Source organism: Coloeus monedula (genome assembly GCF_965178545.1).
Source record: "Coloeus monedula genome assembly, chromosome: 29".
Lineage (NCBI taxonomy): Eukaryota > Metazoa > Chordata > Aves > Passeriformes > Corvidae > Coloeus > Coloeus monedula.
The window spans coordinates 3781011-3845912 of NC_138809.1; the positions used below are offsets into that span (position 1 = coordinate 3781011).

General features: G+C 54.8%; 4 protein-coding genes across 9 annotated transcripts; 2 read left to right on the top strand and 2 right to left on the bottom strand.

The window, feature by feature from the left end:
- Positions 1-622: 622 nt before the first annotated feature.
- LOC309583113 (methanethiol oxidase-like) lies at positions 623-5948 on the top strand (the record flags this gene model as incomplete). Its single annotated transcript, XM_082298639.1, has 12 exons — positions 623-626; positions 1233-1286; positions 1574-1686; positions 2449-2637; positions 2865-2985; positions 3089-3271; positions 3762-3943; positions 4145-4223; positions 4522-4643; positions 4748-4840; positions 5232-5350; positions 5786-5948. The coding sequence occupies 12 exons, from the start codon at positions 623-625 to the stop codon at positions 5946-5948; spliced, it is 1422 nt and encodes a 473-aa protein (XP_082154765.1).
- Positions 5949-7172: 1224 nt separating this feature from the next.
- Positions 7173-14722, bottom strand: LOC309583207 (methanethiol oxidase-like). Its single transcript, XM_082298765.1, has 12 exons — positions 14626-14722; positions 13307-13363; positions 13062-13174; positions 12522-12707; positions 11818-11938; positions 10838-11020; positions 9987-10165; positions 9255-9333; positions 8740-8861; positions 8529-8621; positions 7783-7901; positions 7173-7536 (listed from the first exon to the last, which is right to left on the bottom strand). Exons 1-12 carry the CDS (start codon positions 14627-14629, stop codon positions 7374-7376), a joined length of 1419 nt encoding a protein of 472 aa, XP_082154891.1. The 5' UTR covers positions 14630-14722; the 3' UTR covers positions 7173-7373.
- A 1430-nt stretch (positions 14723-16152) lies between these two features.
- POGZ (pogo transposable element derived with ZNF domain) lies at positions 16153-40209 on the top strand. 6 transcript variants are annotated; one of them, XM_082298866.1, is made up of 18 exons: positions 16153-16522; positions 21703-22120; positions 23400-23575; positions 23973-24099; positions 24723-24902; positions 25731-25940; positions 26383-26492; positions 27267-27577; positions 27998-28152; positions 28427-28527; positions 29393-29539; positions 30194-30328; positions 31472-31644; positions 34419-34559; positions 36134-36193; positions 36633-36745; positions 37041-37065; positions 37446-40209. In XM_082298866.1, exons 2-18 carry the CDS (start codon positions 21997-21999, stop codon positions 38980-38982), a joined length of 3825 nt encoding a protein of 1274 aa, XP_082154992.1. In that variant the 5' UTR covers positions 16153-16522; positions 21703-21996; the 3' UTR covers positions 38983-40209. The 6 variants fall into 6 exon arrangements, with proteins under 6 accessions (XP_082154992.1, XP_082154995.1, XP_082154996.1 ...); XM_082298869.1 differs by having other exon boundaries at positions 34422-34559; XM_082298870.1 differs by having other exon boundaries at positions 30197-30328.
- Positions 40210-42623: 2414 nt separating this feature from the next.
- SNX27 (sorting nexin 27) lies at positions 42624-58810 on the bottom strand (the record flags this gene model as incomplete). Its single annotated transcript, XM_082298827.1, has 12 exons — positions 42624-42855; positions 43606-43665; positions 43841-43969; positions 44507-44656; positions 45257-45346; positions 46157-46320; positions 47625-47703; positions 48252-48356; positions 49077-49141; positions 50091-50283; positions 52253-52484; positions 58551-58810. 12 exons carry the CDS (start codon positions 58808-58810, stop codon positions 42808-42810), a joined length of 1575 nt encoding a protein of 524 aa, XP_082154953.1. The 3' UTR covers positions 42624-42807.
- Positions 58811-64902: the final 6092 nt, after the last annotated feature.

Below are 64902 nucleotides of genomic sequence, written 5' to 3' on the forward strand. Positions count from 1 at the left end.
GGGCAGAGGCCGCTCTGCCGGGCCCTGCTGGGCCCCCCGGGATCCTGGGGAGCCTTTGGGTGATGCCTGGGATCGGGCCGTGCCTCCTGCCGGGATCAGGATCCCAGAGGAGCCTTTGGGTGATGCCTGGGATCGGGCCGTGCCTCCTGCCGGGATCAGGATCCCAGAGGAGCCTTTGGTGCCTCCGTGGGCTCGGCCCCTGCAAGCCCCGGGAGCCGCTGGTGGGGCCGAGGCTCCGGCCGGGCTTTGGGAATGCTCTGGGCACGGGGCTGGGTTGGATGGGGCCGGATGGGAGGCTGGAGCAGCCGTTCCATGGGGAGCGAGGCCGGGATCAGATAGGGCCGGCGGTGTTTGAGGGTTTGGGAGCTGCAGGGAGCAGCAGATTTGGCCCCAGATTGGCGGCGGGGAGGCGGAAAGAAGCCGCAGCGCCGGGCTGGCACCTCCCAAGCGCTGGGCAGCCCCTCCCTGGGCTTGGCCCCGCTCCCCCCACCCTTTTCCCGGGATAAAAGGCCCCCCGGGAGCAGCCTGGGCACAGCACAGCCGCTCCAGCCCGGAGACAGCAGCTGCCCCTCCAGCTCCAGCTCCTCGGCCGCCACCACCGGGCACCCCCAAAGCTCCAGCCATGGGTAAGGGAGCCTCGGAGCCTCCCCCCGCAGCTCCGGGCCCGCAGCCCCGGCCCGGGCACAGCTGGGCACAGCTGGCTTTGTCCACAGCTGGGCAGGAGGGGGGAGCTGGGGCCGAGCTTTGGCCGCGGTGCCGCTGGTCCCGAGGCTCTGCTGGGCCCTGGGGAGCTCCTGCGGGGCTGAGGGGCCCTTCCCTGCTCCAGGGGGTCCGGCGTCCAGGGGGATTTTCCCTGCTGGACCTTCCCTCCCGTCCCGGCTCAGGGTGACAGCTGAGTCCCCATCCTGTCCCGGCTCAGGGTGACAGCTCTGTCCCCGTCCCGGTCTCGGTCTCGGAGGCAGCTCTGTCCCATCCCGTCCCTGCTCTGTCCCATCCCCGCGGTGGGGAGGGGTCCCCGAGGGGCTCCGAGGCCCCGGGCAGGGCTCGGCTCCGGGCTGTCCCCGGGGTCCCCTCCTGGAGCCGGGAGGTGCCGGCGCCGCCCCGAGCGCTCCCGCTGGGTCCCGGGGAGGGCTGGGGCGGCCCCGGTGCGCGGGGCGGGAGGGACCCTCTGCGCCGGGAGCCCGGAGCCGCGGCACCGGGCCGGGGCTCACGGTGTCCCCTCGTCTCCCCAGACAGATGCAGAGCTCCGTGCTACGAGTACCCCTCGTGCCCCGACGTGCTGAAAGGCGAGTGCTGGGAATGGGGCTGGCACGGGGCTGGCACGGGGGAATTTGGGGTCTTCGGGATCCCCCGAGCTCGGTGTTCGTGCCGAGCTCCTTCCCCAGCGGGAGAACTCCGGGAGGTTCCCCTCGGCTGTTCCCGGGGCAGGAACGGCCCCGGGGCTGGACGGGGCAGCGGGAGGAGCTCGCAGCATCCTGGAAATCATTTCGGGCGTTTCTGAGAGTTGCCCGGAGCTTCTCCTGCCCTTGCTGGGGGTTCCCGGCGCGGTTTGAGCCCGCTTTTGTGTCCCCAGCCCCGAGGGAGGAGGTCGCCTACGTGACCTGCACCTACAGGTCCACCTGCATCGACCAACCCGATTTCCTGGCCACCGTGGACCTCAACCCCCGCTCCCCCCACTACGGCCAGGTACCAGCTGCCTCCTGCTGGGCTTCCTGGGGGGAGGGATCGCTGCGGGGGCTCTGCTTCCCGAGGCCTCCGGGGGCGGCCTTCGGACTCTTTTTTTCCTGGGAAAACCCGCTTGTCCCGTGTCCCCTCCGCTCCTGCCCGGCCCCTTCTGGGCTCGGGGCAGCTTTGTGTCCCCCCAGCCTGGGCTGGCTCTTGTCCCCCGTGCCGGCCCTGTCCCGTTCGGAGCCACCTGGGGAAGTTTTGGGAGTTTTGCCGTCACGGCTCCGCTCCTTCCTGCTGCCCCGCTGGCTCTGCAGCGCTCAGGGATTTTTCCTGCCGGGAATCCTCCCCTTCCCTGCGCCATCCCCGCTCTCCCCCTGCCAGATCGTGCTTGGATCACCCCCAGCTCCGTGTGCTGCCTCCGACTCCCTTCCCAACTCCCAGCACATTCAAAAATCCCCCTTGGAATCAAAGGCGCTCGGAAGCCAAAAGAGGCTTTGGAGCATTTTAAACGCGCTGTAAGCTCCATCCTCGGCAGGACTCGGCAGAGCAAAGCCCCAGCCCGGCCCAGAGGACGAGCAGCAGCTCTGCACAGCCACAATTCCCCGAATTTCGGTGGGAATGCTGAGCAATCCCGGCGGGCAGCTGCACGTCCCTCATTCCCCGCGAGCAGAATTCTCCTCGCCGGGCGCTCCCGGCCGTTCGCAGCCCCTGCGCAGGGACGCCCCGAGCCCGGGGCCGCTCCCGGCGGGGCATTCGCCAGTTTCCCCCGGCTGTGCCCAGGTGATCCACCGGCTGCCCATGCCCAACCTCAAGGACGAGCTGCACTGCGCGGGGTGGGGCCCCGCCTGCGGCTGCTTCGAGAGCGGCGCCGCGGCCAAAAGGACCAAGCTGGTCCTGCCCTGCCTCATCTCCTCCCGCATCTACGTGGTGGATGTGGGCTCCCAGTGCCGGGCGCCCCGGATCTGCAAGGTACGGCCGGGGGCAGCCCCGGGCAGCGGCGGGGAAGGGGGACACCGGGGGGGAGCACGGGGAGGGATGGAGAGAGGGATGGAGGGAGGAGAGGAAGGGGCTCTGCCAGGGAGTGTCCAGAGGCTGGGCTGGACCATCCTGGGGGTCTTTCCCGGCCCCGAAGGATTCTGTGATCCCGGGAAAGGCGGCGAGCAGGCGGAGGCGGAACTTTGTGCTGATTTTTGCAGACGATCGAGCCCGTGGATGTGTTCTGGAAGTGCAACAAGGGCTACCTGGCTGTCACCCACCCCCTGCCCAACGGGGACGTCCTGATCGCCAACATGGGCGACCCCGCTGGCAACGCCAAAGGTGAATTCTCCTGCCAGAATTCCCATTTCCCTGCCAAGATTCCCATCTCGGGAAGTTCGCGGGAGCCCGGCTTTGTCACCGCCGCGTCCCTCGTGTGCCCCAGGTGGCTTCGTGGTGCTGGACGGAGAGACCTTTGAGCTGAAGGGGAACTGGGAGAACGAGTGCGAGGTTCCCCCGAGCGGCTGCGACTTCTCGTACCAGCCCCGGCACAACGTGCTGGTCAGCTCGGCCGGGGTGGTGCCCAAAGTGGCCGGGCGCGGCTTCAACCCCGATGACTTCAAGAAAGGTGGGGACACGCGGGTGGCACCAATGCCAGGGCCGAGCCAGGGGCTGCCGGGGGGCGGTGCCCCCACAGAGGCCGATTTGTGCCCCCGGCGCCTTCGCCGGGCTCGGGCTGAGGATGGGCAGGGGCTGCACCGGGGGCGGGCTGCTCCCGGCTGCTCCCAAATCCTGCATTTCCCTGTCTGCTCCCAAATCCTGCATCTCCCTGTCTGCTCCCAAAATCCTGCATTTCCCTGTCTGCTCCCCAAATCCTGCATCTCCCTGTCTGCTCCCAAATCCTTCATCTCCCTGTCTGCTCCCAAAATCCTGCATTTCCCTGTCTGCTCCCAAAATCCTGCATTTCCCTGTCTGCTCTCTCTGCTCCCCAAATCCCGCCCTTTCCCAGTTTCTCCTCCCCAAATCCCGTCCTTTCCCTGCCGATCCCCACCAGGAGCCCTCCGGGGAGGGATCCCTGGCCCTGCTCGCCCCCGACCCTTTTCCCCCGTGTCCCGCAGGGGTCTTCGGGCGCCGCCTGAACGTGTGGAACTTGTCCTGCCGCAGCCTCACGCAGTGCTTCGACCTGGGCGAGGATTCTCTGCCCCTGAACGTGCGGTTCCTGCACAACCCCGACGCCGCCGAGGGCTACGTGGGCTGTGCCCTGAGCGGGGTCGTCTTTCGCTTCTACAAATCGTGCGAGGCGAGTGCCGGGAGCGGCCCCGGGGCTGCCGGGGGGACCCGGCCGGGCCGGAGCGCGGGGAGGAGCGGGGAGAGGGAGGGTGCGGAGCCAGAGCCTGGGCGGGCCGGGATGAGCCCGGTGTGCCCCGCATCGGGATCGGGATCCCCGCATCGGGATCGGGGGCACCGGGGGGCTCAGCCGCGGCTCTGTGTCCCTGTGCAGAGAGACAACTGGGCAGTGGAGGAGGTGATCCGCATCCCGCCCAAGGACGTGTCGGGCTGGATCATGCCCAAGATGCCAGGTCCGTGTGCCCTCGGGGGTGGCATTCCTGTTCCCTCCGCGAGGTCTGCAGCCGGGCAAAGCCTGGCTGACCCCAAAGCCTGGCTGACCCCAAAGCCTGGCTGACCCCAAGGTCTGCGTGACTCTAAATCATGGCTGAGCCCAAAGTCTGAGTGAGCCCAAAGTCTGCCTGAGCCCAAAGTCTGAGTGAGCCCAAATCCTGCTTTACCCCAAGTCCTGCTTTACCCCAAAGCCCAACCCTTGAGCCCAACCCCTCGTGCCCTCCCCCGGCGCTGCCCTGAGCCCGTGTGTGCCCGCAGCCTTCATCGCCGACCTCATCATCAGCCCGGACGATCGGTTCCTGTTCGTCAGCAATTGGCTGCACGGGGACATCCGCCAGTACGAGCTGAGCAGGAACTGCAAGCCGCGGCTGGTGGGGCAGGTGAGGGGCAGCCCCTGGCCCGGGGGGCCGAGCGGGGCGCGGGGACAGCGGGGACAGCGGGGCCGGGCCCGGGGAACGCTCGTGTCCCACCGCGTCCCTTGCAGGTGTTCGTGGGGGGCAGCATCCTGCGAGGGGGCCCCGTGACCGTGTGCAGGGACGAGGAGCTCAAGTGCCAGCCCGAGCCGCTGGTGGTCAAGGTGAGCGCCTGGCAGGGCTGGCAGCGCCCGCGCCTCAGCCTGCGCTCAGCTGCTCTGAGCTGAGCCGCTTGCATCTGAGATGTTCCTGATCCGCTCCTGCTCTGATGAGTCCCCGAGCTACTCCTGCTCTTGCTCTGACCTGCTCCTGCTCGGATTTGACCTCAGTCCCGCTCTGACCTGCTCTGACCTGCTCCTGCTCTGCTCCTGCTCTCATTTAGTCCTGCTCCGCTCCTTCCTGCTCTTCCCTTGCTCTGCTCTGCTCCTGCTCTGATCTGCTCCTTCTCCTGCTTTTCCCCTTCCCTTCCCTTCCCCTGCTGGGATCCAGTCCCAGTGCCCCCAGTGCCCCCAGTGCCCCCAGTGCCCCCAGTGACCCCAGTCCGTGTGTGCCCAGTGCAAGCGCGTGTACGGCGGCCCCAGCACGATGCAGCTGAGCCTGGACGGGAAGCGGCTCTACGTGACCAACTCCTTATACAGCACCTGGGACCGGCAGTTCTACCCCAGCGTGGTCAAGTAAGGAATTCCCGGCTGGAAAAGGCTCCCCCCGGCGCGGGGGCGCTGCGGGACCGGGAGGGGCGGGGGGCGGGCAAGGGGCCGGGACCCGCCCGGGGCTGTCCCGGAGCCGCTCCCGGCGGAGCCCCCGGGCGGGTCGGGACTGAGCAGAGCCGGGGATGAGCCCCGGCCCGAGGGGATCCAGTCGTGGCACGTCCTGTCCTCATCATCCAGAGGGAATTCGGGAGCAACAGTGAGCCCGAGCCCGTCCTGGCCCATCCTGCCCAGGGATTCGCTCACTCCCGGAGGGAATTCGGGAGCCAAAGCCGGCCCCGCTGCCATCCCCTTCTCCCGGGGCTGGCAAATCCTCTCCCGGGCTCCGCAGCGGCTCCGGGCGGGCTCCGTGGCGCAGCCCGGGGGTCGCTGTCGCCACGAGCCCCCGCTGTCCCCACGCAGGGAGGGCTCGGTGATGCTGCAGCTCGACGTGGACACGGACAAGGGCGGCCTGGCCGTGAACAAGAACTTCCTGGTGGATTTCGGCAAGGAGCCGCACGGGCCGTGCCTGGCGCACGAGATTCGCTTCGCCGGCGGCGATTCCAAGTCCGAGATCCTGCCCTAGGGATCCCGGGAAGCGCCCGCTGTCCCCTCCCCCTGCGGTGCTGCCCTTGGGGTCCCGGCGGGTGATGGGTGTGGGGTCCCCTCGGGTGTTGGGTGTGGGGTCCCCTCGGGTGATTCCGGGCTTTGGGGTCCCCGTTCCCGCTGGAATCTCGATCCCGCTCCGGGCAAAGCAGCGCCGGCACCCGCGGCTGTCCCTGGGATGTCCCCGCGATGTCCCCGCGATGTCCCCGGGCTCTTCCCGAGATCCGGAACTTCGGCAGCCTCGGCGGCAGCGAGGGAAGCGCCCGGCCCGGCTCGGTCCCTGTCCCGGGACATTCCCTGCAGCGCTCCCGGCTCCCATCCCGTGCCCGGCCCGGCTCGGTCCCTGTCCCGGGACATTCCCGGGACATTCCCTGGAGCGCTCCCGGCTCCCATCCCGTGCCCAGCCCGGCTCGGTCCCTGTCCTGGGACATTCCCTGGAGCGCTCCCGGCTCCCATCCCGTGCCCGGCCCGGCTCGGTCCCTGTCCCGGGACATTCCCTGCAGCGCTCCCGGCGCTTTCCCGGCAATCCCGAGCCCTTCCCGACGCTGCTCCGCCCCGGCCCTGCTTTAGCCTGGAATAAATAAAGTTGTTCCCCGCATCAGCCGCAGCTTCCCGAGTCTCATTCCCAACTCATCCCGGGGGAAACAAATCCCGCCAGGAGCTGAGGGTGGGAGCGGGGCTGGGAAAATCCCCGGGGTGGGGCACGGGGTGTGCAGGGATTGCTGGAAGTTTCTGGGACAAATTCCCTTTGCTGGTTCTTCGCTGGTGGGTTTTCTTCCAGGTGTGGATTTTATCCCAATTTTATCCCTATTTTTATTCCCATTTTATCTCTATTTTATCCATGTTTTATCCCCATTTTATGTCTACTTTATCCCTATTTTTTCTCTATTTTATCCCTCTTTTATTCCCATTTAATCCATATTTTATTCCTATTTTTTCTCTATTTTTTCCTATTGTTTCTCTGTTTTATCCCTATTCTCTCCCCATTTTATCCCCTTTTCCCTAATTTCCCTATTTTATCTCTATACAGCAAAAAAGATGGGAAAAAGGTTGGGAAATGACATCAGGTGCCTTATCCAATGGAAAACTCACAGTTTTAGTGGAAATACAACCAAAAAAGTTGGAAAAATGTTGGAAAATGATATTTTTTGGAATCAAAAAAATTCCAAAAATTCCCAAAAGCCTATAAAAATGGGATTTCAGCTCTGGAAGGAGAATTTTATTTGGGGTTTTGATCTTTGAGGAGTGCAGAAGGAGAAGAGTTTTAAGAGAAGCTGCTCCGGAATCAGAATTTTGGGAGCGGATGAAGCTCCAGGCATCCCAAAATCCCCGGGAAGAGGGAAGTGGAGGGAAAAGAAGGGGGGGAAAAGGGTAAAAAATGGGATAAATGCCGAATTTCCTGGGATCAGAGCCAGATGTCGGAGGTGCAGTCCCCCCCCGGGTAGCGCATCTCGTGCGCCAGGACGGGGCCCCCCGGCTCCTTCCCGAAATCCACCAGGAATTTGGGATTCACTGCCAGTCCCCCCTTCTCCGTGTCCACGTCCAGCTGCAGCAACACGGAGCCCTCCCTGGGAACGGATGGGAAAAGGGTTGGGAAGGGGTTTGGGAAAAGAGGGAATGGGAAAAGAGGGAATGGGAAAAGGGTTTGGGGCCAGGAAAAGACTTTGCTGATGCTAATAAACTACTAATCAATTACTAATCAATTACTAATCCATTACAAATCCATTACGAATCCATTACTAACCCATTACTGACCAATAAATAATCAATTACTAATCAATAAGTAATCAATAAGTAATCAATAAGTCCCTGACCTGATGAGCTCGGGGTAGAACTGCCGGTCCCAGGCGCTGAACAGGGACGTGCTCACGTAGAGCCTCCTCCCGTCCAGGCTCAGCTGCAGCATCTGCGGACCCCCGGGAATCTTCTTTCCCTAAAATTTTGGGAAAAGATTCCAAAATCCCGGATTCCGGAGCAGCAAATCCGTATTTTTAGGGAGGAAATGGATTTTTTTGGGGGGGAATTTTTGCCTCAGAATGGGAGGCCTGAAGTCGTTGGAGATGAGTCAGGGAAAAAAGGATGAAGGATTTGGAATTTTCCGGAATTTTTTTACAGGATTGTGGGATTAAGGTTGGAAAAGCCCTCCAGGAATCATCAAATCCAAGTGTTTTCCCCAATTTTTGGCAGGAATTCCCTTTCCTCCTTCTTTTTTTTGCCTCCCCGCCTCCCCAAGTGCCACATCCAGAGATTCTCCAAGGAATTCCAGGGGTGGAAATGCCAACATTTCCTTGCCCTGGGGGTGTCCAAGAGATTTTTTTTATCCCCATCCCAAAATTCTCCATGGAAAAAGCCATCAGTTAATGGTTGAACTGGGAGAGCCGGGAGGTTTTTCCCAACTTTACTAATTCCGCTATTTCTTTCCGAGCGAAAATTCGGATTTTAGGGATGAATCCATCCCTCAGGAAGGAAAATCCAGGCAGGAACAACCTCGGCCGGGGTTTTTGACATCAGAAATCTCCGAAATGAGGGAAGAATTTGGGAAAAATTCGGGAAAACTCACCTGGATCACGCAAGGCTCTGGCTGATCCTGCAATTCCCGATCTTCCAGCACGGTCACTGCTCCCCCTTTGGAGATGCTGCCTCCCAGAAAAACCTGGAAAACGATCAAATTCCATGGGAAAAACCAAAATGAATCCAAATTTAATCGTTAGAAAAAGGAGGGAATGAGCTTGGAATTGGATTTTTGGGAGTGTTTTCCCGTTTTTCCTCACCTGCCCCACCAGCCTGGGATTTTTGGGATCGGAGATGTCGTACTGCCGGACATCCCCGTGGATCCAGTTGCTGAAGTACAGGAATCTGTCGTCCAGGGAGATCAGGATGTCCGTGATCAGACCTTCCCAGGGGAATTCCAGAGGGAAATCAGGGAATGGGAGGGACCAGAGACACCCCAAACCCCAAAATTCCCATTTGGAAGCACCAAAAAAAGGGGTTGGAAAAGTTGGGAGAAACAAAATTGACCTTGGGATCATTCCAGGGTTCTCCAGCATTCCCAGAATTCCTGAGCACATCCAGCCCCACATTCCAAGGATTTTCCTGGAAAATCCCACCTCAAGCACAGAGCAGATCCCCCTCCCACCGCAGGGCTCCTTTGCTCATCCCAGAATTCTCCCTTAAAAAAACCACAACAATTGGGAATTTTTTGCCATTTAAGGATCAAATTTGGCCAAAATCTGCTCAGGATCCATGAGAAAATTCCCAAATTTCCCTCAAACTCGCTCTCACTGACCTGGCATGTCCGGGAGGAGCCATCCTTGGACTTTCTTGCTGGGCACCTGAATCACCTTCTCCGCTGCCCAGTTCCCTTCCTGAGGGAGGGAAAACACGGAATCGTTATTCCAAAATTCCCCAAATTCATGGAATATCTGCAGCTGGGAGGGATGATCCAAGCCCAGCTCCTGACCCTGGATTTGTTGAGCTCAGGGAAGCTGAGCCGGGATTGGGAGGAGAAAATCCAACAAATCCAAGGAATTCCGTTCCCTTCGGCTCTTCCCGGAGCTTCCAAAGCCTCCAGGTGACACTGGGGACATTCCCAGTGGGATATCGAGGGAGGAATTCTCCCCTGGGAGGGCAGGGAGCTGCTGGGAGAGGTGATTCCATGGATTTCCCATCTCTGGAGCAGCCTGGGATAGTGGGAATGTCCCTGGGATTGGAATTTTAGGGATCTTCAAGGACTTTTTCCATCCCAAAGCATTCCAGGACTCCCTGGGCTGGGTTAGGCTGGATTTTAGGGATAAATTCTGGATCCTGGCCCAGGTTATTCCATGGATTCCCCATCCCTGGGAGTGTCCAGGACCCCCCCCCCGGAACAGTGGGAATGTCCCTGGGATATCCCCGGATGGTTTTTCCTTCCCACAATCCCAGAGTGATAAAACCTCAGAGAACTCCACAAAACCCCAGGAATTCCACGGAAAAGCCCCAATTCCCGGCTCCCTTTTGTCCCGACCAGCCAGGAACTCACCGGGGTTTTGTAGAAGCGTTGGATCTCCCCGCTCAGGGCACATCCCACGAATCCCTGGGAAGCGCTGGGGTCGTGCAGGAAGCGGATCTCCAGCGGGATGGAGCCTTTTCCCAGATCGATCTCCTGCAGCAGGGAGCGGCTGCTCCAGTCCCACACGTTGATGCGGCGCCCGTAGTGCCCTGGGGAGGGCGACACGGGGAGGGATCTTCCCAAAATATTCCCCAAATCCGGGGGTTTTTACAGGGAGTTAAAGGTTGGTTTGGGCTTTGCGGGGAATGAGGGTTAAAACAGGATTTTTTCCAGAAAAAATGGAGTTTTTTCGGGGTTGCAGCGCTCAAAAATGGAATTGTTTGGGAGTTTCCACGCTCAGAAATTCAGTTTTCCAGGAGTTTCCACTCTCAAAAATGGAATTTTTTAGGAATTTCCACGCACAAAAATGGAATTTTTTTTGGGAGTTTCTGCTCTTAAAAATTGAATTTTCCAGGAGTTCCCATGCAAAACTGGAATTTTTTAGGAGTTCCCACTCTCAAAAATGGAATTTTTCTTGAATTTTCTCTCTCAAAAATGAAAATTCTTTGGAATTTGGACTCTTAAAAAATTAATTTCTCAGGAATTTCCACTCCCAAAAATGGATTTTTTCAGGAGTTTCCACTCTCAAAACCTGAATTTTTTGGGGAATTCTCTCACCAAAACTGAATTTTTGAGGAATTTCCACTCTTCAAAATGGAATTTTTCAGGTATTTTTGCTCTCAAAAATCCCATTTTTTCTTGAAATTCCTGCTGTAAAAAAATGGGGGTTTTTTCCAGGGATTTTTGCTCAGAAAGGGAATTTTCTGGGATTTCCCACTGACCTTGCTCCACATCCCTGGGGTGGAATCCCTGTGCCAGGATCCTGGGAACGCCCCACTCGGTGCTGAGCAGGACCTGGTGCCGGGGCTGGTACCAGAAGTCGTAGCCCAGGGCTGGGATTTTCCCTCCTGTTTCCCAATTTCCTTTCACTTCGAAGGTTTCTCCATCCAGGAGGATGAAAGTGCCTGGAAAAAATTCCCAAAAAAAAGGGTTTGGAGATATTTCAAGAGCTTTAAATGAAGCAAATTAATCCTTTGTTTTTATTTACTTTTATTTACTTTCATTTCTTTTTATTTCTTTTTATTTCTTTTCATTTCTTTTTATTTCTTTTTATTTCTTTATTATTTCTTTTCCTTATTATTATTATTAATAATATTTTTTCCCTATAATAATTGAAATTTCCTATAACAATAACTACTGAAATTATTCCCCATAATTTATTAATATCATTATTAATAATTTCCTATAATTCTACATTTTCCTATAATTCCTAAAATATTTCCCATCATTTTTATTATTATTATTATTATTATTAATTTCCTATAATTTCACTTTTTCCTATAATCCTTAAAATTATTTCCCACAATTTTATTCTTGGTATCTTCTTTATTCCATATTTTCCTAGAATAACAATCCCTAAAATTATTTCCCATAATTTCACGATTACCAACAATAATTCCCAAAAATTCCGTATTTTCCTAGAATAATTCCTAAAGTTATTTCCTGTTATTATTGTCCTTCCTAGTTTTATATTTCCCTATAATAACAACCCCTCAAATGATTTCCCATCAGTTATAATTTTAATTTAGAATTATAATTTATAATTATAGTTAATCATGACATGAATTTACAGCTCCACAAAGAACCGCTGGAATGCGCTAAAAAAAGCAGGGAAATTCCAAATATTCCGCGGATTTTGGAGCCTGTGGATGGAGAGATAAAAGCCCCGGGGGGTTTTCATGGAATGTGGAAGGATCCGGACCTTTCCCGTTGCCAGCAGGGTCCCCCAGGCAGCTGATGAGGATTTCCCCGGAGCCCAGGCAGTGCGAGGTGTGCGGAAAAGCCGCGTTCCCTTTCCGGGACAATTCCTCAGCTTCCACCACCTGGAAGTGGCAAAAAGGGGGAAAAGTCCTGGGAATCAAGGCTGGAAAATGTGGATTTATGGCCAGGGATCTGTGGGAGCAGCTGGAGGGATCCTGTGGTAGTGGGAGGGAGGGTTTGGGAATGTTCGCAGGGAAAAGGGGAAAAAAAAAGGGGGGAAAAGGAAAAAAGGAGAAAAAAAGGAGAAAAAGGGATAAAAGGGGGGGGAGGGGGAAAATCAGGGAAAAATACAGAAAAATCAGGGAGAAAAAATGGAGGAAAAGGGGAAAAAAAGGAAAAAAGGACAAAAAGGGATAAAAGGGGGGGAAGGGGGAAAAGGGGGGAAAAAAGGGGGAAAATCAGGTAAAAATACAGAAAAATCAGGGAGAAAAAAGGGAAAAAAGGGAGGAAAAGGGGGGAAAAAAAAGAAAATGGAAAAATCAGGAAAAATCAGGGGAAGAAAAGGAAAAAACGGCAGGAAAAAAGGAAAAATCAGGAAAAAAGGGAGAAAAAGAGGGAAAAGGGGGAAGCAAGGGGGAAAATCAGGGAAAAAGAAGCGGGGAGAAAAGCAGGAAAAAAAACGGAAAAATTCCAATTTCTCCAAACCTTGTGGAGTTTGGGAGCCCTGGGATCCGACCCCACGTCCACGATGTAGATCCTGGAGGAGATGAGGCTGGGAAGCACCAGGAGGTTCCTGGCTTTCGTGGGGTCGCCGTAGCAGCTGCTGCAGGCGTTCCAGCCGGAATGGTGCAGCTCATCCCCCACGTTCGGCATCGGGAGCCGATGGATCACCTGGAAAAACAGGGATGTGCCTCCAAAATCCCGGATTTGCCCTCAGCACTCGGGGGGTTTGTCATTCAGGAAGCTTGGGAGAGAGGGAAAATTACTGGGAATGGTGGGAGAAGAGTTGGATGGGGATGGGATTTATTAGGAGAAGTTGCATGGAATGGATCCCAAATCTTGGAATGGCTCTAATTAATGGGATTTTTAATTAAGGGAAGGAGGAAGGATGCAGATCCACCTGGGAATGGTTTGGGATCCTGGATTTTCCTGGATTCCAGTCCCTGGCAGCTCTGGGGGAGATTTGGGATCCCAGATTCTCTGGGATTTTCCCAGATTTTCCTGGATTTTCCCGGATTTCCGTACCTGGCAGTAGCGAGGGGAGTTGGGATCCACGTCCACGGTGGCCAGGAAGTCGGGAATGTCGATCCCGGTGTTCCGGTAGATGCAGGGCAGGTACAGGAGCTGCTCCCGGGGCCCTGGGGGCAGAATTCGGGATTAATTATCCCAAAATTCCACGGTTTTATACTTTTTATCCATTTTCTCTCCCCTCAAATCCCCCCTAATCCCAATCCCATTCCAGGATTTGGGAATGTTGTCCCAGCACTTGCCTTTCATGGCCTCCAGAGGACTGGGATAGCCTGGCCCACACGATCCACATTTTCCTGCTGGAAAAGGGAAAAAAGGGGAAAAATTCCATCATTTCCACATCCCAATCCTTTTGAAAGTCCAGCCTCAAAAAATCCTGGGAATTTGGGGGCCTTGGATTTGCTCGTTCCAGGTTTTTAGGTGGTAACGAGGAATAAAACACTGGAATTTATCCCAGTGTTTAGGCCTTGGATTTGCTCGTTCCAGGGAAGAAAACATTGGAATTTATCCCAATTTTTGGGTCCCTGAGTTGTCCCAAAGTGCCAAATTAGGAGGGATAATTTTGGGATTTTAGCAGGGGCTGGAGAAACGGGAATTTCTCTGGAATTCGAGGGTTTAGTATCAAAATATTCAAAATTCCAGGGAGGCAAATCTGGATTTAACTTTGGGAAAAATTCAATTAAAATTCAAGTTAGAACAACTGAAAAGCCACAAAAACCATCCAGGAATTCCAGGAATTTTCCCCCAAAACCCCAAATTCCCAAGGAGATTGAAGGAATTCACTTTTCAGAGCATTCCAGGACTTCATTCCTTCCATAATTCCCCATTTTTGGAGCTCCCAGGCCCTTCCAGGTGTATCAATCATTCCCAAAGCTTTTTATCGACTTCCAGGACCTTGGGGCCAAAAATTCCTAAAAAAATTCCACTTGGGAGTGAAAAAATTCCAGGAAACCCAGGATATTTTTGGTTGGAATACTGGTATTTTTGGCTACACATTCCTGGTGGGTGAAATTCCTCATTTTTGGCTGGGTTTTATCCCAAAAGTTATCATTTTTTCATCCCCAAATTTATGATTTTCCCTCTGTTTTGAAATCCCTGGGAAATTTCCCAACAATTCCCATAGAAACAGTGTCCCAGTTTTTAGTCCCTCCCACTTTTTCCACGGAGCCAAAAGTGAAAGTTCACGGAAATCCAAGGTTTTAGCCTCAAAAAAACAAGGAAAATATCCTGGAAATCAGGGATTTATCCCATAAAAATGGGAAATATCAGTTAAAAGCTGAATTCTGAACCTTAAGGATTTTCCTGAGGGTTCTTCCTGTTCCCAAGCAGCAAGTCCAGGAGTTTTTCCCAGTTTTCAGAAGTTTAGGGATTAAAAAATCCCAATTAATTTGAGAAAAATTGATTTTAATGAAGGAATTAAAGCTCCTAATTAAAACCACGGGGTTTGGGGGAATAAAGGAATATTTAAATCCAGGCAAAAGCTGGAATTCCACCCCCCGGGAGCCCAGAGCAGCAGATCCTGGTGGGATCCAGGGATTTCGGGGATTTTGGGATCTCTTACCCATCCTGGATCGGGCTGGGAGTGGAAATTCCGGGAACTCCGGAGGATTTTTGTGGCGAAACCGCCAGGAAAGGGTCCGAAATCCAGGAAAAAGGGGTGGGATTTGGGAGAGGAGGGGCCAAGGGGAGGATCCAGGGCACGGAAAGGACAAAAGTCCACCTTAAATGCCCGGGGGGAACTTCCAAAGTTCTTCCACGGCCGAATTCCCCCTGTTCTTTCCCGATTTTCTCCTTTTTAGTCCATATTTTTCCCATTTTTTTCAGCCTGGAGAGGGAGAGTTTGGGAATGGCAGAAGAGGGAGGAGTTTTGGTTTAAAAACTCGGGATTTTGGGCAAAGTTTCCAGATCTGCCGGGAATTCTCTCCCAAGGAATCTCAGCAAATTTAAAATATTTTGTGGCTCTTTTGGATGGAAAAAAACCAAAAAAAATCCTTCTTGAAGAAGATTATTTTTCCTGGAAAATCAGGATTTCACTCCTAATTCCAGCTGGGATTCTCTAAATGGTCCCTAATGAGAATAAATTCATCAATTTATTAGTTATTAATTTATTTATTATTGAATTTTTAAGGAATCTGCTTTTTTTCCCTCCCTCCAGGGAATGTTTATTTTGGCATTTCCGAAACATTCCCACTTTTTACATCCCTGCTGCTCCCATGAACCACCAGGAAAAAAAACATGAATGGGATTTTTCTTTTATTATTAAAGAGATTTAAATGATTATTTATATTTCTCTTCTTTTTTTTCTATTTCCCCCTCATTTTTGGGGTTGTTTTCCCCCATTTTGATTTACTTTTTCCCCATTTTTGGGCTGCTTTTTTTTTTTTTTTTGCTATTTTCCCCCCATTTTTTTGGCTATTTCCCCCTCATTTTCGGGGCTGTTTTCCTCCCATTTTTGGGCTGTTTTTCCTCAGTTTTGGGCTAACTCAGGTGGAAAACTTCTGGCCTCAGGTGGGAAATTCTGGCCAGGGAGCATCTTAGGACCAAACTCCTCCTCACCTGGGGATGTCAAGGAGGGCTGATCCCAACTCCAAGGGGATGGAAGGTGAGGGAAGCCCATCCAGGTAAAGCCAACACCTGCCCCAGGGGAGAGAGTTTAGCCTCAGGTAGGAAATTTTGGCCCCAAGCAAGAGATTTTGGCCAGGGAACACCTTAGGACCAACCACTCCTCACCTGTGGGGGCTGACCCCTCCTCACAGCCCCCCACGGCCCTGAGGGGGTCTCGGGCCAGTCAAGCCCAGCGCGGGACACCCGGCCCCCGGGAGCATCCCCTCAGCCCGGCCTGAGGCAGCGCGGGCCGCGCTCCCGCCGCTCCGCATCCCCTCATCCCCTCAGGGACCCTTAGAACCGGAGCAATGGCAGATCCATGAGGGGAAAAGCCGCGAGGAGCGGGCGGGGGTCGCGACCCAACGCCGCCATTTTCCCGCCCCCCCTTCCCTCCCTCAGCCGCCTCAGGGCCGTCCCCCGTGACGTCACCGCGCGCAGGAGGAAGTGACGTCACCATATCCCTCCGCCGGCCAGGTCCCCTTTTTGTGTGTGTGGTGTGTGTGTTGTGTGTGTGTGGTGCGGCTGCGGGCGCCGCGCGCCTGTATCAGCCCGCCGGGCCCGACGACCTTTTTTTTTTTATCCCCCCCCTTTCCGTGAGGGGTGAAGCGCGGGGGGGGGGAAAAAAACCCACACGCACGCCAAGCACGGAGACGCCCCCCGGCAGAACGTACAGAGGGCGAGCAGAGCCAGGGATAATTCCTCCTCCTTCTTCTTCATCATCTTCATCCTCCTCAGCATCCCGCGAAGTGTGGGGCGGGGGGGGGCTCATGCCACCTGCCCCCGCGCCCTGCGGGTCGCCTCGCCCGGAGAGCGGCGGAGCCCCATAGGAGCGAGCGGCGGCAGCGCTGAGGAAGGTGAGGCGGGGGGCGCGGGGGGGGCATGATGAAGGCGGCGGGGCCCCCGGGGGTGGCGGCGGCGGCGGCGGGAGATGGAGGGGGGAGGATCGGTGACGGTGGAACCGGCTCGAACCGCCCGGGAATGGGGGAGAAGGAGGGAATGAAGGGGGGGGGGGGGGGCGGCAGGGCCGGAGCGCGCCGTACACAAAGCGGTGGCGGGAGGAGGAGGAGGAGAAGAGCAGGAGGAGGAGGAGAAGGAGAAGGAGGAGGAGGGAGGGCTCGGGGTGCCGAGGAGGGGCCGGGGAGGAGCCGCGGCGGCTCCGGCGGCCGCTCCCGCCGGGCCCCGGCGAGCGCTGAGGGACGCGGAGTGATCCGCGCGCAGCCCTCACGGCCGGGGGGCGCGGTGAAGCGGCCGCCCTGAGGGGAGGGGGGCGGCGGTGATGCGGTCCCGTCGCCGCTCCCTCCGCGCTGCCCCCGCCACACCGGGGGTCCCCTCATGGTCGCCCCCCGGTTGCCACCGCCGGGGTGAGGAAGGGGCGGTCGCGTCCCTCCTTCCTCCCTTCTCCCGGTGCTGCCGCCCCCTCCTCTCTTTGGCGGCGCTGCTTCGCTGGTGGGCGGCCATGTTGGGCACGGGGATTATTTTTCGCTCTCTTTCTTAGCCACCACAATACGCCGAGGGTGGCGGGGGGCTTTTCCCGGAGTTCTCGGGAGAAACGGCCTTTTCCCGGTTTTCAGGGGAAGTTACGGAAAAGGGGGGGGTCTGTGGCCAGCGGTTTGCAGGGTGAGACCACCCCCCCCTCATCATCCTTGGCCTGCTGGTGCTTCACCTTCGCTGAGTGAGTCCCCCCTCTCCACTGGCGTGTGGAGCCCCTCGGCCGCAGGGATTTGGGACTGGGACCCCAGCCCTCTCCTGGGAGTCCTGGGGTTCGGGTCCCAACCTTCTCCTCAGGGATCTGGGATTAGTATTCCAACCTTCTCCTGAGGGTGCTGGGATTGGGATCCCAGCCTTCTCCTCAGGGATTTGGGGTTGGGATCCCACCGCTCTCCTCAGGGTCCTGGGGTTGGTATCCCAACCCTCTTCCACTGGGTCCTGGGATTGCCATCCCATCCCACTGGATTTGGGATTGGTAAATCCCAACCTCCTCCTGAGGGTCCTGGGGTTGCTATCCCACCCCTCCCCTGAGGGGTCTGGGATTGGGATCCCAACCCTTTCCTGAGGGATCTGGGATTGCCGTCCCACCCCTCTCCTCAGGGGTTTGGGATCACCGTCCTGCTCCTCTTCCTCAGCCTCTTCCCAGGCTTTCCTTGCCCTGTCCCTGTCCCATCCCTCCGGTGTCACCCTCAGGTGACAGGAGCGGCTCCATCCCCTCATCCCAACCGGATCCCAGCAGGAAAAGACAAGAAAACTTCTCCTCGTTTGCTCCCCTGCCCTCACCCTGACAAACCCGGCATCCCAAAACTCCGGGAGAAGGGAATCTCCCCACGGCTGGGTCAGGACCGCAGGAATTCCCTCCCTCCAGCAGGATTTGGAATTTCATCCCCTGAGGCTGCAAATTCCCGGTGTTTGATGCCATCCCGAGGTTTTCCGGGAATTCTCTCTGGCTGGGATGCGCCAGGGAGCTGGAGAGGGATGGATCCTGCTTCCCAAAGATAGGATTTTATTGGGATTCACCTGATCCCGGGGGGGGCACAGGATGGGAGGGATCTGCTGCTTCCTTCGGGAAATATTTTTCCCAGGATCCAGGAGTTATTCCCATTCCCTACCCTGCTCTTCCATTTTTCCTCTGGTTAATTTTTATTTTTATCCCTACATAATTTTCCTTTAAATCCCGTAATTATTGGAATTCTCTTCCCAGTGCTTCCCACCCTGGGAATTCTCTCCGTTGCTCCAGTCTGGAATTGTGGAAGATTTTCCTTCCAGTCACTCTGGAATGGGGGAAAAAAATGGGATTTTGGTGTCCCCCATCCCACAGGCAGAACCATGGGATGTTCTGCCTCTTCCCAAAAAAATCCACACCTCCAAGCCTCTGGAAGCTGGGAAAACAATCCCAAAAAATCAGGAAGTGGTTGGGTTTCCTCGGCTCTGAGGTAGATAAAAATCACCGTAAATAAAGGTTAATAATAATTAATAATTACATTTAATTAACAGCCAGTGTGGCCTTCCCTCAAACATCCAGGAATTGGGAAAATCCTGGGAAGTGTGAGGTCAGTTTGGGAAGCAAAAAGCAAATCTCCCTTGGCCTGGAGGTTGGGATTTCACCCTTCACCTTCCTATCCATACAGAAAAATCAGGAAAACCTCACCCAAAGTGGATTTTCATTAATTAATCAGATTTAATTTGTGTTAATCAATCATGAAAAGCCATTAAAGTGCTTTATTTTGGTTATTTCCAGCACCTTTGGGAATTTTTCTGGTGGGAATTGTCTGGATTTGACCCTCGTGGGGTCTTGGAAATGAAATTATTTTTCCTTGTTGAAGGGAGATTATCAAAAATCAGGGAGAAAATCAGTGGGGAAAAAGGGAATTCTTGAGGAAAACGTGGAATTTGGGAAAATCATGGAGAAAAGTGGCTGCTCAGGAGGGGAACTTGGACATAAAAGTTGATTTTTGCCTTACTTTATTTCCTAAAACATTCCCTGGAGCTTCTTTGTAGGATCTTAAATCCCAGTTTTGGATCTTAAATCCCAATTTTGGATCTGCAGTCCTAATTTTAGGATTTTTCCTGGATTCTCAGGAGGTGAGGAAGATTCCAGGATCTTAAAATGCATTTTTGGGGAAGGGTTTGGGTGTTGGGAACACCATAAATGCATCGGAATTCCATCAAATCCTGGGGTACAACCCAGCAAAGAACGGGGAAGAGGAAAATTCCTTGGAAAAGAAGTCACCTGTGGCTGTGGATTCCTGCTGGGAATCCAGTTGGGAATTTCATTTCAAAAGAAAACTACGAATATTTTATAATTCCCATCCGTGGATGAATTCCCACCTCGGATTCCTTGGATTTTGAGTTGTAAATTCACCTGGAATTGCGTTTTTCCCTTGGAAAATGGGAATAAAGCTTTAAAAGTAGGGATGGGGATTGGTTTTGGGGTTAGGAAATGTCATTTAAAATGATTTAACTTGTCCTGGTGGGAGGATAAATGGAATTGCAGCTGGAATTACCCCTGGAATTCTTTCCCAGCCAGAGGGAGGGAATAAACCAGCTGGAATCCAGCTGGGGAAGGAGGGTGGGAAGGGACATCCCAAATCCTGGAATTTTCCCACCTGGATCTGAGCAGAGCAGGGGGCTTTCCCTGGGTTTTCCCATCGGGAGAGTGAGGATGTGGAATCCTGGGCACAGCAGGAATATTCTCCATCCCTCGGGGATAATATTCTGTAATTCTCTTGGCTCCATCTTTATCCAAAATTCATCTCTTTGCTTTTCCAGCTCACCTGGAGCTGGGAATTTCTCTTTATTCCTGCCCTGGAATTCCCAGGAACTTCCAGCAGGAAAAGTCCCCTTTAATTTTTATTTTAATTTATATTTTAATTTTAATTTTTATTTCTATTTTTATTTTATTTCTGTTTTTTTTTAATATTTTTATCTTTATTTCTGTTTATTTCAAATTTTTCTATTTATTCTTTAATTTATAACTTCATTTATATTTCAATTTTAATTTTTAGTTTTAATTTTCGTTTTACCTTTATTTTAAATTAAATTTTAATTTCATTTTAAATTTTAATGTAATTTAATTTTAATTTAATTTTATCAGTACTTTTATTTTTTGTATTTATTTTATTTTAAATTTCATTTGATTCTAATTTTAATTAAAAGCCTCAAAACGAAGCTCCCGCCGCTGATTCCAAGCTGGGAATTTTGGGAGGATGACAAAAAATATTTTGGGATTTTTTTTTAAATCTTAAATTTTTTTTTGGATTTTAAATTTTTAAAAATCCTTGGAGAAGTGCCTTTCCCAGGGTGAATCCAGGGAACATCCAGGCGGGAATGAAACCCTAAACCCATGCCCGGCTTCCCGCAGGTGCTTGGGCTAACGGGAAACATTCGGGATAATGGGAAACGCTTGGGATGCGTTTGCATCACAAAACCAGGGCAATTCCCGGTGTAAAACCCGGGATCCGGGGAGCCCTTTTAGGTGGAAAAACCTCGGGAATATTTCATTTATTGGGGGAGTTTAAAGTCTGGGATGGAGGGATCCAAACCCTTTTGTTCAGGTGGAAAAACCTCGGGAATATTTCATTTATGGAGGGATTTTCCCGGTGATTTCCTGGAGTTTTTAAGCTCTGGTCCCGTTTTTCCAGCTCCGTGATTTTCCTCCTGGGGAAACACCGGGATTACATCCGAGATTAAGTGGATTTGGGGAAAAGCCCTGGAATTCTGGGGTGCTTGTATCCGAGATAAAGTGGATTTTTTTGCCTGATTTATTTTGTGTTAATGACATAATGGGGATTTATTGGAGGAGTAGGAAATCGGGTTTATTAATTATTATTCCTTATTCATAATATTGATTATTTAATATTAATATTCATTCTTCTTTCATATTTATTTATCATTTTCCCTCTTTTAAGACAATTTAAGATTAATTTTAGGCCTCTTTCTGTTTCGCATTTGAGCACCTGGTTTATCTATGTATAAATATATTAATTAATTAATTTAGTAGCAGGATTTAAATATTACATTTAAATAATCTATTAGTTATTATTTATTAATATTTTCTAATTTAAGACCAGTTTTAGGCCTGGCTTTCTGTTCAGTGGCCACATTTAAACCCGTGCTTTATCTATGTATAAATAAATTAATTAATTTATTAGCAGGCATTGAGCTGTTAAAGAGTTTATTTGTTATTTATTAATATTTTCTTACTTAAAGCATTTTAAGACTAATTTTGGGGCCTCTTCCTCTTCAGTGGCCACATTTAAACCCCTGCTTTATTCATAGATAAATATATTCATTATTATATTTATTGGCAGTGAAGTGTTAAATTTGAATAATTCATTTATATTTATTAATTCAAAATTTTCAATTATTTAAGGTGAATTTTAGGCCTCCTTCTGTTCCATGGCCACATTTAAACCCCTGATTAATCTGTGTATAGATTGATTGATTGATTGATGAGCAGGGATTTGGGGTTATTAAGTTGTGATCATTTATATTTATTTATTAATTTTATTAATTATTATTTATTAATTTTTTGGTATTTAAGACCATTCCAGAGATTTCCCTGGAAAAAAACCAGGGATGATAAACCGGAGAAATACCCTGGAATTCCTCAGTGGGAGAGGCGAAACACCCCGATTTTGAGTCGCTCCCAGGAACTTTCCTCCCAAATTCCGTGGATTTCCTTGGGAAGAAACAGGGATTTTAAACCTTAATTGGTTTTTTCCTTGGAGTTCTGGGAACTAAAACCACCCCAAAGCCCTGTTCCTCCTGCTGCCCTTGGGAAAGCCGTCCCTGCGCGTTCCCCACCGACGGCTGCCGCTCTCCCCCTTCCTGCAGCATGGCAGACACGGATCTTTTCATGGAATGCGAGGAGGAGGAGCTGGAGCCATGGCAGAAGATCAGCGACGTCATCGAGGACTCCGTGGTGGAGGATTACAATTCCATGGAAAAAAATCCCACCGGTAAAATCCCCTGGAATTCCAGGGCTTTCAGAGCAAAATTCCAGCCTTTGGATCTATCCCTTCCTCGAAATATTCCCGTTTTGTTGTTGAAAATCCCAATTTTTGAGGAATTTAACCCATTCCTGGCAGGGAACAGAGCTGGGAATAATCATTTGGGAAGCAGGAAATGGCTTTTTCCCATTTTTTCCAAGAGAAATGAGATTTTTCCAGCTGTTGGAAAAAGAAAAATAGAAATGATTCCCAAAGGAGTTGGGGTGTGAAGGAAAAAACGAAGGATTTCTGTGTAAAATGGAATTTTTATTTTAGAAAAGATCTCTCAGCACTTCTCCCGGATTTTGCTCCTCCTGGGAGTTTGGGATGAGTGGGAAAATCAGGGATTTCACTGGAATTCCTGCTCATTAATTAATCAAACCAGTGGCAATAAATTAATTTATTCAACCAAATTAGGGGTTAAATAAGAATTAAATTCTTGGTTCTTCCCTTTGGGTGGGGATTTTTTGCTTTGACTTTTTGGGATTTGATTTTTTGGGGGATTTTGTTTTTTGTTTTCCTGGGATTTTTTTGCCCCTTTTGGGTTTTTATTTCCAGGCCGGTTTTTTGGGTGGGTTTGGGGATTTTTTATGTCTTGGTGGTTTTTTAATTTGAGTTTTTGTTGCTTTGGTAATTTTTAATTTTGGGGTTGTTTTTTTTTCAGTTTTCCTGGGTTTTTATTCCAAGGTTTTTTTTTTTCTTTGGAAGTTTCTTTCTTTGAGTAATTTTTAATTTTGTGGGATTTTTTTGGGATGACTTTTGCTGCTCTGGCACCTTTTTAGTTTATTTTTTAATTTTAATTTTTATTTTGGGTTATTTTTCTTTAATTTGGGGTTTTTGAGCTTTTTCAGCTTTGTTGCTTCCCTGCTTTTTCCAGGCGGGAATTTCACTTATTTAGGAATTCAGCATTCCTCGTATTTTCCCCAATTCCTTTAAAACTCCCCCAAATTCCCTGGGATAAAATCCTCAGCGGGACACGGATGAGAAGAACAATCTTCCCCCTTTCCCCACTGATTTTTCTCCCACATTCCTGATGTTTTCCAGGTGGGAATTTAGCTGATTTGGCAATTTAGCTTTTTTAGGAATTCAGGATCCCCACGTTCTCCTCGTATTTTCCCCAATTCCTTCAAAACTCCCCCAAATTCCCTGGGGTAAAACCCTTGGTGGGACATGGGTGAGCAGAGCAATTTCCCCCCTTTCCCTGCCGATGTTTCCCCTGTTCCCAGGGATTTTTCCGGGTGTTTTCCAGGCGGGAACGCCGTTGTCCAGCCGGGCGGGCAGTCGCTGCTGCTGGCGCAGAGCGCCCCGGCCGGGCTGGGGGCAGTGGTCACTCAGCCCCTGCTGCGGCCGGTGCAGCTGATGCAGAACGCCAACCACGGCACCAACCCCCCCGCGGGCACCCAGCCCATCTTCATCACCACCCAGGTGAGTTCCCCACCCCAAAATCCATGGAAAAGCCATGGAAAACCTGCTTTCCTGGGAAAAAAAATCCCCTTTTCCTGTGGTACTTTAATGCTGTTCTTCCGTTGCGCTGAAGGTTTCCCAGGGCTGTGGGAATGGGACTTTGGTGTCTCTGAGGGTTTTCCTGCTTGGTTCCATTTTCCTGGGAAGCTCCAGGAAATCCCAGGTGGATTTTGAGCTCTTCCCAAGTATTTTAATCCCTGGGAGAAGATTTTCAGGTGTTAAGGGAAGCAGAGGGGACTGCGGGATATTGTTTTTCCCATCCCAATCCTGACCCCAATCCCAACCCCAATCCTAAATCCCAGCCCCCACCCCAATCTCAGGTGATGTTTTGGGTTGATTTGGGATATTTTTTCCTGAGGGATCCGTGCAATTCCAGGGATTCCCTGTGCGGAACGTCCGGCCCGTGCAGAGCCCCATGAACCAGGTGGGCATCGTGCTCAACGTCCAGCAGGGCCAGACCGTCCGGCCCATCACCCTCGTGCCAGGTAATTCAATCATCATTAATCAAAACCATTAATAATCACTCATAATGATTATTAATGCTAATAGTGATGATGATGATGGTGGTGGTGGTGATGAGTGCAGAGCCCCATGAGCCAGGTGAGGCCCATCCCCCTCGTGCCAGGTAACGCCTGGGACAGCCCCACAATAATACTTGTGTAGGGATTAGTTCTAGACCCAGCTTAATGCGTAGGGATTAATTAATTCCAGGCCCAGTTTTGTGTGTAGGGATTAATTCTAGATGCAGTTTGAATTAATTCTAGGTACAGTTTAATATCTAGGTATTAATCCCGCTTGGATAAAAGCTGTAAATGCTGAATTTCCCCGGATTTCGGGCTGTGAAAAAGCTGTAAATCCCGAGTTTCCCTGGATTTTGGTGTCTGGGAGGTGACAGGAACGGGGTCGGATCACGGCTCTGCCTTTGTGTTTGAAGCCCCCGGTACCCAGTGGGTGGGGATTGGTTAATTCTGGGTCCAGTTTCATATCTCGGGATTAACCCCCCCTGGAAATGAGCTGTAAATCCCGAACAAAGGTGTCGATCCCGAACTTTTCCCAGGTGTTGTGTGTGGAACGGGGTCGGATCACGGCTCTCCCTTTGTGTTTGAAGCCCCAGGTACCCAGTTTGTTAAACCAGCAGTTGGCGTTCCCCAGGTGTTCTCGCCGGTGGCCCAGGTGCGGCCGGGCAGCGCCGGCCCCGGCCGGCCGGGCGCCAACGCCTTCGCCACGGTCATCCCGGCCACGCTGACCCTGCGCAGCACCGTGCCCCAGGCCCAGGCACCCCAGCAGAGTGAGTGACCACGTCCCGCTGCCGGCCCCAATTCCAGGGGGATTTATCCTGGGAAACCCACGGGATCCAGGGATGGGCTTTGGGGTTTGGTCCCGAGTTCGCTTTTTTGCTGAGAGTCTCTTCCCAGCCTGGAAAATAGGGATGATTCCAATTATCCCTATACAGCAGGGTCAGTTTGGGTGGAGAACTGGTTAAGTTTGGGGCTGTAGGAGTCCCAAAAATAGGAATTTTTTAGGATATTCCATAATCGGTTCTTGGTTTGAGAACCAGTTAAATTTGGGGTGTAGAAGTCCCCAAGAAATTATTTTTCAGGAATGTTTCACCATCAGTTCTTGCTTTAAGAACTGGTTATGTTTGGGGTTGTGGGAGTACCAAAAATGGCATTTTTTGGAATGTTTCATCATCAATCCTTGGGTTGAGAACTGGTTCAACTTGGGGTTCCAAAAGTGGGACTTTCTTAGTCTTATTCCATCATCGCTTCTTGGGTTGAGAACTGGTTAAGTTTGGGGCTGTATAAATCCCAAAAGTAGGAATTTTTTAGGCTATTTCATCATCACTTGTTGGTTTGAGAACTGGTTAAATTTGGGAATTCCTGGCTGGAATTCCATTGGAGTTTGGTCAAAACCACCTCTCCTGGAGACTCAAGGGAGGAGAGCCAGGAGAAGTGGAGGGGGGATGGGATTCACCCAGGGGAATTCCTGGCCGGAATTTAATGGGAATTCTGTCCAGACCACCCTTGATGAAGCCCCAGCGACCGAGCAGACGGGGTGGGTGCATTCCCAGCCCAGTTCCCGTCGGGAATCCCATGGGAACCCTCTCCCCCTGCAGTGAGCATCGCCAGCTTCGTGACGGTGAAGCGGCCGGGGGTGCCCGGCAGCGACGGCGGCGGCAGCACCGAGGTGGCCAAGATGGTGAACACCCTGGGCACGGTGCCCTCGCTGGGCCACAGCCCCGCGCCCCTCGCCGTGCCCAACAGCAGCCCCGGCGCCCAGCGCGGCACGGCCGCCGAAGCCTCGGCCTCCTCCGCCTCCCTCAAAGGTCAGGGGGGCCCGAAAACCCCAAAGGCTGGGGTAAGGGGCGGTGGGGAGGGAAAATTTGGGGTAAATCTGTTAAATTTCATGGGATTGGGAGTCAGAACTTGGTTTAAGGGACATTCCACGTCATCAGGAGCCATGATTTTATGGAAGTCCCTGAAATTCCGTATCGTCGGGGTCCAAAAGGTGATTTAAATCCCTTAAATTTCATGGCATTTGGAGAAAAAATTTGGGGTAAATCCCTTAAATTTCATGGCATTGGGAGGCAAAACTTAAATAATGTAAAGGACATTCCACATCAGCGGGAGCCATTGATTTAAGTCCCATAATTTTGATGTCATCAGGAGCCCCAGCTTGACTTAAATCAGGGTTAAATATGCAGAATTTGGGTTCAGACGGGCGGGTTTGGGGATGCTGTGGCTGATCCCGTGTTTTTCCCGCTACAGTCAGCTCCTCCCCCATTCCCAACTTCGACTTCCAGGACGGAGGCCGGAAGGTTTGTCCCAGGTGCGACGCCCAGTTCCGCGTCACCGAGGCGCTGCGGGGACACATGTGTGTAAGTCATTCCCGGGGAGAGTGCCAGGGAAAATTCCGGGCTTTTCTGGGGCAATTCCTGGTGGAATTGGGCAGCAGGAGGTGGATTTAATTCCTGGTGGAATGAGCGGGATTCCTTCCTCGGGAATTTTCTGGGATTTCGCTGTTTTAGCACTGTTTAGTCTTAATTAGTGATTGGTTTTAATGGTTATTAGTGTTAATAATTAGCTTAATGTGTGGGGGTTGATTAATTCTGGGTACAGTTTAATGTGTAGGGATTAATTATGTCTAGATCCAGTTTAATGTGTGGGGATTAATTAATTCTAGGTACAGTTTAACGTGTGGGGATTAATTCTAGACACAGTTTTAATTAATTCTAGATCCAGTTTAACGTGTGGGGATTAATTATTTCTAGCTACAGGTAGGGATTAAATTTAGATCCAGTTTAATGAGTAGGGATTAATTATTTTTAGACCCACTTTAATGTGTGGGGGGATTAATTCCAGACCCAGTTTGATGAGTTGGGATTAATTCCTGATTCAGTTTAATGTCTCTAAATTAATTATTCCAGGCCCAGTTTAACGAGTAGGGTTTAATTCTAGCCACAGTTCATTGTTTAGGGATTAATCCCGGACCCAGTTTAACGCGTAGGGAGTAATTCCAAACCCAGTTCAGTGAGTGGGGATTAACTCTAGGCCCGGTTTAACGAGTAGGGATGAATCCTAGACCCAGTTTCAGGTGCAGAGATTAACCCCAGCCCCAGTTTTAACCCCTGACCACCCCCCCCTTTCCGCAGTACTGCTGCCCGGAGCTGGTGGAATTCCTGAAGAAACGCAAATCCCTGGATTCCGAGCCCGCCCCGCCCTCGGCCAAGGCCCCGTCCCCGGCCCAGGGCGCGGCCCCGGCCCCGCCCCCGACCCCGCCCAAGGCCGCGCCCGAGCCCGGGGAGGCCGGGGCCGACCCCGCGCAGGCCAAGCTGATCATGCTGGTGGATGAGTTCTACTACGGCAGGGACGGCGGCAAGGGCGCCGCGCTGCCGCCCTGCCCCCGGGTGCCCACGTCCTTCCGCTGCCCGCACTGCACCAAGCGCCTCAAGAACAACATCCGGTGAGGGAGAATCCCGGGAGAATCCGGGCTGGGAATAGGGCAGGAATAGGGGGGTGTGGGATGGGGGGTAATGGGGGCACCACTGCCCCCCTGCCCCAGGGTGCTCACATCCTTCCGCTGCCCGCACTGCACCGAGCGCCTCAAGAACGACACCGGGTGAGGAATGGGGTGGGAATAATCCAGGGATAATCCAGGCATGGGCTGGGAATGATCTGGGAATGATCTGGGAGTGTGGGAATGAGGCTCAGTAGGACGGGGGCACTGCTGCCCCCACTGCACCGAGCGCCTCAAGAACAGCATCCCGTGAGGAATAAGCTGGGAATGATGTGGGAATGGGGCTTGGAATCAGCTGGGCATGGTGTGCAGAGGGCATTGTTCCGGGATGAGGAATGGGAGTGTTTGGGAATTCTCTCCCTGCAGGTTCATGAACCACATGAAGCACCACGTGGAGCTGGACCAGCAGAACGGCGAGGTCGATGTCCACACCATCTGCCAGCACTGCTACCGCCACTTCAACACCCCCTTCCAGCTCCAGTGCCACCTGGAGAACGTCCACAGCCCCTACGAGTCCACCAGTCAGTGCTTTTCCAGGGACTTTTCCATCCTTAAATTGGGATAATTTCTCCCTCCCCTCCCCTCCTTTTCCCCTCTTCTCCCTTTTCCTCTTCTCCCTCTTCCCTCATCTTTTCCCACTTCTTTTCTCCTCTTCCCCCTTTTTTCTCCCTTTTCCCCCCTTTCCCCCGCTTTTATTTCCCCTGTTCCCCTTCTGTTCCCCCCAACCCCACTCACCCCTCAAATTCCCACATTTTTTCCCAAATCCTGATGTATTTTCCATGTTTTTTGGGGCAGCCAAGTGCAAGATCTGCGAGTGGGCGTTTGAGAGCGAGCCGCTCTTCCTGCAGCACATGAAGGACACCCACAAGCCCGGGGAGATGCCCTACGTGTGCCAGGTACCGGAATTCCTGGCAATACCCCCCTGCAATTCCCAATTCTGCCCCCAAAAATTCCAGAGTAATTCCGTAAGATGCCCTTCCCACCCCCCACATCCTGATAGTGAAATGACCCAAATCCCTGGGTTTTTTTCCCCGTTAATTGGGAATCTTTCCATTTCCCTTCCTACCCCAATAATCCCTTTAAAATGCCCCAAATCCCTGGATCCTTTCCCTACTAATGGGGATTTCTCCGCTGCTGTTCCCACCCCACATCCTGATAGTGAAATACCCCAAATCCCTGGATTTTTTTCCCTATTAATTGTGATTTTCTCATTTCCCTTCCCACCCCAATATCCCGTTAAAATGCCCCAGCTCCCTGCATCCTTTCCCTATTTTTTGGGGTTTTCCCATTTCCCTTCCCACCCCAATATCCCGTTAAAATGCCCCAAATCCCTGGATCCTTTCCCTATTTTTTGGGGTTTTCCCATTTCCCTTCCCACCCCAATATCCCATTAAAATGCCCCAGCTCCCTGCATCCTTTCCCTATTTTTTGGGGTTTTCCCATTTCCCTTCCCACCCCAATATCCCGTTAAAATGCCCCAAATCCCTGGATTTTTTCCCCTATTAATTGTGATTTTCTCATTTCCCTTCCCACCCCAATATCCCATTAAAATGCCCCAGCTCCCTGCATCCTTTCCCTATTTTTTGGGGTTTTCCCATTTCTCTTCCCACCCCAATAATCCCTTTAAAATGCCCCAAATCCCTGGATCCTTTCCCTACTAATGGGGATTTCTCCGCTGCTGTTGCCACCCCCCATCCTCGTGCGGAAGCGCCGCGGCTCCCTGGGATGCCGCGGTTAACCGCGGCCTGTCCGTGTGTCCAGGTGTGCCAGTACCGCTCCTCGCTGTACTCGGAGGTGGACAGCCACTTCCGGCTGACCCACGAGGACACGCGGCACCTCCTGTGTCCCTACTGCCTCAAGGTCTTCAAGAACGGCAACGCCTTCCAGCAGCACTTCATGAGGCACCAGGTGCACCCGGAATTCCCTGGATTCGGGTGGAAAAAGCGGGATTTGGGGGGGTTCTGAAAACGAGTGGGGTTCCGGCGCTGGGATTTTTGCTGTGGAAGTTTGGGATGGGGTTGTTTGGCGGGGAAAATGGGATTTGGGAGGAATTCCCAGCTCTGGGAGTGGCCAAGGAGAGGTTGGAGCGACCCGGGATAGTGGGAATGTGGATCCTTTAAAGACCTTTCCCAGCCCAAATCATTCCAGGAGTTCCTTGTGTGGGATATCTGGGATAAATTCTGGATCCCGGCCCAGGTTATTCCATGGATTCCCCATCCCTGGCGCCATCTGGAGCAACCTGGGATGGTGGGAGTTGTCCCTGCTCTTGGAATTGGATGGGATTCCCACCCCAAACCATTCCAGGCTTCCCTGGGCTGCGTTAGGTTGGATTTTAGGGATAAATCCTTCCCTGGCCCAGATTATTCCATGGATTCCCCATCCCTGGCAGTGTCCCGTTCCAGTTTGGATCCACCTGGAATAGTGGAAGGTGTCCCTGCCCTTGGATCTTTAAGGATACCTTACTTAATAATTAATTAATAATCAGTACACAATAATAATAATTTAAAAATCATTATTATTATTATTAATAATAATTAAGTAATAACGAGCAATTTTCTCCAGAAGAAGAGTGTTTATCACTGCAACAAGTGCAGGCTGCAGTTCCTGTTTGCCAAGGACAAGATCGAGCACAAACTGCAGCACCACAAAACCTTCCGCAAGCCCAAGCAGCTCGAGGGGCTCAAACCCGGCACCAAGGTGCGCAATTCCCGGGAATTCGGGGCTCTCCCGCCTTGGAATGGCGGTGGAGGGGTGGAGGGGGAAGTTATGGGTTCGTTTGGGTTGGTTTGGGGGCATTTAGGGGGGGTTTAATGAGATTAAGAGGATAATTTATGGGATTCGTTGGATGTTTTGTGGGATTCATGGGGTGTTTTGTGGGATTCATGGGGTGTTCCATGGGATTCATTGGGTGTTTTATGGGATTCGTTGGATGTTTCGTGGGATTCATGGGGTGTTTCGTGGGATTCATGGGGTGTTTTATGGAATTCATTGGGTGTTTTATGGAATTCATGGGGTATTTCGTGGGATTCATTGGGTATTTCATGAAATTACCTGGATATTTGATGGCATTCATGGGTTATTTAATGGGATTAAGAGGATATTTCATGGAATTAAGTGGATATTTCATGGAATAAATCGAGTATTTCATGGATTGCATGGAATTTCACGGAATCCGTCGGGAATTTCATGGAATCCATTGGGAATTTCGTGGAATCTGTTGGGAATTTCATGGAATCCATTGGGAATTTCATGGAATCCGTCGGGAATTTCGTGGAATCCGTCGGGAATTTCGTGGAATCCGTCGGGAATTTCATGGAATCCGTTGGGAATTTCATGGAATCCATTGGGAATTTCGTGGAATCTGTCGGGAATTTAATGGAATCCGTTGGGAATTTCACGGAATCCGTCGGGAATTTCGTGGAATCCGTCGGGAATTTCATGGAATCCATCGGGAATTCCGTGGAATCTCCCCGCCCACCTGGGCCTTGCCCGCGCAGCCGGCCGGCTCCGGCGCTGCCCGCGGGTCCGTGCGGAGGAGCCGAGCGCCGCTGTCCCTGTGCTCCCCGCGGGTCCGTGCGAGGAGCCGAGCGCCGCTGTCTCTGCGCTCCCCGCGGGTCCGTGCGGAGGAGCCGAGCGCCGCTGTCTCTGTGCTCCCCGCGGGTCCGTGCGAGGAGCCGAGCGCCGCTGTCTCTGCGCTCCCCGCGGGTCCGTGCGAGGAGCCGAGCGCCGCTGTCTCTGTGCTCCCCGCGGGTCCGTGCGAGGAGCCGAGCGCCGCTGTCCCTGCGCTCCCCGCGGGTCCGTGCGAGGAGCCGAGCGCCGCTGTCTCTGTGCTCCCCGCAGGTGACAATCAGGGCGTCCCGGGGCCAGCCCCGCTCGCTGCCGCTCTCCTCCGCCGAGATGTGCCACGGGATGTGCCCGGAGCCGGCTCCCCTGGGCTCCTCGTCGGACCCCCAGCCCCTGTTCCTGTACCCCCCCGGCCACCGCGGCGCCCCCAGGAGAGCCGGCAAGAAAACGTCAGCGCTTTTCCGGGAGAAGTCCGGGAATTCTGGGCAGAAACCGGGAACCGCGGGGCTGGGCTGGGTGGGGAATGAGAACGCCTGGAGGGGCTGGGGCCGGGAGGGTTTGGGATCCTCCAAAACTGGGATTGGGCTGGGAAACAGGGAATTAAGGGTGGGATTCCGTCGGTTTGTGGGATTTGGGGCCCAAAATTGAGGATTCTGGAATGGTTTGGGATGGCCCTGTGGAAGCCGCTTCCAAGGGCACTCCAGATCCTTGGAAAAATCCCTATTATTATTATTATTATTATTATTATTGTTATTTCCTATATTATTAGAATTCCAAGGGCACTCCAGATCCTTGGAAAAATCCCTATTATTATTATTATTATTATTATTGTTATTTCCTATATTATTAGAATTCCAAGGGCATTCCAGATCCTTGAAAAAAGTCCCTCTTTTGTACTGTTATTAATTATTATTAATTATTATGATTATTATCTTCATTATTTATTAATATTATTACAACAATTCCAAGGGCATTCCTTATCCTTGTAAAAAAATCCCTTTTTTGTGGTAATATTATTATTTTTTAAAAATGTTATTATTTTTATTATTTTTTAAAATTCTTGTTCATAATATTATTACTCTTAGCATTAACTATTATTATCAACATTGTTCATATTAGTATTATTACTATTATTGTTACATTACTACTTTATTATTATTATTGCTACTACTACTGTTATCAATCTTATTAATATTATTTATATTATTAACACTATTATTACTCTTAATATTAATGGCATCAATTAATTATTAACGGTATTAATTTGTTATTAATTTATTATTAGTTTATTCACAGTATTAATAATTCAATATTAAGTTAGTAATTTGTTTTTACTATCATTATTAATATTACTATGTTTTTATTATTGCTATTATTACTATTATTGCCATTCTCAAAATTATTAATATTAGTATTATTTCTGTTGTTCCTATATTACCAATTTATTACTATTATTACTATTACAACCATTATCAATCTTATTGATACTATTGATATCATTAATGCTGTTAATCTCTTCATGTTATTAATTCGTTATTCATAGTATTAATTTGTTATTAACTCATTACCATCGTAGTATGAATTTCATGGTAATATTAATAATTTGATATCGCTTTAGTAATATATGATTTAAAATTCATAGGATAATAATGACATAATTATATATAATAACATGTAAGCTCACAATGATGATATATTTAATGGTAATGATAAAGATGGTAATGAGGGTAATAGTAATAATAATAATGATAATAATAGTAATAGTAATAATAATATAATAATAATAGTGATAATAACAAAATAATAATAATAGTAACAATAATAATAATGCTAGTACTAATGACAGTAGTAATAATGATAATAATGGTACTAATAGCAGTAGTAGTGACTCCTTTGTAGGGACAGCAGAAACACCAGCCCCGGTCCTCCCGCTCCCAGTCCCGCCCCTTTCACCCCTCCCAGCCCCGCCCGGTGCGTGGGAGCCGCCCCGATCCTGATCCCGCTCCCGATCCCGATCCCACTCCCGATCCTGTTCCCGCTCCGGATCCCAATCCCGATCCCACTCCTGATCCCACTCCCGCTCCTGATCCCGATCCTGTTCCCGCTCCGGATCCCACTCCCGTTCCTGATCCCGCTCCCATTCCCGCTCCCGATCCCAGTCCCGTTCCCGATCCCGATCCCACTCCCACTCCCGCTCCCGATCCCACTCCCAGTCCCGATCCTGCTCCTGATCCCACTCTCGATCCCATTCCCGATCCTGTTCCCGATCCCACTCCCGATCCTGATCCCGCTCCCGCTGCCGGGTTCCAGCCTTTTCCCGCTCCCAATCCCAGTCCCGTTCCCGATCCTGATCCCGCTCCTGATCCCACTCCCAGTCCCGCTCCCGATCCCGCTCCCACTCTCGATCCCACTCTCGATCCCGTTCCTGATCCTGATCCCACTCCCGTTCCCGGGTTCCAGCCTTTTCCCGCTCTCGTCCCGATCTCACTCCCGATCCCGTTCCCGCTGCCGGGTTCCAGCCTTTTCCCGCTCCCATTCTCGATCCCGCTCCCGATCCCAGTCCCGTTCCCGATCCTGATCCCGCTCCCGATCCTGATCCCAATCCCGATCCTGCTCCCATTCCCAATCCCACTCCCAGTCCCGCTCCCGATCCCACTCCCAGTCCCGCTCCTGATCCCACTCTCGATCCCATTCCCGATCCTGTTCCCGATCCCGATCCCACTCCCAGTCCCGCTCCCGATCCCGTTCCCGATCCTGATCCCGCTCCCGCTGCCGGGTTCCAGCCTTTTCCCGCTCCCATTCCCGGTCCCGTTCCCGATCCCGTTCCCGCTCCCGCTCCCGCTGCCGGGTTCCAGCCTTTTCCCGCTCCCATTCCCGCTCCCATTCCCGCTCCCATTCCCGATCCTGATCCCGCTCCCGCTGCCGGGTTCCAGCCTTTTCCCGCTCCCAATCCCAGTCCCGTTCCCGATCCTGATCCCGCTCCTGATCCCACTCCCAGTCCCGCTCCCGATCCCGCTCCCACTCTCGATCCCACTCTCGATCCCGTTCCTGATCCTGATCCCACTCCCGTTCCCGGGTTCCAGCCTTTTCCCGCTCTCGTCCCGATCTCACTCCCGATCCCGTTCCCGTTCCCGCTGCCGGGTTCCAGCCTTTTCCCGCTCCCATTCCCGATCCCGATCCCGCTCCCGCTGCCGGGTTCCAGCCTTTTCCCGCTTTCCCGCAGCAGCGCCCTGGGCCGCCAGACGTGCCTGGAGTGCAGCTTCGAGATCCCCGACTTCCCCAACCACTTCCCGACGTACGTGCACTGCTCGCTGTGCCGCTACAGCACCTGCTGCTCCCGCGCCTACGCCAACCACATGATCAAGTACGGGAAAGGGGCTGGGGGAGAATGGGGAAAATCCCGCGGTTCTGGGGAAAATCCCGCGGTTCTGGGGGAAAATCCCGCGGTTCTGGGGGAAAATCCCTCGGTTCTGGGGGAAAATCCCGCGGTTCTGGGGGAAATGGGGAAAATCCCGCAGTTCTGGGGGGAAATCCTGCGGTTCTGGGGGAAATGGGGAAAATCCCGCAGTTCTGGGGGGAAATCCCTCAGTTCTGGGGGGGAAAATGGGGAAAATCCCGCAGTTCTGGGGGGAAATCCCTCAGTTCTGGGGGAATCCCACGGTTCTGGGGGAAATGGGGAAAATCCCGCAGTTCTGGGGGGAAATCCCTCAGTTCTGGGGGAATCCCACGGTTCTGGGGGAAATGGGGAAAATCCCGCAGTTCTGGGGGGAAATCCTGCGGTTCTGGGGGAAATGGGGAAAATCCCGCAGTTCTGGGGGGAAATCCCTCAGTTCTGGGGGGGAAAATGGGGAAAATCCCGCAGTTCTGGGGGGAAATCCCTCAGTTCTGGGGGAATCCCACGGTTCTGGGGGAAATGGGGAAAATCCCGCAGTTCTGGGGGGAAATCCCTCAGTTCTGGGGGAATCCCACGGTTCTGGGGGAAATGGGGAAAATCCCTCAGTTCTGGGGAAAATCCCACGGTTCTGGGGGAAAATCCCTCAGTTCTGGGGGAATCCCACGGTTCTGGGGGAAATGGGGAAAATCCCTCGGTTCTGGGGGGGAAAATCCCGTGGTTCTGGGGGGAAATGGGGAAAATTTCACGGTTCTGGGGGGAAATCCCTCAGTTCTGGGGGGAAATTGGGGAAAATCCCTCAGTTCTGGGGGGGAAATGTGGAAAATCCCTCAGTTCTGGGGGGGAAATGTGGAAAATCCCTCAGTTCTGGGGGGGAAATGTGGAAAATCCCTCAGTTCTGGGGGAGATTGGGGAAAATCCCTCAGTTCTGGGGGGAAATTGGGGAAAATCCCTCAGTTCTGGGGGGGAAATGTGGAAAATCCCTCAGTTCTGGGGGAAATTGGGGAAAATCCCTCCGTTCTGGGGGGAAAAAAGGGAAAAATCCCATGGTTCTAGGGGGGAAAAACGGGGATTTGGGTAAAAATTGAGGGGTTTTGGGGGGAAAAACCAGGGGGTTTTATGGGATATTTTATAAGGATTTATGGGGGATTTTATAGGGGATTTATAGGGAATTTTTCTATGATTTTATAGGATGTTTTATAGGGCTTTATTATGGATTTTATATGGTTCTATAAGGGATTTTATAGGATTTTATAGGATTTTACAGTGCATTTTACAGTGTATTTCAAATGGATTTATAGGATATTTTATAGTGTTTTATAGGGGCTTTTAGAGGGTTTTAAAGGGAATTTTGCATGGATTTTATAGGGATTTGTAGGAGATTTTATATGGATTTATAGGGGATTTTATAGGATATTTTATCTGATTTTATCGTGCATTTTACGAGGATTTATAGGGGACTTTTTATTATTCACGGGGTGTTTTCCATGGTTTTATAGCTCTTTATCCAGGTTATCCCTGACTTCTCCATCTTTTCCCCTTTCCAGCAACCACGTTCCCCGGAAAAGCCCCAAATATTTGGCTTTGTTCAAAAACTACACTGCCAGGTATGGAAAACGTCCTTAAATCCCAATTCCGGGGGAATTCCAGCCCCTGGGAATGATCCTGATCCTTCTCATTTGGGGGAAAATCCAGGGATTTATGGGATTTATGGGTTCAATGTCCCTATGTTCCAGAGGGGGGGAGTTTGTCCTGGGATGCTTTGGGGAGGGGGAAATTTTAATTCTAATTATTAATTATTAGTTATTATTCATTATTTGGTTATTATTTAATTATTAATGATTTAATTCGTGTCTATTATGTCATTGTTACTTCATCATTGATTAATTCATAATCAATAATTGAATAACTGATAATTAACGATTTAATTATCAAGGATTTAGTTAATAATGAGGGCATGGACACATTTTTATATCTGATATTCAGTTTATTTCTCTTTTTTCCCCCTTTTTCCCCCATTTTTCCCTGCTTTTCCTGCTTTCCCAGCGGGGTGAGGCTCTCGTGCTCCTCCTGTCTCTTTGTCACCTCCGAGGGCGACTCCATGGCCAAACATTTGGTGTTCAACCCCTCCCACGAGTCCAGCAACATCATTTTCCAAGGTAAAACCAGGAAAAACACTCGGGAAAAACGGGAAAAACCCGGAATTCCGGCCATAATCCAATAAAATCTTCACATTCCAGAGCTCGGATTGGGAATAAACTGAATTAATTTGGCTTTTTTTGGATGGAAATTCAGAATGAAATTCCCAAGGGAGCCTGGTTGGATTCCAGCTTTTCCAGGAATTCCCACAAATCCCAAATTCCTCTAAAATAGAATCAAATAAAGCTGAATAAAAGCCTCAAATATCTCAAATAAAGCCAAATAAAAATCTCAAATCTTCTGCTTTCCCTCCAGGGCCTTCTTGGATATCACATTCCAGGTAAGCCACAAACCCCTGTTCATCCTTGTCCCTCCCAGGCCCTGGGATTGGGGATTTTTCCCATCTTTCCCCCTTTTCCCTCATTTTTTTCCTCCTTTTTCCCCCCCTTTTCTCCTCTTTGCCCCCATTTTTCCTTCCCTTTCCCCCTCCTTTTCTCCCCTTTTCCTCCCTCTTTTCTTCCCCTTTTCTCCTGTTTTTACCCCATTTTCCCTCTCATTTTTCCCTCCTTTCCCCCCCATTCTCCCCTTTTTCCTCCCCCTTTTTTCCCCTCCCTTTCCCCCCCTTTTTTTATTTCCTTCCCCCCCCAGTTTCCCCTCTTTCCCCCCCCCCCATTTCCAACATTCCCAATTTAAATCTCTGCCCCTCTCCCCCTTTTCCAGGCACAGCCAGGACCCGCAGCCCCCCTGCCCTGCCCCATCCCCGCCTCCCCCTCCAAAACCCCAACCCCAAAAACCCCAAACCCCGCAGCCCCCCCAGGCACCCCCCAGCCCCCAGCCCCAAACCCCGCCCCAACCAAAGCCCGAAGGGGACGAGCAGGACCCGGCGCAGCCCGCCCCAGGAACGCCCCCGAGGGAGGCGGAGCCCAAGGAGCAGCTGTCGGTGAAGAAGCTCCGCGTGGTCCTGTTCGCGCTCTGCTCCAGCACGGAGCAGGCGGCCGAGCACTTCCGGAACCCCCCGCGCCGCATCCAGCGCTGGCTGCGCCGCTTCCAGGCCTTCCAGGACGACCAGCCCGCCCTGTCCGAGGGCAAGTACCTGAGCCTGGAGGCCGAGGAGAAGCTGGCCGAGTGGGTGCTGACCCAGCGCGAGCAGCAGCTGCCGGTCAACGAGGAGACGCTGTTCCAGAAGGCCACGAAGATCGGCCGCTCGCTGGAGGGAGGCTTCAAGATCTCCTACGAGTGGGCCGTGCGCTTCATGCTGCGCCACCACCTGAGCACCCACACGCGCCGCGGCGTCGCCCACCCGCTGCCCAAGGAGATCCAGGGCAATGCCGGCGCCTTCATCGAGTTCGTGCAGCGCCAGATCCACACCCAGGAGCTGCCCCCGGCCATGATCGCCGCCGTGGATGAGATCTCCCTGTTCCTGGACGTGGAAATCCTGGGCAGCGACGACCGCAAGGAGAACGCGCTGCAGACGGTCGGCAACGGCGAGCCCTGGTGCGACCTGGTGCTGACCGTGCTGGCCGACGGCAGCGTCCTCCCGGCGCTGGTCATCTCCCGGGGCCGCCTGCCCTCCGCGGCCGCCGTGCCCGACTCCGTCCTGCTGGAATCCAAGGAGAGCGGCTACGGCGACGACGAAATCATGGAGTTGTGGGCGGCCAGAGTGTGGAGGAAGCACACGGAGTGCCAGCAGGGCTCCAAAGGGATGCTGGTCCTGGACTGCCACCGGACGCACCTGTCCGAGGAGGTGCTGGCCGTGCTCAGCGCGGCCGGGACGCTCCCGGCGGTCATCCCGGCCGGCTGCAGCTCCCGCATCCAACCTCTGGACGTCTGCATCAAGAGATCCGTCAAAAACTTCCTGCAGAAGAAGTGGAAGGAGCGAGCCAAGGAGCTGGCGGATTCCGGCTGCGACTCCGCCACGCTGCTCCAGCTGCTGCTGGGCTGGTTGGGAGAGGCTTTGGAAGTCATCCGAGATTCCCCGGATTTGGTGCGGAGATCCTTCCTGGTGGCCAGCGTCCTCCCGGGGCCGGACGGCGACGCCGGCTCGCCCCGGCGCAACGGCGACGTGCAGGAGGAGCTCATCACGGCCCTGGAGGAGCAGCTGAAACTCGGCAAAAACCGGGATTCGCCGGGAAAATTCCCCAAGAACGACGACCCCGCCGCCGACCCCGAGATCCTGCACCGGCTCTTCGAGGGGGAGAGCGAGACCGAGTCCTTCTACGGATTCGAGGAGGCGGATCTGGAGCTGATGGAAATCTGAGAATTCCCGAAAAAACGGCCGAACTCATCCCAAAAATTCAAGGATGTTCCCCGGTTTTGGAGAGCCCCGAAAATTCAAGGATGTTCCCTGGGTTTGGTCCCAAAAATTAAAGGAAATTCCCTATTTTTGGAGATCCAAACTCGCCCCAAAAATTCAAGGATATTCCCAGTTTTTGGCCCCAAAAATTCAAGGACATTCCCCGTTTTTGGAACAAACGGATGAGATCCCAATTCCCGGCGTTTGGAATTCCGGAGTTGCCGTTTCCGCTGATTTTTTGGGAGGATTTTCATGGCTTTTTTTAATTTCAAAACGACAGAAAAAAAAACTTTAAAAAAACTTGGATTCACTGTGTTGGTATTTCCTTGGAATTCTCTCTCGTGGGTGGATATTTTTTGGAATTTTCTTTACCTCACTTGTACCATAATTCCTGTTTTTATCGGTGGGAATTTGACGTCGTTTTGTGCCCTTTTTTTTTTTTTTTTTGGGACTTTTAACCCCAAAAATTCCCCATTTTTATGGAAAATTCCTTCGGCCTTCGGATTGGCCGCGAAGATTTGGTTATTTGGGATTTTTTTTAAATGAAAATCTTGGGAATTTTGAGGGAATTTGGCCTGAGAAAGGTGAAGCCACCATTCCATGCCAGCAGTTTTTGGGATTGGCGCCGCTTTTCCTGCCCCAACCTTGATTTTCCCCATTTTTTCCCCAAAAAATTCCCGCTGGAGGAGCAGAAAAAGCCAAATTTTCCTTGGATTTCCCCTTTGGATCGTTAATTATCAATATTTAATTAACAACAAAAACACCCCTGAAAACCCCGCCTTCCTTAGGATCCGAAAGTCCGGGATTTGGGAATAAAACTGTGACAAAACCCTGGAAAAACCCCTAAAAAAAAAAAACATTTTGGGTTTATTTTTCACTGCCAGCTCCAATTTTTTACTGGAATTTGCATGATTTTTGGGAAAGGCTTTTTTTTAATTTCAAAAATTGTCAGAATTCCCAAATTCCAGAGGCACCCGGCACCTGTTTCCATGAGATTTGTGGAGCTTTTTGGTTTGGTTTGGATTTTTTTTTGTTGGTTTGTTTTTTTTTTTTTTCCCCTAAGGAAAGCAGGAAAAAAATAATTAAAAATAATAAAAAAATTCAAAATTAATTAAAAAAAATAAAAAATATTCTGGTTCAGCTTGGAATTGTACAGGAGTGGAAAATGTGGAATAAAAGCAGGGAAATGGATTTATAAATAAACGGTGTTTTTATTGTGGAAAAAACTCCCTCATTCCCGCGGGATTGGGAGCGGCCGATCCCGGGAATTCCCGGGAATTCCCAACCAGACAAATCCGGGGAACAGCGGGGCCACGGCTCTGCCCGGCCCCGAATCCCAAATGATCCCAAATGATCCCAAATGATCCCAAATCCGGGGGGGGCCGGCCCCCAGCAGCCACCCCGGGGCCAGCCCGGAGCCTCCAAACTGGGCCAGAGTCCCCCAAACTGGTTCAGTCCCCCCAGACTGGTTCAGCCCCCCCAGACTGGTTCAGCCCCCCCCTCAGACTGGTTCAGCCCCCCCAAACTGGTTCAGCCCCCCCCAAACTGGTTCAGTCCCCCCAGACTGGTTCAGCCCCCCCAAACTGGTTCAGCCCCCCCCAAACTGGTTCAGTCCCCCCCAGACTGGTTCAGCCCCCCCCTCAGACTGGTTCAGCCCCCCCAAACTGGTTCAGCCCCCCCCAGACTGGTTCAGCCCCCCCCAAACTGGTTCAGCCCCCCCCAGACTGGTTCAGTCCCCCCCAAACTGGTTCAGCCCCCCCCATCTCCCCCCGCTGTACATAAAGGGGGGGGTGGGGCCCCCTCGGTGTCCCCCCCATTTCGGGGGGATTTTGGGGGGCCGGGGGGGGGTTGGGGGAGGGGCGCTGCCCCCCCCGGCCTCGAGGCTTTGTTTCTTTGCCGTTTCTCGCGGTTCTTGTCCCAATTTCATTTTTCTCTCTTTTTTTGTTGTTTTTTTTTTTTTTCTGTCGAAATCAATAAATTCAAACCACCCTTCAAACCCCCCCGATTCCCAAAGTCCCGGAGTTCAGCCTTGGATTCCTCCCAGGTTTCGGGATGGGGAGGGGGAGTTTCCCCTGGCGGGAAGGAGCACGGCCACGGCCCCGCGGGGCTTCCTCAATAAATCCATTTATTTAAAAGAATATGTTACAATTAATTACACTAAAGGGGCTTTTCCCGAGGAATGGGAACGCCGGGAGCAGCTGGAAGTGGGAAAATGGGAAAAGCTGGGCAGGGGGGGGCTTTTTTTGACCGATTTTTCCCTTTTTCCAGGGTTTTTTTCTTTTTTTTTTTTTTTTTTTGGATAAAAAAATCCCCGGAGAGACTTCAGCTCCCTCCGGTCCCTTGGAATGTGGGGCTGGTTTAATTTGGGATTAAAATCGGGATTTTCCCGGGATTTTACCCAAATTGAAGGGGTCTTAGGGGGGTTTGGGGGATCCCAAACCTCTCCCAGTTTTCCCTCCCATTCCCGGCTCGGGGCTCCCGGGGACAACGGGAATCCAATTAATGACAAGGATCCAATTAACGGGATTAATTCCCAGCTCCCAGCTGCTCCAGAGCTGAGGATTTGGGATTTCCCCCCCCCCCCAAAATCTCCCCCATCCCAGCTCCAGGGATCCAAAACGGGGATTTTGGGGAAAATCCCATTTTGGAGCCATTCCTGCTCATTCCAGGGCTCGGGAATGGGGCCAGGACGCCCCTCCCGCGTTTTTGGTTCCAAATATTCCCAAATCCACCCCAAACCCCGGCGGGAGCCGGAGGAACCAGCTCCGGGCCAGCCCCAAACCAGGGAAAATCGGCTTTTCCAGGTGCTTTTTCCTCCTGGGAACTGCTTGGAGAGCAGATCCATGGAAAAATCCCACTAAAAATGGAAAAACGGCTTTTCCACCCTGTTTTTCCTCCCAAGCCATGGAAAAGACCTCAAAAGTAGGGAAAAATGGCTTTTCCAGGTGATTTTTCTCTCTGGGAACTGCCCAGCCACTGGATCCTGGTCAAAATCCTGGAAAAATTCTGTTTAAAACCAAGGAAAAACGGCTTTTCCGGGTTGTTTTTCCTCCTGGAAGCTGCACATCCACCCAATCCATGGAAAAATCCTGCTCAAAACCAGGGAAAATCGGCTTTTCCAGGTGATTTTTCCTCCTGGGAGCTGCTCCTGCCTTGGGATCCGCAATCCTGGAATCGCCCGGATCCCATCCCAAGGAGCCAGACATCCCCAACTCCCTGGGATAACACCCAAAATTCCCCAAAAACACAGGAATACGAATCCAGGAGCGGGATCCTTGTGCTGGGAGAGGCATTTCCTTGGAATTCTACTCCTTTGGGATTTTTTTTCCTGGTTCTTTTCCTCTCCAGTCCTTAAAAAAAACCGGATCGGGAGGAAAAACGGGCGGAAAATCCCTTTAAAAAGCTGCAGCCACCCCATGGAACTGGAAAGGAATTATTCCCATGGATACCCAGGCAGGAATTAAACATTCCCAGGGTTTTTTCCTGGCTTTTTTTCCCCACTTTTTCCCCACCTCCGACCCGGCAGAAAAATCCGATTTTATAATTCCAGTTGTTAAAAAAAAAAAAAAAAAAAAAAAAAAAAAAAAGAAAAAAAATCCCAAAATTCCCGGCCTAGAGCTGGATCCGAGTGGGAAAAAGGAGCCCCCGCAGGCGGCTTTTCCCAGATTTTTCCTCTGGAATTCCATAAAGATGACGGGCACGAATGGATTTGGAATTAATGAGATTTAGTTCGGGGGGGGCTTTAATACAATAACGGATTTCTTGGGATTCATGGAAAAGCTGCCGGGGTTAAGTGGCCGCGTCCCTTTGCTGTGACCTGACCAGCTGGAAAAGGTTCTGGAAAAGAAGGAAGAAGGGACAACGTGAAGGCGGCAGAACCCGGAGAACGGGGAATTCCCACTGGATTTGTGGGAAAACGGGACGGAGGAGAGGCTGGGAATGCCGGGAATGCCTCAAATCCCGCCTTGGGTTATCCCAGCCCCAGGGTTAAGCCCCGTTTGATGCTCCCAGAGAATTCCCAGCTCCCAAAAGCAGGACGGGAAAAGGGAAGGATTCCCTCCCTGCCCTCGGGGATCCCAGGAAAAGGACGGAGGCTTCGGTTTTCCCAAAAAAACCCCAGGAGCAGCCGGGATTTAAACACCTCCCCCTTCCCAAATCAGCTGCTCCAGGGGAAATCCCAATCCGGGAATGGGCTGGGAAGGGCTTTAGGGGCCCTCTTTTCCCACTTTTATCCCAGATTTATCCCAATTATTTCCACTCCAGGAAGCTTTTCCCAGATTTATCCCAGTCCCACCTGCAGGAGGCTTTTCCCACACCTACCCCACTCTTATCCCAGTTCATTCCCATCTCCATGAGGTGGCTTTTCCCAGATTTTTCCCCAGTTCATCCCGGTCATTCCCCCCTCCAGGAATTTTCCCCACAGCTGCAGCTCCTTTTTCCAGCTGCACCTCAATCATTTTCCCCTCTGGAGCCCTCCTGCTTTTCCCCATCCCGGGATTCCCCGGGCATTCCCTGCGGGAGCCGGACTTGAGGCCCAGGAACTCCAGCTCCTGCTGGGAACCCCCTGGAAAAGTTGGGAATTCTCACCTCCTTCCTCCACTTGAGCTCGCAGAACACCCGCTCGAAGCACTCGTGCATGTAATTGAACTGCCGGGGAAAACGGGAACTCGGGAATATCCCGGGAAATCCAGGAGATCCAGGGGCAGGGAGGAGCTCCGGGTGGGAATCAGCCTCTCCTGGGATTGACCTCCAGGACCACCCCCCCAACTCCTCCCTTCCCAAAAACGGCCGCGGGGATTCCGGGCGGGATCGGGACACTCACGTAGGGGGTGAAGATCTTGACCCAGCGCGGTTTCTTCTCGCCGCGCGCGTACTCGAAGCAGAAGGCCATGCCCTCCTCGTCCGTGTCCCACCGCTGCATCTCCTCCCACTCGAACGCGATCACCTGGTTCTGCGGGAATTCCGACTCCGCGTGGGCCGGGAACGGGGCCGGGAATGGGGCTGGGAACGGGGCCGGGCGCGGAGCAGGGGCACGGGGGGAGCCCCGGAACGCCGGGGGAGCGCCGGGATCGGGGACGCCTCGGGAGCGCTCCGGGGGTGAGGGGAGAGGTGGATTTGTCTCGGATGATTCCCAGATTATCCTGGAGAGCAACGGCTGCGCTTCCCAAATGCCACCGGAGACCTCAGGAGCCGCCGGGGATGTGGGGACGTGGGGCAGGCGTAACTCCAGGGCGGGAGGTCAGGGATGACCCCAGGGACATCGGGGATGGTCCCGGGGATCTGGGGACACCACAGAGGTGCAAATCCAAGGCGTGGGGTCAGGGATCCGGGACCCCCAGGGGTCTGGGATCTGGGAGGTCGGGGAGGAGCCCGGGGTGAGCCCCGAGGAACCGGGACGAGCCCGCGGGAGTGGAAACCCGGCGACGGCGCAGATCCGAAGCCGCGGGGTCGGGGCCGGCGCCGCCGGAATTCCGGGGATGCCGAGTACCTCGAGCTGCCCCTCCTCGGTGCAGGCGTGCAGCTTGAAGTGGCGGATGCTGATGGCCGAGATGACGTGGCCCTTGCGCCGCGAGTCGCAGGAGCAGTGCGGGAAGGTGATCTCGTTGTAGCCCTCGCACGTCCGCAGCATGTTCAGGTACTGCGGGAACAGAATTCCAGGGATTCGCCGGGATACGGATCCCAGAGGGATCCCGGAATGGTTGGGATGGAGGGGACCTTAAATCCCACCTCCATCCCACGGGCAGGGACATTCCCGCTGTCCCAGGTGGCTCCAGGGATGAGGAATCCATGGAATCACCCGGGCCAGGCTCCGGGATTCATCCCTCAAATCCCATCGGAGCCAGCCCAGGGAATCCCGGAATGGTTTGGCTGGGAAGGGACATCTGATCCCACCCCAATCCCAAGGGCAGGGACGCCTTCCCCTATCCCAGGTGGCTCCAGCCTGGCCTTGGACACTTCCAGGGATGTGGGATCCAGGGAATCACCTGGGCCAGGGCCTCCCCCCCTCCTCCCAGGAAAGGATTTATCCCTAAAATCCCCTCTGAATCCACAGAATCCTGCAACGATTTGGGTTGGAAGGACCTTAAAGATCCTTAAAAATCCATGTTCAGGGACATTCCCACTGTCCCAACCTGGCCTTGGCCACTTCCAGGGGTGGGGAAATCCAGGAATTCTCTGGATAAGCCATTCCAGAGCCTCGCCCAGGGCCCCGCTCCCGGGAAAGGCCGGGGTCACTCACCATGACCATCTTCCTCTGCTCGCAGAGCTTCTGCAGCTGGTAGGATTTCTCCTCGGCTTTGATGTAGCCTTTCTTGACATCATCAACGGCCTGGAAAGAGGGGGAAAAACTGGGAAAAATCGGGAAAAATCCGGGAATTCGGGATTGGAGGAGGAGGAGGAGCCAGCTCCCGCTTCACCCTCAGGGGTTCTGATCCCAAATTCCAGCCCCAAAAAGGCTCCAAGGTGGGGTTTTCCCATCCCAGTTCCACGACGGCCTCGGGGAGGTGCTGGAATATCCACAGGGAGTTTGGGAAAAGGTTCCTCGGGATGGGAGGATGCATTTGGGAAGGCTGGGGATGCTTGGGACTTGGGCACTGGAATGTTGGTGGGAAAAGGGGTTTTCCCATTTAAAGCAGGGAAAGGGGATTTTCCTTCGGGACTGAGCCCCTTCCCAACTTCCAAAGGGAGGAAACTGGGAAAATTCCAGGCTGGGAGACCAAATATTGGAAAATCACTGATTTCATATCAATTTTATATCCATTTAGATCCCTTTATTCCAGGAAAATGCAGGGTCGGCCTCTTTTCCCAGGGAACAACCGGAGGAACAGGCCCCAGGTCGGGCCAGGTGGGATAACGGGGAGAATTCCATGAGAAACGGGCGGAATTCCCAAAGTCGGGATCGACCCCCGGGCTCAGCCACCTCCCGGCGACCTTTCCTGAGGCCAACGGGTATTCCAGCGGAATTCCAGCTGGGAACTCCTCACCTGGGGGATCCTGGGGCGCCTCAAAAACTTCGGGGTTGCCTCGATCCCACCGGAAACAACCAAAACTCCCCGATTTTCCCACCGAGCCCCAACTCCGGCGCTCCCCAGAGGCCTCCCCCGGCGCTCCCCGGGAATTCCGGGCGGGAATTCCGCACCTGGTGGAAGAAGTAGGCGACGGCCAGGTCGTTGTCGTTGAGCAGCGCCTCCTCCTCGGTGGTGAAGAGCCACTTGCGCAGCGTCAGGCACGTCCCCGGCACGGCCGAGGTGTAGTTCTGCACGTAGAGCTTGTGTGGGAACTCGTTGGGAGCCAACTTCCGCACTGGGAAAAGCCGGGAAAAGCACAGGAATGGCGAGGCCGGGCCGTGGGCACGGCGGGGATCCCAGGGCGGCCGAAAAATCGGCGTCGGAACCTCAAAGTCTACCAAAATGACCCCCCCAAATCCTCCAAAAGGATCCCAAAATCCTCCAAAAGGATCCCAAATCCTCCAAAATGACCCCCAAATCCTACAAAATGACCCCCAAAATCCTCCAAAATGACCCCCAAAATCCTCCAAAAGGATCCCAAATCCTCCAAAATGACCCCCAAAATCCTCCAAAATGACCCCCAAAATCCTCCAAAATGACCCCAAAATCCTCCAAAATGACCCCAAATCCTACAAAATTCTCCCAAATCCTACAAAATGATCCCAAATCCTACAAAATGACCCCCAAAATCCTACGAAATGACCCCCAAAATCCTACGAAATGACCCCCAAATCCTCCAAAATTATCCCAAATCCTCCAAAATGACCCCCAAATCCTCCAAAATGACCCCCAAATCCTCCAAAATGACCCCCAAAGTCCTCCAAAATGACCCCAAATCCTACAAAATTCTCCCAAATCCTACAAAATTATCCCAAATCCTACAAAATGACCCCAAAATCCTCCAAAATTATCCCAAATCCACCAAAATGATCCCAAATCCTTCCAGAATTGATCCCAAATCCACCAAAACGATCCCAAATCCTTCCAGAATTGATCCCAAATCCACCAAAACGATCCCAAATCCTTCCAAAATGACACCAAACCTTCCCAAATGGCTCCCAAATCCCCCCAGATGACCCCAAGGGCACAGGTCAGGGTGGAGCCGCCATCCCAGGAACTATCCCAGAAACTCCTGGAAGCGGCCCCTGGGTTGGGATTCACCCTTGGGATCGGCCCCTGGGTTGGGATTCGCCCTTGGGATCGGCCCCTGGGTTGGGATTCACCCTTGGGATCGGCCCCTGGGTTGGGATTCACCCTTGGGATCAGCCCCTGGGCTGGGATTCGCCCTTGGGATCGGCCCCTGGGCTGGGATTCACCCTTGGGATCGGCCCCTGGGCTGGGATTCGCCCTTGGGATCGGCCCCTGGGCTGGGATTCGCCCTTAGGATCGGCCCCTGGGCTGGGATTCACCCTTGGGATCGGCCCCTGGGCTGGGATTCGCCCTTGGGATCGGCCCCTGGGCTGGGATTCGCCCTTGGGATCGGCCCCTGGGTTGGGATTCACCCTTGGGATCAGCCTGGATCGCAGGGATCCTTTCCCCCGCCCCAGGGCCCCATCCCTGCGGGTCGGGGCGGCCGCTCCCGCGGCGCTCGGCGCTCACCGAAGGAGTGGTTGATGACCTCGAAGAGCGCGAAGTAGTTGGCGGTGACGCTGTCCATGCCCACCTTGGCAGCCACCGCCTGGGAAACGCCGGGAAAGCGGGATCAGCGCCGGCCGCCCGCCCCCGAGAGCTCCCCGGAATTCCCAAAAAACCGCTTTTGAGGAGGTTTTTTTAGGGATTCTCCCCCCCATTCTTCCAGCTGTTCCCAGGGGGAGGTTGAGGCTGGGATCCAGCTCGGATTCCCGAGGGGAAAATTCCCACCGGGGATCATCCCGTGGTTGAAAGTCAGCGGGAAATTCCAGGGGTTTTGTCCCCAGCCTGCCCAAATCCCATTTATCCAAGGGATTCTGGACTTCCTGCTCTTTTCCAGGGAAATTTGGAACTTCTTCTTCCAAAGGGTCTCCCCCTTGCGTGCTTTTATTCCCTAAAATCCACAGATCTGATGGATCCATGGGGAACCCATGGGATAACCTGGGCCAGGGTCCGGAATTTATCCCTAAAATCCTCTAAAAGTGGGGGAAATCCAGGCAGGAAAGGAGGAAATTCCAGGTGGGAAAGAGGAAAATCCAGCGGGGGGGAAGGAAAGTGGAGGTGAAGGGGTGGAAACTGCAGGTGGGAAGGGCTCACCTGGTACACCTGGTCCGTGGTGCTGTTCTTCTTCACCCTCACCGTCACCGTGGTGACGTCCGGGAGCGCCACGCGCAGCTCCACGTCGGAGACGCCGTTGTAATTCTGGGAAAAAGGGAAAAATCCCCAGAAAAGTCAACAAACCCACGTTTGTTTTTTTCACGGGGATTTGGGATCCCTCCAAAATCCCGCAGCGGGAAGAGGGGCGGGGTTGGGTTCTTCTCCAGGTTGTGCCAGGGGAGGTCCGGGTGGGATATTTGGGAAAATTCCTCTGCGGAATTCCGGCGTTCCTTCGCGGCCTGGGCAGGGGTGGAATTCCATCCCTGGAATTGTCCCAAAATTGGGGATTTCAGGATCCAGATGGATTCAGCCTCTGGAATTCCCAGGCTGCCCCCCTGAGCTGCTCATTCCCAGCCTGCTCCCTGTATCCCGAAGGACTGTGGGGTTTGGAGGAATTCTGGGAGCTTGGGATGAATCAAATCCATCCAAAACAGGTGGAATTGTCCCAAAACATCCACGGATGTGGCACTCGGGGACACGGATTGGGGGGGCCTCGGGGACAGCTGGATATGAGGAGCTCCGAGGGCTTTTCCAACCCTGGCATTCCATGGAAGGCCTCGGAAGCTTTTTCCCATGGAATTCTGTTGGGCCACGCCTCAAACCCATAAAATACAGGCGGGATTGTCCCAAAACCCCATGGATGCGGCACTCGGGACACGGATCGGGGGTGGCCTGGGGGACGGGTGGGCAGGAGGGGTTTCCCCACCTCGGCGCTTCCATGGAAGGGGTTCTTCCCATGGAATTCCGCGCGATGACGCCACTCACCTCGTCCGACTCCGACAGGAATTCCTGCATGATGTCGCTCTCGCCGATGACCCGGATGGAGCACACTGCGGGACACGCGGGACGTCACCGGGATCCGCCCCTGGGATCCACCACCGGGATCCGCCCCCGGGATCCGCCCCCGGGATCCACCCCCGGGATCCGCCCCCGGGATCCACCACCGGGATCCGCCACCGGGATCCACCACCGGGATCCGCCCCCGGGATCCACCCCCGGGATCCGCCCCCGGGATCCACCCCTGGGATCCGCCCCCGGGATCCGCCCCTGGGATCCGCCCCCGGGATCCGCCACCGGGATCCACCACCGGGATCTGCGGCAACGTCCCCCTCCGGAGCACCCCAACATCCCCTTCCCAACATCCCGGTGCGTCCCGAGGGGAATTCCTGCCCCGGGTCACCTCCGGGTCACCTCCTGTCCCCAGGTCACTGCTAACTCCGTGTTCTCCCTGTCCCGGTGTCCCCCCATGGATCCAGAACCTCTCCAAGGTGACTGAATGTCCTCTGGGTCACCTCCTGTCCCTGGGTCACCTCCGGGTCACCTCTGGGTCACCTCCTGTCCCTGGGTCACCTCCGGGTCACCTCTGGGTCACCTCCTGTCCCTGGGTCCCCTCTGGGTCCCCTCTGGGTCACCTCCTGTCCCTGGGTCACCTCTGGGTCACCTCTGGGTCCCCTCCTGTCCCTGGGTCACCTCTGGGTCACCTCTGGGTCACCTCCTGTCCCTGGGTCACCTCTGGGTCACCTCTGGGTCACCTCTGGGTCCCCTCCTGTCCCTGGGTCACCTCTGGGTCACCTCTGGGTCCCCTCCTGTCCCTGGGTCACCTCCGGCTCCCCTCCTGCCCCTGCTGCCTCCCCATGTTCCATGTCCTGGTGGCCCCCCACGGATCCAGACCCTCTCCAAGGCGGATCCAAGGAGCTCCACCCCCCAATCCCACCCAAGCGGGGCGAAACCCCCCCTCGCCAGCCCCGAACCCCGCCCGTGGCGATCCCGGCTCCGCACCCTTCTCCAGGTACTCCTCCAGGCCCCTCCGGCGGGCGTCCAGCTGCTGCTCGGACAGCGAGAACGGCCACTTGCCGGGCAGGCGCGGGAAGGTGAAGTTGGTGAATTCCCGCTTCAGGTTCTGGTGCAGGATGGCGAATTCCCGGTAGCGCTTGGAGCACAGCTGGCGCCCGGCCATGTACACGTTGTACACCTGGGGAGCGTTCCCGAACATTCCCAGGAATTCCCCAGAAACTCCCAAACGTTCCCAGAAATTCCCCAGAAATTCCCAAGCGGTCCCGAACATTCCCCAGAAATTCCCCAGAAATTCCCAAACGTTCCCAGAAATTCCCCAGAAATTCCCAAACGTTCCTGAACATTCCCAGGAGTTCCCCAAAAACTCCCAAGCGTTCCCAAACATTCCCAGAAATTCCCAAATGTTCCCAAGTATTAGCAAATGTTCCCAAATGTTCCCAAAAATTCCCAAACGCTTGCCACAGCTCAGCCGCGCTCACCCTTGTGGAAAGAGGGGTTGGGGAATGAGGAGGGATTTTGGGGTGAGGATGGATTTGGGGCAAACCCCTGCTAATTTAGGCAAAACCCTGCTAATTTGGGCAAACCCCTGCCATTTTGGGCAAAATCCTGCCATTTTGGGGCAAAACCCCTGCCATTTTGGGGCAAAACCCTGCCATTTTAGGGCAAAACCCTGCTAATTTAAGGGCAAAACCCTGCTATTTTTTGGGGCAAACCCTGCCATTTTGGGGCAAAACCCTACCATTTGGGGCAAAACCCTGCTATTTGAGGGAAACCCCTGCCATTTGGGGCAAAACCCTGCCATTTTGGGGCAAAACCCCTGCCATTTGAGGGCAAAACCGTGCTATTTTTTGGGGAAAACCCTGCCATTTTGGGGCAAAACCCTACCATTTGGGGCAAAACCCTGCTATTTGAGGGAAAACCCTGCCATTTTAGGGCAAAACCCTGCTAATTTGAGGGCAAAACGCTGCAATTTGAGGGAAACCCCTGCCATTTTAGGGCAAAACAGTGCTATTTTTTGGGGCAAACCCAGCCATTTTGGGGCAAAACCCTACCATTTGGGGCAAAACCCTGCTATTTGAGGGAAACCCCTGCCATTTTGGGGCAAAACCCTGCCATTTTGGGGCAAAACCCCTGCCATTTGGGGCAAAACCCCTGCCATTTGGGGCAAACCCCTGCCATTTTGGGGCAAACCCCTGCTAATTTGAGGGCAAAACGCTGCAATTTGAGGGAAACCCCTGCCATTTGAGGGCAAAACAGTGCTATTTTTTGGGGAAAACCCTGCCATTTTGGGGCAAAACCCTACCATTTGGGGCAAAACCCTGCTATTTGAGGGAAACCCCTGCCATTTTGGGGCAAAACCCCTGCCATTTGAGGGCAAAACCCTGCTATTTTTTGGGGCAAACCCTGCCATTTTGGGGCAAAACCCTACCATTTTGGGGCAAAACCCTGCTATTTGAGGGAAACCCCTGCCATTTGGGGCAAAACCCTGCCATTTTGGGCAAAACCCCTGCCATTTGGGGCAAACCCCTGCCATTTTGGGGCAAAACCCTGCTAATTTGAGGGCAAAACGCTGCAATTTGAGGGAAACCCCTGCCATTTTGGGGCAAAACCCCTGCCATTTGAGGGCAAAACCCTGCTATTTTTTGGGGCAAACCCTGCCATTTTGGGGCAAAACCCTACCATTTTGGGGCAAAACCCTGCTATTTGAGGGAAACCCCTGCCATTTTGGGGCAAAACCCTGCCATTTTGGGGCAAAACCCCTGCCATTTGGGGCAAACCCCTGCCATTTTGGGGCAAAACCCTGCTAATTTGAGGGCAAAACACTGCAATTTGAGGGAAACCCCTGCCATTTGAGGGCAAAACTCTGCTATTTTTTGGGGAAAACCCTACCATTTGGGGCAAAACCCTGCTATTTGAGGGAAACCCCTGCCATTTGGGGCAAAACCCTGCAATTTGAGGGAAACCCCTGCCATTTGGGGCAAAACCCTGCAATTTGAGGGCAACCCCTGCCATTTTAGGGCAAAACCCTGCTAATTTGAGGGCAACCCCTGCCATTTTTGGGGCAAACCAATCCCCTCCTCCCCACAAACGAGCCAACCCGCAGCCCCGGGGCTCCCGCCGCGCTCCGAGCGCCGCGGCCGCCTCACCACGAACTTCTCTCCGTTCTGCTCCACGTGCTTGTAGGTGGGGATGGAGATGGGCACCGCCTGCTTCTCGCTGTAGTCGTAGAAGGCCTGGCCCAGCGGCTCCTCGGGCGGCTCCAGGCTCTCGGCCTCGTGCGGCGGCACCGAGAGCACGGTGAGCACCAGCTCCTTCTCGCCGGCGCGGATCAGATCCACCACCTGCTTGTGCGTGGCGCCTTCCACGTTCACCCCGTTCCTGCCGGGAGCAGAAAGGCCCAGATCCCTGCGGGATTCCCACCGACGGATTCGGGGCCGAGTCCCGCTGGGCTCGGGGCTTTGAGCTGGGGGGGAGCGGGGATGCAGCTCCGCTGCTTCGGTCAAATTCCTTAAGTGCTTAAGGATACTTGGGGTGTGGGAAATGTTTGGGATACGGAAAATGTTCGGGATACGGAAAATGTTTGGGATAAGGAAAATGTTTGGGATACGGAAAATGTTCGGGATATGGAAAATGTTCGGGATACGGAAAATATTTGGGATACGGAAAATGTTCGGGATAAGGAAAATGTTTGGGATAAGGAAAATATTTGGGATAAGGAAAATGTTCGGGATACGGAAAATGTTCGGGATAAGGAAAATATTTGGGATATGGAAAATGTTCAGGATAAGGAAAATGTTCGGGATAAGGAAAATGTTCGGGATAAGGAAAATATTTGGGATACGGAAAATGTTCGGGATAAGGAAAATGTTCAGGATAAGGAAAATATTTGGGATAAGGAAAATGTTTGGGATAAGGAAAATGTTCAGGATAAGGAAAATGTTCGGGATAAGGAAAATGTTCGGGATAAGGAAAATATTTGGGATACGGAAAATGTTCGGGATAAGGAAAATATTTGGGATAAGGAAAATGTTTGGGATAAGGAAAACGTTCGGGATACGGAAAACGTTCGGGACATTAAAAATACCTGGAGCATTAAAAAGTTCAGAATGTTTAAAATTAATGCTAAGTGCACTTAAATATGTAAGTTTATTTAAATGGGAGTTAATTTAAATTGAAATTTAAATTGGAGTTATTTTAAATATTCCGGATACTCCGAATGCTCCAATGTAGGTATTCCCAAACTATTTTCAGTATCCCGAGTATAAATAAATATTCCGATGAATTTCCAAGTGTTTTAAACATTCCAAATACTCCAACACAGATGTTCTGATTATTTTCAGTATTCCAAGTATTCCAAATTATTTCAGATATCCCAACGTGCTCTGGGAGCACGGCCAGGATCAGCTCCTCCCCCCCACCCGGCTCAGCTCCATCGCCTGCGTCCTCCCCGTCCCCATTCCCAAGACATTCCCCAGCTGCCTCGGAGACGAGGGATCCCCTCCCCAGAAATCCTTTGGGATGAGCCTGGAACAAACGAGCTGAGGGATTTCCCGATTCCCACTGAGGAATTTCTCCACCAAAACCCCTGGAATTGTCCTTCTCCCGTTCCCAGGATCCCTCGTGGGATTTGGCCTTCCATCCCCAGCTCTCATCGCTCCCATCCATCCCTTTTTATGGAATTTTCCCTCACGGGAATCACCCCAGAAAGGTCAGATCCGCACTGAAAATTCCGGGTGAGGGATCCAGGATTGAAAATCCCAACTTTTCCAGCAGCTGGAGAAGTTTCCTCCAGCTCCAACACGGCCCAGAGCCATCCAAACCTCTCAGAGCTTCCGTGTTATTCCAAGGAAAAGGGGTAACGGAGCAACCCTTGGATGTTTTCTCTCTGAAATTCTGGGAAGGGGCACAGACAGGACCCGGAATTCCCACAAGGCATCGTTTTATTCCCAAAAAATCCAGGCTCTCCATCGCTCCCAGAGGGTCTTCCCAAGCTCGGATGCTTCGCTGCTCGTGTCTCCAAGGCGTCAGAACTTTGGGATAAAGTCACCATGGCAACCGAGGCTGGAATCCAGGAAGGAAGGGAATGTCAAATCCAGGAGGGAAGCGCAGCAGCCGCGGATCCGCGGGATCCGGGAGCCTTTTCCCAAGAAAAAGGGACACCGGGATGCTCCTCAAGCTTCTGGCTCTGCTTGGAGCTGGAAAAGGATCCTTGAGGGAATCCAGGGAATGTGAGGGGAGCTGGGTTCCCCCGGAAAGGACATCCCGATCCCACAGACGACACCAGATCCAAGGGATCCTTTTCCATGGGATGGGAAACCGAGGAGAGCCATTCCCAGCACCATTCCAGGGGCAGCCTCGCCCGATAAATCCCTTTTTTTTTGGGAATGTGGAAGGGGCTCCCCCTCCAGAGCGGGAGCTTCCGGCACTTCCCGCTGCAGGATGGGGGAGTCTCCTTCCCCTTCATTCCAGCGGGAAAAGCTCGGGATTCCTTGGAGCTGGTTGGATTTCTCATGGAATTCCTCTTCCAGGGGCTCCCAAATACTCCCATCCCCCTTTTTCCAGGGAGCTGGGAGGAAGCTCCTCAGTCCATCCTCAAAATTCCCTGAATCTGTGGAAGGTGGTGTGGAAAACGTCTCCTCCAACAGCAGCTGGGCTGGGATCTGGGAATCCTCCATGGGGAAGCTGCTGGGAAAGGGCAGGAGATCCTGGGATCTGGGAATCCTCCATGGGGAAGCTGCTGGGAAAGGGCAGGAGATCCTGGGATCCGGGAATCCTCCTCAGGAAGCTGCTGGGAAAGGGCAGGAGATCCTGGGATCCGGGAATCCTCCTCAGGAAGAACGGATGAAGCAGAATTCCCATCACACCGACATGGATGGGTGAGCAAGGGCCCCGTGACACGGAAAACGTTCCAGGGCTCCCGTTCCGACAGGGAATGAGTCACTTTCCGCCAGGACTGTGGAAAATCCCCCGGCTCTGGGTCTGCCAGGGAAGTGGGGAAGGAGATTCCTGGGGATGGAGACCTCTGTGCTTGGATGGGGTGGATGAAGGATCCGAGGAATTCCAGAGGAAAGGAAGAGGAATCAGCTGCTGATCAGAGGGATTTTAGCATTTCCAGGCTGATCCAATCCACTCCCTAAGTTTTCCAAGGCTGAAGACCCCACTCAGAGCCTCCGGATGAGGAAATTCCCGCTGCCCATTCCCGGAGTGAATTCCCAGCAGCGCTGGGAATGCGCTGAGCCAGCAGCTCCCGCCTCCGGCACAGAGACCATTCCGGACTTTTCCAAGGCAGAGCCAGCTTCTCCCATCCCATGAAATGGGACCTGAGCCCATGGAGGGATGGAAAATCCCATCTCCCGAGGGAAAAGCCTTTGGCCTGGCACATAAACGTTGGGAAGACGCCGATTCCGGGGGTTATTCCATCAAAACCTGACTCCTTCCCGGTGCCGCGCCCATTCCGGAGGTTTCCCCACCACAGGAATGAGTCTGGTGGGATCCAGGATCCCCCAGCCCTGCCCATCCCACCTAAACCCGGCCATTGTCCCACCCAACGTTCGGGATAAATCCCTTTTTTCCTCTGTTCCGTCATTTCCCAGGCAGCTCCGGAGCTCCTCTTCCCGGTCGGATTAATCAGGATCGGCATTCCGGGCGCTAACCAAGAGCTCAGTTGGCTCCCGCCATCCGTCTCTGATGCCCTCGGGGATTCTGGAGCATTCCAGAGCCTCGGGAAGGCACAGGGATGAGCCGGATGCGGGATCCGGGAGGGAGGGATGGAAAAAGGACCTGGAGCGAGCGCGGGAGCATCCAGGCAGCACCTGGAGCATCGGATGAGGCTCAGGAAGAGGGGATTTTTCATGGAAAACACGCTCGGATGGGAGGTCTCGGGCTTTTCCAGGATAGGGATGAGCTGTGGAGTGCCAGAGCCACAGGTGAGCGACCACATCCCAGACATCCCCTGAAATCCCAGCAGGAATTCCTCAGGAGCGGAACAACCTCCTCGCTCAAGAACTCCCCTCCTCGGGCGGTCTGCCGGGAATTCCAGGAGGTGGGAACGGAATCCCGCAGGGAATAAACGCCCCCGAGACACCCCAGATCCGCCCGGCAGCTCCTCCCGGGAGTTCCCCGCCCTGGGCGCTCCGGAGGAACCGGGATGCGGATGGGCCCCCCCTCTCCCGGGCCGTTCCCGCTGCTCCCGGCGGGAGGAAGGGAAATCGGAGCTATTCTGGGAATCCCAGGTTATTGTTTGCTCCTCCGGCCGTGCCGGGGCTGGAATTCCAGGAGTTGGGGTTTCAAGGGATCCGAGGAGAACAGGGGGTGGGGCTGGGGGGTTTGGGGAGGATTGCGCAGGGGAAGGTGGGAATGTGGGAATGTAGAAAAAGAGGGATGCTGGAATGTGGGAATATAGGGGAACGGGAACGTAGGGGTGTTGGAATGCAGGGGTACTGGAATACCGGGATTTAGGGGTAATGGAATACAGGAATAGGGGATATTGGAATTTAGGGGTAATGGAATTTAGGAATATTGAAATACAGGAATGCAGGGCTGTTGGAATACTGAATTACTGGAATACAGGAATACTGGAATACTGAAATGCTGGAATACAGGGCTATTGGAATATTGGAATATCGGGATATTGGAACGTACAAGACACAGGGACAAATTAAAGCCACTTTTCCCAGGAAATAAATGGGTAAACCAAGAGGAAATTCCCAATTTTTCCAGCTTCCATAGGGATACCAGGAATTGGAGACCCCAGGCAAACCCTCCTCGTTAACCATCATTAAGCATCATTAACCTCACGGCTTAATTAATTCACAGCCCCGGGTCCTCACCTGGCACCAGCCACAAAATCCCAGAATTCCACCACCAGGCTCCAAACCTCCCTCTGACCCCAAACCCAGCGTTCGAAATATTCCCAAAAACGCCCCAAAATGAGGGAAAATTTCATCCCAACGCCCCCAAAACCCCTCCCCCCCCCAGCCTGGGAATGCTGCTCCCTCAACTTGGCTCATCCAGGTGCAGAATTCCTCCCGCTCCCAGCGCTTCTCCCGCACGGAAAAATCAAAGGATCGGGAATTTGGGTCAGCTGGGACAGAGCCAAATCCCAGCCGGGATTCCTGCGGGATTCACCGGCCACGGGCGGGTCCCGACAGCTCCTCACACCCCTCGGACATCCAGAGCTGGCAGCAAAGCATTCCTGCAGCTTGGAAATCCCAGGAATTAATCAGTAATTGGACTTAACCCGCCCGGAGCGAAGTGCAACGGCCAGAGGATCCGGAGGGATCCCTCAAAACCAACCCCTCCGCCGGGATTTGAGGGATTTCAGCCCGAAAGTCTCAGGATTTTTAGGTTTGGGGGGGAAAATGAGTTTCCACACAGCGGGAATATTCCCACGGGAAGGCGTTTTCCAGGTCAAAGTTACAATTTTGGGGCGGCAAAAAAAGCAGCAGCTGGAGAGCACAAGATGCAGGGATCCAGGATCGGGAGCTTTATCCCTAAAAATCCAAGGGGTTTATCCCTAAAAATGCCCCTCTGGCCTCCCCAGGAGGGTCCCCATGTTCAAATCCAAGGGTTCCCCCTTTAGAGGCTCCCGTAAAACCCCCCCAAACCCCCGGTGAAGGGTGGGGGGCTCAGCCCCCCTCTTTGGGACCCCCCAACTTCCAGTGAGGCTCAACCCCCTCAGAACCCCCCCAAAATCCCCCAAACCTCACAAGGACCTCACCAAGGGACCCTCAAAAGCCCCCTCAGGACCCCCCAAACTCCCAGCAAGGGCTGGGGGTCTCAGCCCCCTCCTCAGCACGGGACTCGCAGCCCCCTCAGGACCCCCCCATTTCCCCCTCAAACCTCACGAAACCCCCACCAAAGGACCCGCGGAGCCCTCAGGACCCCCCCAAACCCATCACGGGCCGGGGCTCCCAGCCCTCCTCACCCTCAGTTTCCTCAGGATCCTTTCAACACCCCCCAAACTTCACAAGAACCTCACCAAGGGACCCTCAGAGCCCCCTCAGGACACCCCAAATTTGCAACAAGGGCTGGGGGCTCATCCCCCCCTCACGACACCATCAGCAAAGGGCCCTCAGCCCCCTCAGGACCCCCAAATCCCCACCAAGGCCCGGGGGTCTCACCCCCCCCTCACGACACCCTCAGCAAGGGACCCTCGGCCCCCTCAGCACCCCCCAAACCTCCCCAAAGACCCCTCAGGGCCCCTCAAACCCCCACCAAGCGCCGGGGGGTCTCAATCCCCTTCATGACACCCTCACCAGACGACCCTCAGCCCCCTCAGCCCCCCCCCAAAGACCCCTCAGAGCCCCCTCATCCCTGCCCAGCCCCCTCAGAGCCCCCTCAGGACCCCCACGCCCGCCCTCCCCGGGTGTGTCCGTGTGTGCGCGGGGCGTTCCCGGGGCCGGGTGCCGGGGGGCTGTGGGTGGGCGGCCCCCCCGTACTCACACCTCCAGGATGCGGTCCCCCTTGCGCACCCCGGCGCGGTCGGCGGCCCCTCCGCCCAGCACGGCGCTGACGTGCTGCAGCGGCGCGTACAGCTCGCCGTTGATGCTGCGCAGCTGCCCGCCCTCGCTCACTTGCCCGCGGACGTTAAAGCCGTAACCGGACTCGGACTTGACGATGCGGACGACGCGGGGCCCGCCCGGGGGTCCCTCCCCGGCCCCGTTCCGCGCCCCCGGCCGCGCTTCGCCCTCCTCGTCCGCCATCTTGGCCTCCGCGCACGGCGCGCGTCACGAGACCGGGCCCGCGCCGGCCGCCGTAGGGATGCCCGCGCCCCCACCCCCGTGCCACGGGGTGCGATGGGAAATGGAGTCCGTGGAGCGGCCCAGCGCCGTTAGAGCGGCCCGGGCCGCGAGGGGTGATGGGAGATGTAGTCCGGGGCGAGGGAGAGGCGGGGAGAGTGCGGCGCATGCGCTGTGGGCGTGGGAATGGGGGTGTTGCCATGGGAACGGGGGCTGTTGTCATGGGAAGGGGGGGCTGTTACCATGGGAACGGAGGGGCTGTTACCGTGGGAATGGGGAGTACAGGTGCTGTGGGATCGGGGGGTTGTTACCATGGGAACCGGGGGGGCTGTTCCCGCTGGAATTGGGGGTGTGGGCGTGGGAATCGGGGTGTGGGCGTGGGAAGAGGGGGGTTGCCATGGGAATGAGGGGGTGTTGCCACGGGGACGAGGGAGTGTTGCCATGGGAATGTGAGGGTGTTGTTGCCATGGGAACGGGGACAGAGGGTGTGGGGACAGGGAGCTGTTGGCATGGGGATGGGGACTGTTGCCATGGAAACGGGATGCTGTTGCTGTGGGAATGGGGCGGGGTTGTTGCCATGGGAATGTGCGGGTGTTGTTGCCACGGAAACAGGGGGTGCAGTTTCCCCGGGAACAGGAAGGGGGCGCTGTTGGCGGCGGTGCTGTGCGGTGACGTCACTGGTGTGACGTCACACCGCCTCGCGAGGCAGCAGGTGGGCCCCAGCACTGGGGTGGGGGTCGAGGCCAGGCCTGGCGGGGCTGGGGCTTGGGGGGCCCCGGGGTCATTGCTGGGGCCAGGGGGGCTCAGAAGGACCAGGGGTCCGGGGGGCTCAGAGGTCCACGGGCCCCGTGGTCATTCCCAGGGGTCCTGGGGGCCCAGGGGTCACCACCAGGGCCAGAGGGTTCAGGGGTGTCACTGCCAGGGTGACAGAGGGACAGGGACAGGGAGAGGGACAGGGAGAGGGACAGGGACAGGGACAGGGACAGGGAAGGGACCCCCAGGGCTGTGTCACCCCCGGGGCTGTGTCACCCCTGGGACAGGGACACCCCCGGGCCATGTCACCCCCTCCGCCCCCAGAACTGTCCCCCAGTGTCCCCCCCGGGCAGTGTCACTCCCAAGGGAAGTCCCACCCCAGTGACAAAAAAGGGGAACAAAGAGAGGAAAAAGCCTTGGACTGTCAAAGTTTGGGGATCCCCAAAAAATGGGGGGGGGGGGGGAGGGAAAGCAGGGCCCTCCCTGCTCAGCTGGAGGGACTTTGCTGTCACTGGGGAGGGGACAGGGGGACACTGGGCCTTTGGGACCCCCACACCACCCGTGGGGACCCCCACCCTTGGCTCCAACATCCCCTGGGACCCCCCAGTCCTGGGACCCCCATGTCCCCACCATGTCCCCACCATCACCCCCGTGTCCTTGCTGTGTCCCACCCTGTCCCACCGTGTCCCACCGTGTCCTTGCTGTGTCCCCACCGTGTCCCACCCTGTCCCCAGCCTCTCCCCACGCTGTTGCCACACAGCCCCCATCCTGTGTCCCCGACACGTGAGACGAGATGTAAATTCTCTTCCTTCCCCTTCCTCTCAAGAGCCACCACCCAGGGGACAAGTGGCCCCGGCAGCGTGTGACAGCCAGCCCGGGTGGCGGGGGACAGCGGCATGGCCGGGAAGGTGACACTGCTGCTGTGGGGTGAGGCAGAGAGCGGTGGGGAGGGGACACCGGGGGGCTGCGGGGTCCCCTGATGTCCCAAAGGCCAGCAGAGCCAGTGGGGGACAGAGCCAGTGTGGCCCCGGTGTGACCGGGCTTGTGGGGTGGCTGTGGGGACTGGGATGGGGGCAGGGATGGGGAGCAGGGATGGGGGCAGGGATGGGGAGCAGGGATGGGGACAGGGATGGGGGGCAGGGATGGGGACGGGGATGGGGACAGGGATGGGGACGGGGATGGGGGGGAGGAATGGGGGACAGGAATGGGGGACAGGAATGGGGGACAGGAATGCGGGGTCTGGCACCTTGGGGCTGGGGCAGCTGTGGGGACAGGGACAGGGGGACAGGAGTGCAGGGACAGGGACAAGGGGACAGGCACCATGCGGATGGGCCGTGGGGACAGAGGCCGTCGGAATGGGACCACGGGGACAGGGCCATGGGGATGTGGCCGTGGGGCTGGGGGGGTGACCTGTGCCAGCACGGGGTGGCCGTGGTGTCCCCGTGCCCGGGCTGGTCACGGTGTCCCCGTGTCCTGCCTTAGCCCGGGGTGGCCGCGGTGTCCCCGTCCCCGAGGCGTCCGTGCCACCTGGATGTGGCTCGTGGGCGGCTGCGAGGCAGCGCTGTCCCCTGGGAGCCTCTCCAGACCTGCTGGGGACTGTCCCCGAGCACTTTCCCACAAGCACCGGTGTCCCCACGGGGACAGTTCGGGGACAGCCCCACACCCCGCCCCCGGGTGCCGCTGTCCCCGCGGTGCCACCCCCACCCAGCCCTGTCCCTTCTCCCTTCCAGCCCAGACCCTCGGCCTCGCTGGTGAGTCCTCGGGGGGATGCCACGTCCCCGCCCCGCTGTCCCCATCCCGCGCTGGCCCTGGCAGGCTGGTGTCCCCTGTCACCCGCAGGCGCCCAGACCACCCAGCTCCTCGTGCAGCCCCCCTGGACACCGCCGGTGCTGTGGGACCGGGTGACACTGACCTGCCAGGGCTCGGGCACCGCCGCTGCCACCACCTGGTACAAGGACGGGCAGCGCTGGTGGCAGAAGGGACCCGACCGATTCGTTGTCACCAAGAGTGGCACCTACCAGTGTGACAGACCCGGCACCGGGCGCAGCCCCTCCGTGAGCGTCTCCAATGGTGAGGGGGGTTGGGTGTCCCCAGCCTGGCACTCGCGGGGTCCCCGAGGACTCTGGGTGGGCTCCGCTCCATGGGTCACCCCCCTGGTGTGACGAGAGCCCGTCCCCTGCACACGGGGACATCCCAGAGCATCCCAGGGCGAGCGGAGCCCCGTGTTGGAATTGGGGACCCCTGGTGCGCTGGGTGTGACCCAATCGGGGCATCCCGGTGCCATCGGGACCCCACGGATCCCCACGGTGTGACCGGACCCCTCTCATGTCCCCCAGACTGGCTGGTGCTGCAGGTGCCGGCGCGGGCGCTGCTGGAGGGGGACACGGTGACACTGCGCTGCCGGCGCTGGCAGGACAATCCGGTCACCGAGGTGCAATTCTACCGTGACGGGAACGATCTGGGGAGGTCCCCCTGGGGGACCGAGCTGTCCCTGTCCCCTCTGCAGCTGAACAACGCCGGCCGCTACCGCTGCAGGGGCTGGGTGAAACGCTGGGCGACACAAATGTGGGAGGAGTCGAAGCCGGTGACGGTGACAGTGCACGGTGAGCACCCCACAGCCGCCACCCCGACACCCGCACAGCCCCTCCCCGGGGACTCGGTGTGACCCCCGTCTCCTTCCCAGAGCTCTTCTCGGTGCCGGTTCTGGAGGGTCTCCCCGAACCCACCGAGGGGTCCCCCCTGAATCTCAGCTGCCTCAGCACCCCCAGCCCCCTGCGGCCCCGAGCCCCCCTCCTGCACCTCTTCTACCGGGACGGGCAGTTGATGGGGGTCCCGCAGGGGTCCCCGCAGCTCCTGCTGCCCGCCGTGGGGGTCTCCCACTCGGGGAATTACAGCTGCGAGGTGCGCTCCGAGTGGGGGACCGTGCGGAAGAGCAGCGCCCGGCTCCGCGTCACGGTGCGCAGTGAGTGCGGGGATGGGCGCGGGGAGCCCCGACAGTCGCCACGGGACCCCTGCCTGGGCACCCCCAGCCCTGCCTGGGGACCCCCATCCACCCCTGACACCTGCCCCGGGTCCCCTCATCCTTTCTCGGGTCCCTCCCCAGGTCCCCCAGCCCTGCCCCAGGTCCCCTCATCCTTTCCCGAGTCCCTTCCCGGGTCCCCCCATCCATCAGGGTCCCTGCCCCAGATCCCCCCATCCGTCACCGGGTCCCCTCACCCCTCCCTGGGTTCCCCCCCACCCCTCTCTGAGGTCCCCCCACGGTCCCCAGGTCCCACCATCCCCGTCTGGGCCCCCACACCCTCCCTGGTGTCCCCCCCATCCCTCTCCAGGTGTCCCCTCCCTGAACACCCCATCCATCCTTGGGGTCCCTTTCCAAGCCCCCCCCAGCTTTGCGCCCCCCTCTCCCTCCCTGGGGTCCCCCCGCCCCTCTCCAACCCTCCCCGCGTCCCTCACTGTCCCCTGGTGTCCCCCTCCCCCCGCAGGGGTCCCGCTCTCGGGGGTGTCCGTGTCGGCGCAGCCCCCCGGGGCACAGGTGGCACTGGGGGACCGCCTGGTGCTGAGCTGCGCGGTGGCCGCGGGGACAGGTCCCCTGTCCTTCTCCTGGCACCGGGGGGACTCGTGGGCACCGCTGGGCACCGGCGTCCACCTGGAGCTGCGCCACGTTGGGGACAATGACAGCGGCCACTACCAGTGCAGGGCCAGCGACGGGGACAGCGTGGCCGAGAGTGTCCCCCTGAATGTCACCGTCCTGGGTGAGTGGGACCCTCAGGAATGGGGTGACCCCACCCACAACATCCCCATCCCCCCATGCCAAGTGCCAGCCCCGTCTGTGTCCCCGCAGTGCCCGTGGCCAATGCCACCATCAGCCCCGGTGCCCTGGCACAGCCGGTGCGCGCAGGTGACCCCGTGACCCTGCGCTGCTCGGTGCAGGTGGGCTCAGCCCCTGTCACCTTCACCTGGCTGCGCAACGGCAGCGAGGTGGCCCGGGGTCCCCTCCTGGAGCTCGGCGACGTCCATGTGGGACATTCCGGCACCTACCAGTGCGTGGCCACCAACCAGCTGGGACAGGACGGGCACCGCGTGTTCCAGGCGCTCAGCCCCGAGCTGGCACTGACGGTGACACCGCGGCGACACTGGGACACAGGTGGGGTCACCCGGGTCACTGCGGGGGGCTCGGACCGCCGGGTTGGCCCTGGCGGTGACACGGAGGGGACAGGGCACAGGTGGCACCACCGGGGGTCACTGTGGGGGGCTCAGCCCGCCGGGTGACCCCGAAGTGTCCCCTTTGTTCCCAGCAGTGGCCGCAGGGGTTGGCGGGTCCCTCCTGTCCCTGGTCCTGCTCGTGGGTGCCGCCGTGGGCTGGCACCGGTGGCACCGCCGAGGTGGGTGACAATGGGGGCACAGGGGATTGAAAGGAATTTTGGGGTATTTTGGGGGCCTTTTGGGGGTCCTTCGGGGGTTTTGAGGTCCCGGGGTTGTTTTCGGGTCACAGAGGGTTGGGATTTTAGGGTTTTTTTGTGGGTATTTCGGGGCTTTTGGGGGGCGCTGGGGGGGTCCTGGGTGGGTTTTGGGGTCCTGGGGACGCTTGGGGTTGCAATGGGGTTGGGATTTCAAGGACTTTTTGGGCTTTTTGGGGATTCCGTGGGGGGTTGGGGATCTGGGAGAATTTGGGATTTCAAGGAAAATTTGGGGTATTTAGGGCTTTTTGGGGGGTCCTGGGGGGGGTGGGATTTTAGGATTTTTTTTTGTATTTCGGGGCTTTCTGGGGGTGCTCGAGGGGATTCTGGGGTCCCCTGAGGGTGTCCCCAACCCCTCTGACCCCATTGTCACCCCCTCCCTCTTTCCTTCAGCCCCCGGGATGCCGAAGGACAGGTGAGTGGGGGAGGGGTCTGGGGGTGTCCCCGTGTCCCCAAACGCCGCCCCGAGGTCACCCCATCGTCCCCATTGTCCCCACAGGACCTCCCCGGTGCCCCCCGAGGAGGGGGAGGTGTTTTACACCCACGTGGTGCCCACCAAGAGGCCAGGGGGTGAGTGCGGGGTTGGGGACAGGGACGTGGCACCCGCGGGTGGCACTGGGTGGCACCGGTGTCTCCTGCAGGGTCCCCAGGTGCCACCCCCGAGACCCCCCAGGTGACCTACGCGGAGCTGCCGGGACCTCGCTGGCACCCAGGGGACGGCGGTGACATCTACGAGAACGTGCTGTGACACTGGGGTGGCACCGGGTGGCACTGGGGGTGGCACCGGGTGGCACTGGGGGACGCCGGGATTGGGACTAAAACGGAGATTTTTGGTGAAAACAGCAG

Bases quoted from the DNA above. Each gene is read 5' to 3' on its own strand.
- LOC309583207 (XM_082298765.1), bottom strand. The intron at 11,939-12,521 runs GTTTGGAGAAAT...TGCCACTTCCAG, and splicing joins GGGCTCCCAAACTCCACAAG to GTGGTGGAAGCTGAGGAATT. The intron at 7,537-7,782 runs GTCAGGGACTTA...ATCCGTTCCCAG, and splicing joins TTCTACCCCGAGCTCATCAG to GGAGGGCTCCGTGTTGCTGC.
- POGZ (XM_082298866.1), top strand. From the start codon at position 21,997: ATGGCAGACACGGATCTTTTCATGGAATGCGAGGAGGAGGAGCTGGAG. The intron at 23,576-23,972 runs GTGAGTTCCCCA...TTTTTTCCTGAG, and splicing joins CCATCTTCATCACCACCCAG to GGATCCGTGCAATTCCAGGG. The intron at 25,941-26,382 runs GTCAGGGGGGCC...TTCCCGCTACAG, and splicing joins CTCCTCCGCCTCCCTCAAAG to TCAGCTCCTCCCCCATTCCC.